The sequence below is a fragment of the Gallinula chloropus genome, assembly GCF_964237585.1.
Source record: "Gallinula chloropus genome assembly, chromosome: 7".
Classification (NCBI taxonomy): Eukaryota; Metazoa; Chordata; class Aves; order Gruiformes; family Rallidae; genus Gallinula; species Gallinula chloropus.
In genome coordinates, this window is record NC_140092.1 from 5070651 (window position 1) to 5142739 (window position 72089).

At 41.1% G+C, this 72089-nt stretch overlaps 1 protein-coding gene across 1 annotated transcript; it reads right to left on the bottom strand.

Annotated features, from left to right (window-relative positions):
• Window positions 1-603: 603 nt before the first annotated feature.
• On the bottom strand, window positions 604-37088 carry BOD1L1 (biorientation of chromosomes in cell division 1 like 1). The gene is made up of 25 exons (XM_084266977.1): window positions 36787-37088; window positions 36091-36215; window positions 34673-34863; window positions 32866-33477; window positions 32297-32446; window positions 30732-30901; window positions 29594-29717; window positions 29101-29245; window positions 28322-28397; window positions 21337-27472; window positions 19247-19314; window positions 18317-18386; window positions 15692-15735; window positions 14691-14772; window positions 13541-13620; window positions 12894-12975; window positions 11864-11937; window positions 10655-10730; window positions 10540-10574; window positions 8654-8699; window positions 5738-5772; window positions 5547-5631; window positions 4945-5098; window positions 3104-3247; window positions 604-2024 (listed from the first exon to the last, which is right to left on the bottom strand). The coding sequence occupies exons 1-25, from the start codon at window positions 36991-36993 to the stop codon at window positions 1916-1918; spliced, it is 9120 nt and encodes a 3039-aa protein (XP_084123103.1). The 5' UTR covers window positions 36994-37088; the 3' UTR covers window positions 604-1915.
• Window positions 37089-72089: the final 35001 nt, after the last annotated feature.

A 72089-nucleotide genomic window follows, 5' to 3' on the forward strand; every position in this document is an offset into this window, starting at 1 on the left:
CATGGGGAAGAACTTTTACCCAGGGAGGGAGGGTGAGGGAGCCCTTGGACAGGCTGCCCAGGGAGTGTGGAGTCTCCATTGCTGGAGAGATTCCAGCCCCGTCTGGACACCGACCTGTGCAATATGAGGTGGGGAGCTGCTTTGGCAGGGGGGTTGGACCCGATGATCTTTTGAGGTCCCTTCCAACCCCTATGATTCTCTGATCAGTGCTGGTATTACAGGGGTGTATTCCAGCAGTCTGTTAGCAAGGCATGTAGTAGTGTATGGCAGCAGAGTTAAGGCAGAAATCAAAAGGAGTGACTTTTTCAGAGCAGAGAGGGGTGTTTTTTGTTTGTTTTGGGGTGGGTTTTTTTTACACTCAAGTTTGCTTAGTAAAAAAACAACTAAACTTTGTGTGCACCTGCTCTGATAGTGGACTAAGCCAGGCTAATGGCTAGGTCCTTTCCCCACTGCTTATATGCCTGAAACATAAGCACCTGTACACATCTGGAGACACTAATCAGGTAAAGCTTATGGCTATACCTCCAACCAACTGGATTTGTAAAAACAAGTTTCACAGCAATACATTGTAAGGGTAATAAAAAATAAAGTGGCAACTCAGAATGTTGGCAAACATTTTGTAATTTTTATATAAAAATCTCAGTAAGAAACCAAGCAGAATATCTGACGGAAACATCCGCCTTACAATGAGTTCAAAAAAACCTCACAAAGGAAAAAGAAAACAAGGAAAAAAAACAACAAAAAAGGGAAAAGTAAAATTCCAACCCCCCAGAATCCTTTTTAATTATAAACCAGAATATCAACAGAACACTTAAAATAATCTCAGATTGTTTGGCAACTTATCACATCATAACAAGAGACACATTTGATCATAAGAAAAGTTTAACTTTATATACAACTTCAACTTGAACATTTGCTCTTACCAGAGTTAATATACATTAAAAAAAGATTCTGGCAATAATACCAGGTTCTATTTTTAATACCTGTGTATAAAATGTAACATAAAATGCTGAAGCTCTATAGTTAGGAGAAGTGATATTTGATTTTGATGGGTCCCTCTTGGTTGAAAAAGACAAATACTGAAAGAACAGGTGTTTAGTTGCAAAATAAAACTTGTCATTTCAGGGTACTGTTGGCTGACCGTGAGTAAATCTAACCTAATACTATTCATTTCTTGAGGCTGGTAGTAAATTCACAAGTGAAAATAGAATCTAGTAAGATTTACATCTTAAACTTTGTCACAAATGTGAACAGAAAGGAGCAGAGTCCCTTTCACTATGCTAAACTACTTCAATGCATGCGAGAAAAATACTTGACCAACTGTCTGAGGGTTGTTTTAGAGAACTTCAGGTTTAAGACAGCCCTGGGGGAGCGGAGGGGAAGTTTCCTACTGACATCTGCATAGAATGTAAAATAGAGAATTAAAAAAACCTAAGGTATATACTAAAGTTTACAGACCAATGCTTTCCATATAATAAATAAAATGTCCATCATGGATTAAATTCATACACAGAGTAAAATACAACCTATTTGTACAAGTTTATATACAAAGTGTATTAGTAGGCCCAGAGGTGCCTCATGGGTTGGAAGCATCTGCATTAGCACATGTCACATTGGGAAACCCCAACTTTCCAAGTCTGTGATAAAATATAGAACTACTTTGTTTTTCATTCAGATACAAAGTAAACTTATTTCTCATCTGAAATAAATGTACATAATATTCTGTATAAACAATAGTTTATAAAGCTGTTTAAAGTTTAACTTAAAAGTACTGCATTGATTAACTTAGAGCTCTGAAACAAGCACGTGCAAATCCCTTTGCTTTAAAAGAAACAGAAGCACAGATGGTTGGTGTGTTTTTTGTGTAGTTTTTTTTCCTTTTGACTCTTCCAGGAACAATACTAGCTGGCAAAGATTATCGTTTTGCTTTCTTCACTGGTGTCTCCTCTGTTCTCTGCTGGCTTTTCCTCCGTACCACCGTTGGGCTGTCTTCCCTTTTACGCTTGGCAGACTGCACCTTTAACCTGAAAAAGCATTATTAGTTATTATCATGTAGTGTAATGACCTGCAAAACAAGAAGGGTGGTCAGGTGATGAACTACCAGGACATATTATTTAAAAGATTACTGCTAAAGCATTAGATACCAGCACAGCCCATGGGGAGACCCTACAAACCCTCATCACATCTTTGCAGGATGCTGCATACTAATCCTGGCTGCTGGAGAGTGCTCCAGATTAGAATTTAGGGCTGGGTATCTCCTCCTCCTGCCTTTTTCTGTTTCTGAAAGACTTGTAGTTCATTATATACATTACCTTGCACTCTCATCTCTCAAAGACAGGAGAAAAGCAGCAATGGCTTAAGCCTTGCATAAACAAAAGGGAGTTAAGGACAGGTGCCAGGTACCCTTATCTGGATTTAAGCACCCATATATAAGCCCATCACGCCTTAGCTTGAGTGTAAGGCTGCATGGACACTCATAGACATGAGAATTAATTCACATGAGGTGAACTGTGAGAGCTGATCAATGCAGGATACACCTGTTCCTGAGGTTCAGTTTGGAGATGCTGCCACACTTCAGAGTTTACAGACAAACTACACGCTGAATAGCGACTGCACAACACGTTCACAGCTCCCTGGGGGTTTTACACTGTGATCTCCACTTCAAAAGTTAAGAAGTGCACCAGGGAAGCAGGGAAAGGGAAGCATTTTCAAAGCTTGACCTAAGGACTCTCAGAGTTTCTCCTCTTTTATCAGCTGATCTTAGAAAGATCTTTGAAGCATCAGAATCACATCACCACTGACTGCTTTAACCTACAGCTGCTCTTCCCCCTGTTCAGGAAAGAACCGTAACTCAAGAGAAAGTAACAGGATTTTCAGATTCTCCCAAGAGGTTTCTGAGGAAAAAGAATTCTAGGCTTCCAAATGTTAAAGGAAGGAGGAAAAAAGGTGTAAACAGAAGAAAATCCTTTAAAAGCTTTTATGTATCACAAAGGAGTGAAGCCTGACTGCTGTTCAGATCCTGAAGCAGTCTATTACATATACGAAAAGGATCAATGTAACAGTTTCCAAAACAAAGAGAAGTGAGTTCAACTTTAATACTTACTGTGTCAATGGAGGAGATTTATTAACTTTTGTGTCACTTGGAGATCTTTTTTTTACTGCTAGGTTCTGCCGTTTTCTAGGAGAAACTGAACCTGGACTACTGCCTTTTGAAGTTGCACGTGTGGTTGGCTTGCTGGGCTGCTTTCTGTAACACAAAATAATGAGAAATGTATATATAACAAAATGCTTTTACCCAAGTCACTTTCTTCTTGCATTCCAAGTGCAGCAAATTAAGACTGCACAGTATTTGCAACAATTAAATCAAAGTTGCCAAAAGAAACAGCAAGAGAAATGTGCACAAAATGCCAAGCTGTGTATTTTCACAGCAAACGTAGAATCAAGAAGCTACTTTAGTGACAATGTTTAGTATTTCACTAAATAACAATCCTAGTTCCAAATCTGCAATACTTCTGGTACCTAAGCACCCATGTTTAAAAAAAATAGCTTGTAGTACCAGCAGAAAGACAGAAGAAGCAATGGTGAGAACAGGCTGCAGAAAAGAGCATCTGCTTATCCAGTGCAAGAGAAGGCTTCATATCAGCTTGTCTCCAACAGTTCAGCAACATGAGAAACTGGTTGCTGGTGATCAACTTAATAAGCTTGGAAAACAGGTTACTTAAGTCAGAAAAACTGATAATCCAACAATTCTGAAGATGAAGCAGCAAACAGCCCCTTCCACAGAATGATCCCTAAATGCTACTTATAAAACACAGACTGTTTGCAGGACCTTAAGGAAGAGAAGCTTTGTTACTGCCAGAGCTAGAAAGACAGCGGTGTAAATCTGAGACAAACCAAACAAATCTATAAACACAAGAGACAGATGTTCCCACAAGCAAGCAGAGTGAAAACACTCATACATAAACTAGAGTTAACAATTACATGAGACCAAAGGAAGCCCCTTTGTCTTTACTAAAACACAACTGTTGTTTCCCAAGTGGTAGTGGGATCTGTCACAGTTTTTATTTAAAAGAAGACTATAGGATTACTTTCTGATTCAGCTCTGGAATTATGAATTCAAGAGCATGCTTCAAATAAACCCCACAGACCAACATATAATACAACATCCTTTAGGAATGAAGTAAATCTGGTGAATTTACAAAGCTCACCATAAACATAAAACCAAAGCCTGGACTCCCAATTCTGTTCTGGATGGCAGCAACATATATTAAAATTTCCCAAAGCTGATTATCTGTCTTTGTTTCCACAACAAAATTAAGAGGATGAACTCTGCTATAGTTCAGATTGCCTACAAAAAGGTAAACCTATGCTAAGGGAGGTGAAGAATGGTTTCTCAAAAGCAGAACTCTTGCTACCACACTAGTCTTCTGCAGTAACATTGCTTTCTAGTATGGTGATCTGCAAACTCAGAGGTTAAATCCTTCAGTACTGCTGATTCATGCATTTAACCTGGGTAGCATTTGGAAAAAGCAGCAGACATGGATAATTATATTTTCACTTTGTCCCAACTCTAAGCATCAAATGGTGAGAAGTGCAGCCAAGGTCCCTTTCTACCTATCAGAACTAAAAGTGCCCTTGGACTCAACTTCTGAGACATCACTGGGTTGAAGACTGCCAACAGGATCAATCCTTACCTTCGGACATATTCAAGTATGTCTTTTTCAGTCCCTAACAGTTTCCCCACCTTCCCCCCTTTTGTCTCTTCATCCCTAGAAAAGTGGTGCTAAAATTAGAACTAAAATTTAGGAAGCTCTCAACAATTTAAAAAGAAAGAAAAAAAGAGAGCAAAAAGCAAGCAATGAAATAAACTAAACCAATCAAACCCCACAACAACTGAGAACAATGCAGAAAACAAGCCTGTGATGAGTGTACACACACAGCTACCTTTGTGCCTCTAATCTTGTGGCTGATCTAGTTGTGGCTCCGGCGTGTGCTTCATCATCTTCCTCCTCCTCTTCTTCCTCACCTTCCTCCTGCTCTTTTAGTTCATCTTCAGAAGATGTTAGTTTCCGACGTTTTCTTTCTGGCTCCAGTGTTTCTGTCCATGTAAAATTTTACACATGTGCTATAATTTTCCAAAAGCCCTCCAAAAGGATATGGACACTTAGTTTAGAAAAAGTATTCTATTCACAAATCCCATTTTAAGTAAGTAATTTTCCATTTCCTTTATGCCTCCACATTTTAAATTCACACTTGTTTGACTTCATCTTGCTAACACATTCAACCACAGTTTACTTACGCAGCTCCTAGCCAGAATTCATAGAAAATTCATGAGGCTTTATAGAAGCATCTGGGATGTAGCAATTCTGACATGAGATTACAGCAATTTACACGTATTTACATAATATTTACCCTACTGTAACTCAATGATTTTTTTCTCAAGAAAGGAAAATTGAATAAAGCTTATCTTGTTGCTATTAGCAATCAGAAAGGCACAGTAATATCTTCTCATTCTGCTAGGAGCAGCACAGTTTCACTGTTTTTACCAGTTTCCTCTGATGGAAGCAGAGAACGCCTGGGCTTTCTTCCCCTTTTCCTCACAATCATTTCTGTTTTCTCAGCTTCATCTTCCTGAAAACAATAAAATGGAAGCATGAGCAATTTAATTCATACAGAAGACAGACATTTTTCATTACATACTGCTTATAAACTCATAGATTAAAATGGTTGCACTTACATTTGTTGTTTCTTTCTTATTAGATATGTCTGTACCTAAAAAGAATGAAAAGAACAAAACTTAACCCTGAGATTCAAATCTTTCATGGGTCAGTTTAAAAAGGAGTTCTTCCAAACTGTCAGATTTGTGTAAATGGTTCAGAAGCTCAGAAAACACAGCCCCCATCTAATTTAGATTATGGCTTTGTTGTATTTTGTTACAGAGACTGAAGCAATGATTAGTACTTTAATTAGTAAGGTTTCATATGACTGACATAATTTATTGCTTTGTTGCATATGCTGTTTTAATGGTGAAGCAAAAGTTACTTACCCCTTTTAACTACTGTCAACCAGTTACAGAATCACAGACAAATTTAGATTGGAAGGGGCCTCTGGAGGTCATCTAGCCCAAACTCTCCTTCAAAGCATGAATTGATCGGATAACACTGCTCAAGATCCTGTTCAATCCAATCTGGAGAGAGTCTACAAGCACAGTCCCTCCAGGCAATCTGTTCTAGTGCTCAACCACACCCATGGTGAAGCACACAGATGGCTGTAGCTCAAAGAGACTGTATTTAAAACCTGTGTACTATCTGGCATGCCAATTTCATGACTGACTTTGCTGAGGTACTTCCTATTTCCAGTTCAGTACCACTGACAGACTGGCCTGTGCAAGCTGAAACACACTTATAACCCATGTCTCAACCTGACCTCTCTCCATGGGAGATGCTGATCACTTTGACCCTGACTGTGATCAGAAAAAGATTGTTTCACTATGTTTTTGAGTTCTTGTCAACTGGAATTATCTGCAGCACTCCAAGAACAAAAATCCTTAGCAACAGAAGAGGAGGAGCAACCTGCACAAAAGCAAGGTTTTATACCAAATTGCTGCCTACTTTTATTTTCTCAAAGCTACACAAAAGGTGACACAAATTCTAAACCATCACCATCAGACTGATACAGCAGAGAAGAATGTCAATGCAACGGATCAAAAACAGATCTCAGAGCAGAACTGTAATCCACAATTCACTCACTAATTCTTTAGAGTTCTTTTGTTAAGGTTACTGGGAAAAACTTTTACACAAAAGCAAATTAAATGAAACAAGCCAGAAAGATATTTATTCAATAAAGAAATGCAATAAAACATAGGACCATCCACTGTATTAAGTGTTTTACACAAACTAAGTCTAATATATAATCAACGTTTACAAGTTCTGTTGTGTTCGACAGACAGATACTTAAAAATTCTGTTACATTTTGGCAAATCTGTAGGAAAATGTTTTTGACTGAAGAATATTCCATGTCAGCATGAGACATGCCTTTCTTAACAGACACAACCCTCTCTTTAGGATGTGAAAACTTACTTCTGCCTCAAGTATAAAACCAAGCAGCTATAATATTAAAAAATATTCTTACTAATTTAACAGCAGCAACCACTGATTAGTGGAACGTAATTTTAGCTTCAAGTTGTGTGTCAGTGTTACAGGAGGATGCTGCCTTCAAAAACCAGATGTCTCTTTACTGCAGGAGTTGCACTGGCCAAAGAGAAACTCTCTTGTGAAGCAGACACACATGAGCCTGTCCCTGCTGCAAACCCTTGTGCACAACACCCAGAGATCACCAGAATAAGTGAACTGCACAGAGGGATTCTGCTTTCTTTCCTCTCCACTGCCAGGGGTTCCCAACCCCTTTTCTCACAGGAGTGCTGACAGATGCTGAAAAGTTTAACAAGGTGCTTCAGCCAATTTAAACACTCCCCTTAACATTGTTGTGACATCAGCCTTTTTTACCTGAAAAACACAGTGTTACTTAACACATTAAATGAAGCACTAAGCAGACAGTCAAGGTGTCTGCCTTTTGGAATAAAAAGCACACCAGAATGCACTTTTACACCTTTTCCCTATTCTTGCCTGTTCTCTTTGCAGTTGAGAGAAACCAAGTACCACACAGGCAGCAAACCCTCCAGGGACAGCTCTGAAGCCTCTGGATTAAAGCTGATGCTTAAACAAATGGGGAGAAAACAGGAAATAGTCCGTATGTGCAGTGCAGCCAGATCAGTATCTCTAGAAAGCTTTTGGAAGCTCCAGATTTGTTTTGAATACTTGTTTTCTCAGATTTGTTGCATGAAAGCTTGGAATTGTTTAAAACATTTTTTTTTTAGCCTGCCTTTCAGCTTCATCTGCTTCCTCAATGGTTTTCAAAAATCTGTTTTATGAATGGCTGTAATTAAAGACACATTTAACCAACCAGTGCAGTACAGACTCCACACCCCCCAAAAATTCTCTATGCTGTCTAAAATACACCAAGTTTGACCTCTTAAAAATCAGAGGTCTGAACATGGAAGGAAAAAAAAATCAAAAAGCACCTATTTCATTTGGCTTTAGTTTGAAGCTCTAGAACTGAATTTCTGAGTGAAGTTGAGTGATAATCTTCAAATATCTTACAGCAGTTGTGAAAGGAAAGATAAATATCCCCTCAAGCCACCACTCAGTTCTTTCATTTTATCTGTGGCTTTGTGTAATTAACAAAATTCAAAGTTTTATAAGTTAATGTAATCAGTGTGATAAGTTGCTGTATGAAAGAAAATAAGCAGAAATGGCAAACAGTCACTAACAGTCAAACGGGATCCCAACCTGCCACGTGCCTATCCACACAAACAAGTTGCTCAGTATATTCTACATCTAACAGTGCTGCTGCATCTTTGAAACAAGTTCTTATTAAGCTGCTACATTTGAAGGAATTTGGGCAAGTCTTCACTTGTCTGTTTACTCAGATGTTTTCACACACTAATAAAACTGGCTGCCAGAAAGGATGTTTAGGAAGGACCTATGTGATTTTCTGGAAGAGCCTTTTCTAATTCTCCAGTGTGTAGGTTTTTTTAGTTTGTTTGGTTTGGTTTTTTGGTTTTCTTTTGTTAGAGCAGGTATCATTTGCTTACCTGTTTGAGGGGGTTTTCCTCTACTTGTAAAGATAGGAAACTGCAGCTGAAATTGAAAAAAAAAAAAGTATTTTAACTTAGAAAAAGAGAAATAAATCAGAAAAACCCAGGAGAGTATTCCATAAACACAGAAACTTGCTTCCATTCATAGACCACACCTGCAATCTAAGAAAAATGAACATTCCAATGAACATATAGAAGTTTGCACTGACGTTTAATAGCACTGTGCATTTCTCCACTTGTGACAGAAATTTGAAATTAGTTAAATCAGCCCATAAACAAGAGAAATCATAGCAGTTTCAGTAACTTCTCTGACACTAAAATGTTGCATTAGAAGGCAAAAAGCTAAAAGCAATTTAAATTAAGTTCCTGAAAGCTTAAATTATCAACAAGACAAAAAGAAAAGCTTAGTGCAGTCACTTTATGTAATCGCAGGTGCAGATTTGTGGAATTCTAAGTCTGCAGAATTTTACATTTACCCAGAGTGCAGGAAGAGTTATGTATAATTATGTGTAATAATGTCATCTCCTATGATCACTGTCCAAAAAAATCCAGTTGTTTTTATTACTGAACTACCCTTTCTTTGAAGGGGCTACATCTTCTCACAGCAGTCTAGGGGCAAGTGCCATACAAAGATCTCAGAGGGAGGGCAGGTATCATTCCTTCTGACTGACACACCAATCAGTCATGATGAAGGGGTACAAGTAGTCCAACTAGAACAAGATGACTCTGTTCCAGTACTGAGGGTGCCAAGGTGTATCTATTTTGAAGGGATTTATAAATTATTTTGAATTCTTATTTGAAACAACAATAATAAATAGGTCACACACAAAAAAGGAAAAAAAAAAGACCCCAAACTCCCCCAAAAAAGACTCCAAACCCCACAACAGTTCAAATAACATTCCATGAAATTAGTATTGGGGGGAAAAATAATTAGGAAATATTAGGATTTCTGTAAAAAACCCATTCCACCAGGGTGTAGATGAACCCAAAGGGCTGCCTGAAATGCTGTGGGGACAGAACCAGTCAGGATGGGAACTCCTGCTCCCTATAAACTGACCCCCATGCCAGCTGGCACCTCACCAGGCAAGCAAGCAGAAAAAATAACTTTCCATACAACTTTATTTTTCAAATCAGCTCTTTTCTACACAAATACTGTCTATCCTGTCATGCAGGAATCCCCAAGAGAAGAGCCTTCCACCAGAATAAATCCAACAAGTTGCAGTCCACAGCTATACCTGATCTATTACTACCCTGTGCTGTCTGTAATGCAGCTGGATGGTAGAAACACTCCCCACCAGAACAATTTCTTAGCAGTAAATGTACTTTGTGTGGGGTTAAAAATTAAGATTTTTAAAAGACAGAGGCGGGTTTCATGAGTTCTTAAATGACTAACCAGCAGATGCCTATCTTTTGAATGAACTGTACCATAGAGAATACAACTACATTACATACTACTTATTTTTTACAGATATTCAGAGTTCCTACAAGCTACTACTATGATAGGTTCAGTAGGGACAAAAATCTAAAGTTTTCAAGACAAAGTCATTTAATCTTCAGGACAAAATTACTCTCAGCGCAAATTAAGACACATGCACACAATCAGGTTTTCACCCTGTGTACAATCAGACTGATTGTCTGTGCAACACTTAGATTTGTATTAAGCATGTTATAGTATGTTTGATCCTGTTATTTGCTGTGTTCCAACTTAGTACCACATTTTGCTTACAAAATTCAGTTATACTAGGAAATAGCTGTTTGCTGAGACTGAACTCTGTTTTCAAGTTTTCCATAAGAAGTTTCTGACATACTGTTAACTGCTAAACAGATAAATGGCTCTTGAATTACTGTGTTTAAAAGCACCCAAACAAAATAAAGGCACTTACATTCCCACTGCTCATATCAGCTTTTGACTCCCCACCTGAGGGAAAAAATATGAATTCAGAACTTGAACGTCGGTGTTCTCCTTGTTTTTCCACACAGGTATTATGAACTACTTACCACCAGGCTGTACAGTTTCAAGAGGGTATTTACGAGGCCTCCCCCTTTTCCTTTTCACAATTACAGGCTGATTTTCCTACAGAAGGTAAAGGAGAAAAGTATTTCAGTTACTCTAATAGACTTTTAGCATTTGACCAATGTAAGACAAAGATTGCTAATGTCACAATGCAGCAGAGGCAGATGAAAAGCTTGTCAGTTTGAAGGGATAGATGTGTCAGGTTTCATAGGAAGAAACCTATGAAAACAATCTATTATGAATTCCACTGATGTAACTAAACAGCAGCAAGAACTGCTGTTCTTACAAGAACCCCAAACTTTGTACCTTGTGACCCCTTTTCCCAATGCCATCCATGTAACAGTTGGGCAAGGCAAAATCCTAATTATGCCAACATACAGGTTGGTGCCGTTCTCTATATAAACAGGGACTTCAGTAAAGAAAGGCTCCTTTGAAGTCTAAGCTTTGAAAGACAACTTTAAGTAATGAATATATTCAGATAAGTCACAAATATCCCCAATCTCAGACCACAAAGTCCCCAAAAATAGACTTCCTCCTGTATACAAGGAAAGAAGGTTAAGTGCCTCATCCAGTGTTCACTAAAGTCTAGCTACGTCTCCCTCTGCAGTGGACCAAGCCTTGAGTGTAATAATTTAGTCTCTAAGTTTTCTTTCACTTTCAAACTAGAGACAAAAAATAGTAAAAGACAAAACCCAACAAGTTTACAAGAACTGTGTCCATTTCTAGGGACCAGCAGCAATTTCACCCTCTGCAGTTCAGACATGTGTTAACAACCACCACTGTACAGTATCACAAGTACTCACCTAAGAGGTAACTAAGGCTTCAAAAATTTGAGTGATGTTTTTGTAAAGCCAAGTCATATTTACTAGTGACTCAACTGTTACAAGGTTTTCAGAAAACGTGGTTTCTATACAATACAGCTCTGTACAATTGCTTTTTAGAAAATCTGTAAGTTGATTAAATTTAGGAAGAGTCATTTTGCAATAATCAGCAAGTAAAGGCTACTGGTCACACACTTTGTGACAGAACCACATGAGTCTTTGGTAAAGTCAACTTTACAGTATCAAACAAATTTTCACAGCTTTTTCTTTACTGTGAAGTCAAAGGTTTAACACTGCTGTCAATAGAATAGTACTTATTTTCAGTGTGAACCTGATTAATCTCAGTTAGTTAACATGAGCAAGAGAACTCACCTCTGGAGAATTTTCATTTGATTCTAGACTGTGCTTTTCCTTTTCAGAAATTTCCTCCTCAATGGTAAATTCATCTTCACACATAAACAAAAAAACAGTAAGAGACAAACTGTATGACTTTGTTTTTATTAGACAAAAGAAAAAGGTACAAGCCATAACTTCTGCACTAAAAGCATTATTTCATGATTTGGACCAGAATTCCTCAAAAATAGCAATAAAAAAAAATTCAACACTACTTGCCTTGTGGCAACAACATACTGGTCTGCCAGAATGCTTCCCTTACACTAGATATCTTAGGCTTATTGTCTATTTAAGGTAAAAACAAAAGCTAGAGATGATGACCCACTGTAAAATGTTAAGATAAACACAAGCTGCTATTCAGTTTTCTCTCATGTCCCATGTAACAGGAAGCTGAGGATACAAGCTCATTGCATAACAGTTTCAGTTTGTCAACACGCTCACTGCAGAGACTAAACTATTAATAGGTCAAACTAACGTCAGGGAAGATACCCTGTTCACACCAAAACAGGTTGAAGCTATGCCAAAGCCAGTATCAACACTGGACACAGCATCTTTTCTTATTTATTTTAGTGCAATTAAGTCAACTTGCACACTCTTTCCTGGCTGGTTTCTCTACAACAACAAACAGGACCCATTTTGATGGTGAATATGTCCTCTTTTTTATGTCCCCATGGAAGGACACCTCTTATTTGTGGTCAGAGTTGGGAGGAGCTGTTGTCACACAATGCCTGTGCTACTCCCCTACCTGTTTGTTTGCAGTTACCCTCCTACCCAAGGTACATACTGAAGCAATAATGGAGTGAATGGGTGATAGTACAGCTCTCACTGTTAAGGCAGCTAGGATTAATGCATCATTTGGTAACAAGAAGAGAATAGACAGCAACTAGAGAATATATGCAAGCATTTGATGGGATCAAGTTCATAACTACTCTCAGAAGCATTCAAAAGGAAGAGGAATTACCATTCAATATGGGCTCAGAAAATTGCCCAGAGCAGGTAGTTTCATTACCTTTTTCTTCCATAGAACTTTTAGGTGATTGCTTCACATTGATTTCTTTGGACACTTCTGCTGCATTGCCTGATACAACTTCCTACATTATTTTGAAACAACAAAAAAAGGAGCATTTTACCACAAATTAAAGATCACTGTCAGTTACTTACACCACACCAACAAAACAACCCTGCCAAACCCAATACACAAGCACTTATTTTACTCATCAGGCTTTTGTAATGTCCCTTAAAGACTTTGATGCTCATAAATCTCATCAGCATCAGTGTGTTAAATAATCCCAAATATTCTACACACATTCTTAATTTGTCCTGAATTCCTATTTTGACACAGAATGGATCAGTGTAAACCCAGAACGTGGATAAAATCCCTGATTGGTCTGACCATGAAGATGCCAAACTGACAATGCTCCAGGTGATCCCAAGTTCCTTAGCATACAGTACCAGCCCTGCTTTTTTTTAAATTATCTTCCCCTTGAAAAGTGCATAACAACACTCTTTAGTCACTTGTTTTGTATTCAAGACAATGAAAAAGTACTTTAAAGTTCATAATGAAAATACCTCCTAATATAAACCACTTCAGAAATAAGACTTCAATCTTATTTACATTACAACTATAGAACATTAAGAGAATGTTCTTGAAAATACCTTGATGTTATCAGGCTTTATTTTGGAAATCTGACTTTGTTCATCATCTTTTCTCCCATCCTGAGTAATTGGCTGGCTGCCTGCAAAAACAAAAACAAGTTCAAATGTTAAATAAGTGCCTTCTGCATTTGTCAGATTTTGATGCTGCTTTTGTATCAGCTCATCATTAGAGCAATTCAAAAGAATCTGAAAAGCAGCATCTTACATACAAAAATATGAACAGAAAGTTATGCTAAGCCTTCTTTGAAAAGGGAAGAAAAAACAATTACAAAAAAAGGATGCCATGTTTCTTGTGGCACTTCTTTGTTCATTTGTTTTAAAGATAAACTCAATTTTCAAATTTGACAGGTACTACAACACCAAGAAAAAACATGAAGGTTAACTTGAACTCACCCAGAAACAGAGAAAGCAGTTAACACTATATGGGACACTACAAAGAATATAGCCTGGCTTCTAATAAATGAAATTTAAAAAAATCATCTTAGAAACAGAATAAAAACTTACAAAAAATGGCATTAATTATCCTAATAGGGTTTTTCTTTTTAAATTGTTCTGATGCTGAAATTACAACAACATGAGGGCAGAGCTTGAATAGATTTACGTAAGAAGACACGTGGTTATGATGCTAACCAAATGTCTCACTTAATTCTAAGTTAAAATTTATCTCACTTCATTGAATGATGTAAACATTTCTAGATTGGACTGACTTCCTTCTCACTTTTTGCTTCTAGAGATACAAGGTTATACTAAATCTTAGTTCTTTCCTTTCCAGTCTAACAGAAGGCAGCATCCAGCCTCACAAAGCCCACTGAACAGTTAGATTTTCCTCTGGTTATCAACTTTCCTCAGCTTTGTATTTCTTCCCTGTGCTTTATTTAAAAATGATAAAATTAGTAATTAAAGATTAAACAATAAAGGTTCTTCACTTAAAATAAAAAAACTACCATAATACTCCTCTGTGCAGTATTACATTTGTAATATCTTAAACATAGGATTAAAAGGTGTTTTAGGAAGAACAATTACTTTGGAGGTGGGAACTCCTCATATTCCATTCTCTCCTCCAAAATACTTTTTTGTGGCCTAATCACTGTAAAGCTTTCTTTTGCAGCAGAAACCTTTGCATAAACTCATGCAGTTCTGTATCACTTACATTTTTCTTTATCCATTGTTCCTGAAGACTGTATTCCTTTAGCTCTATGTTCTTCAGTTACCTGGGTAGCCAAGTTTTCCACCTACATATAAAACAAAAAGAGAGACAACTCCTTAACTTCTTTTTTTTTTTTCCCCATAAATTTCATAAACACAGAAGGGAGAAAGCTTTCCTGCTTGCTACTTTCAAGCACAGCATACATTAAAACAGAAAGCAATTTATTCCTAAAGCTCAATTAGTGTTACTACTACAGGATTGTGTCATAAACCAGCTTCTGATTGTAGTATTTGCAGAATTTCTAATTGGCATTTTGTATGAAAAGAAGTTTCAGTTCTAATTAAGCACCCTACTATGTGCTTTACCAGCAGTTTATCATGGCAGTTCACACAAAGTAGTTTTAGACTTAAAAGGAGTGACCCATATGCAGAAACAGATGTAGTATCTCACTAGACCCAGGAATGTGGTCCAGCAGCTTCACAATATACTAATAAATAAATTTACTTCTGTTGTTTAAGAAACCATAAACACATTTTTAGCTTGTCATTTGTGTTGAAGGTCTTGCTTCTGCTTCACAAGAAACAATTCACATCAGTTGCAACTTTTTCAAGCATCCCTGTTATACTAAGTTTAAGTTCTCACAAAATCATAACAGACCACATTAAAATAACAGGTTTCTAGTCCTGATCAAGAGCCCCAAGAACAACCCAAATTTTTGTCCTCTATTCTCAAGGGGGAAAAAAAAAAAAAAAAATCTAACTTCTCTTTTCTGCCAGTGAACAACAGTATTGCAACAGTCATAAACTGTGGAATAACAATGCAAAAAGATTCATTTACTAGCAAATTTTAAAGACTAATTAGACATCAACCTACCCAGCTGCACAGCCTCAACAAAGGCTCTGCATACACAAAAATCGTATTTTCTTTTAGAGATTATTCAGTGTAAATGGAAGGAAATGCAAGAAAAAACCACCACAGATTTAGCAAAAAAACAAAGAACTTACATGAAATGTTTCTTTTTCTACAGCAATATTCCGCTGCAGCAAATCTATTAAAAAATAATTACAAAATAATCAGAAAAACTAAGCAAGAGTTAAGTACCATAGCATCCTTTGCTTCACCTCTCTGAAACAATTCAAGAGTACCTGAAACTATATAAAACTTACTTTCAATGTTGGAAATAAGAGGCATCCAATCTTCTCTTTAACAGTATTTGAAAAAAAAAAAAAAGAAAGAAAGAAAGAAAGAAAGAATATGGATTTCTAAAGCACAGGATAACTGAGAATCATTTTATGGCTAAAAATACAGGCAATCATGGGGCCATCATCTTTGAAATATATGGTAACTCTGACACTTCAAATACAGTTCTAGCATTTGAACAAACAACATTTTTATCCATCACAACCCTAGCTGCTGGCTCATGGGGTGAAGTCAAGCGTGCTAAAAACTGTAACATTATGCTTCCAGATAACTAAAAGTTTACATAACTGTGCTGGTGAGACCTGTAGCTGATTCAGCGTACATGAGGAAGTTATCCAGTTGCTAGACTCTGCTGATAAAGTGGAGCCCCAGCCTTCCAAATCACAAAAATGTGGAAAATAATTATGACTTACAGGAGCTGATAAGTGCTCTGCTTCTGAAAAAACATTCCACAACTTTCAAAGCTATTTCACATAAAGAGAATCATAAAGGAGCTGCCTGAGTGTTCTAACAAAACCCTTCGAAGTCTGATTCATAAAAGCAATACATTAATATTCTTATTTAAAAAAAGATGCTAAAACATTCTAAGCTGTTTGCCTTCCAGCTACATTAGGAACATAAACCTATGATCCAATAACACCCCTCTATTCTACATACAACTGAATGTAATTCGTAGCTCATTTCTTAAATCGACGTGTTTTAGCAACAGTTCTTCCACAGCCAGACTCTTTAGTTGCTCATCTTTCAATTTTTAAAGTAGTGTCAAATGAAGAGCTAGATCCTACCCACTCAAACAGCAACGATTTGTTTACATTCCAAGAAATCTTGGACTACTAAAACTACTATGTCTGCTATTCATACTCATGACAGAACACACATTTGTCTTTTAAACAACTTCCTTTTACGTATGTTGAGCTAGATGTACATATGTATGTATATAGATATATAAAGAGAGATTATTGTGTGATGGAGGGAAAAAAAAACCCACCCCACTTTCTACCAGAGCTACAAAGCATTATTCTTCCGTGTGTGTCATATCCAACATGATTTACACAACAAATGGATTTTCATTAAACATTTTACACAGAACAAGATTATCACACAGCTAGTGCAATCTGCACAATTTAAACTTTAAGTACTACTGTCTGTCTGGGTGACTGAAGTTGCAGAGTTTTTCAGGACAGGAGATAGAAAAGCTGAACCAGATTTTTCTGTACTGTGAGGTTTCTTTGAAGTGCCTGAAGTCCACATTCTTCTAACCCAGTCTCAGGGTTTACATATTCTTTCTTGTGAGCTGATCACGTCTCTTATCAGAGATAAATATATGCCACCACTAAACCAAGTATGTGAATTTAACCTACCCCAAGAAAAAAAAATAAAATCCAAAGTTTCATACCAATGCTTCTATCTTACCCTACTCCTATTTTTGTTTTCTATTTGGTAAATGGCTATTTTGGCATGCATGTCTAAAAATTTAGAAGCGAGCTTTACAGTGTGTCCTTTGATGGCATCTGGGCTTTCAGCTGCAACTTCCCATAAGAAGAAATGCATATTTAACCTTTATATGCAGCAGTATTGCTGGTACCTCTTGGAATTCACTTTAGTTTTGCCTGACACTCCATTAACCGAGGATTAACTCTCATCTGGTGGTGTTGTAAACATCTTGGTAATGCATCTGGAGCACGAAAATCCATCAAGATGGGAACAGAATAGGGGTTTATTTCTGCTTTAATAAGAAAGCCAAACAATTGCAACACATTTTAAAATAATGTGATTTTTTTGGGAACTAGCAGATTTTTGAGTTTCTTTTTGTCCTATTGAAAATTAATTTTATACATAGAAAAGGAATTACTGAGCACAGATTCAGATTCAGCTTGACTAATTGAGATTTCCAGCTAGGCAATTGTCTACTTATAAACGCTCTTCAAATTTCAGCAGATGGCCAGAAATATGTTAATCTTTGGAAAGCAAGGAAGAAAAAAGAAACACCACCTTTCTGTAAAGTATCTGTGACTTAAGCCATACAGTACTTACTCTTGTATCCCCACTGGGCCTGTCACAACACCCAAAATGGGAATGTTGTAAGTTTGTAAGGAATAAAGCCATACTTGGGGAAGTTTCCCTATCTTTCCTGGGCAAGTATTTTTCTGTGTTTATTGATTTTGAACAGAATGTTAGCAGTCCACTTTTAAAAAAATCCTAAATGCTTTCCACCTTTCTTCCAGTATATCATATTGGAAGAAAAGGCTGACCCCTCCTCCTTTCCCAGAAACCAAATGCAAAGCCACATAAGCTCCTAGAAATATCAAGAGGATTTCTGCAGGCTTTGATTCAAACTCTCTACACATAATATCTATAGAATCTACAACCCTTCCATCATAAATCATAGTCAAATCAGTAGGAGAAGTTGTTAATAGAATAAAAATTACCTTTCTGAAACTCTTTAGTATGAGCATCCACATATTCCTCTTCACTTCTTGGACTTCCAGGCTGTTGTGGCTAAACACAATATATAAACAAACAAACATGCTGAAGATAACCAGAACAAGTATGTTTCATTCCACTCCCTCACACTGTCTTATGATCTCTAAAAGTCTTTAAAAGCCTTCTCAAGACAGCAGCACAAATACTAATAAGGAACACTGGCAGAGCTAAGTCATACAGTACAGTGCCTAACCTTGCCCTCAGAGTGAACACTCGTAGCAGAGATGAGTTTAGAAAAGATCAAGAGAAATCTCAGGAAGTCAAGGCACAATGCTTACTCTAGTGATATTCTAGAAATAGTCACACATACAGAAAAATATGTATCTGTGATGTATAATAAGGTTTAGTGAACTCTTTTCAACTCTTAATTCAAGCTGCAGATCAGCCATGTGTTCCTCTTGCACAGATAATGCTATAAGGAGCTAAATGTACCGAAATCGGATCTGAACATCGCAAACTCAGATACACAATGAAATGAACAGCAGTGTCCCTTTACTCTTTCAAAGCACTAACAATTGCCAACTGCAAGTGCTAAGGCATGTATGACTGTTTTACCAGTACTATCCCAAGCAACATGCATACAGCATGACCAATTCTAAAACAAAAAGCAAACTTGGATGTCATGGTGACAGAAGCAGCGTAGCTGAGAGGGGGAAGTTTGCTCTACCAGAGAGTAGAGTGGGTAGCCCACAGCTTCAACACCAGCTGCTTAGAAAAGTACAGGTGGATAGCTTGGAAAAAAAAGAATGTCCAAGTGCCATTTTTGGTGCATAAAAATCAAAAGGTATATAGTAAGAAACCCTAGCAAGATGTGTGATTATACAAGAAACAGTATGGTCAAAGTTTTCAAAATAACATAAATACATAACAAATACCTCGTCAGTTCCCAAGTTCCTTTCAAATTCTAGTTCTTCTGCCAACTTTGGTAAAGCTGCATTATTGCCTAATGAAATACAAATATGTTAAAATTATTAGATTACACTATGCTGTATTTAGCTCATGCTACAGTAGGATGCTGTTTTGCAGCACTACCTTGTAAACACAGCACATTAATTTAATCCTTTCCTGCAGGCAATGGAAACAATACCAAGTCTGTCTGCAGAACACCAGTTCAAAAAACCCCAAACTCTGCATCTGCATGAATACTTCTATGTTCTCCTTAAAAATAAAAGGATTGGAAAATATGGACTATCAGAATTTACTGTGGTTTATGATTTTTTTTAACATTACAGAAAAACCCCAAATAAAACAACAAAGAGATTTTCAGACCAAATTCCAAAGAGCAAATTACTTCTGTATGAATGAATGCAGAGCTATGGGTTAGTACTGAAGGATAATAATTTTCTTTCAGAGACCATTAGATCTAAAGCCATAAGCTCTAGACCCATAATCACTGGAATTATCCAATTTCTATAGAACCTGAAAGCTCAGTACCTGCTTTCAGTGTCAGTGTAACTTCAGAAAAATCTTAAAACCCCACACATTTCATTCCCCATGAGAACAGCTGTATGCTTATAGGATCTGAAAAACAGCCCAATGCTTACAGCATCTTCACAGGATTTGTACAGCCTTTTTGGACACCTATTTCAGAAGCCTGCTTATACAGCTTTTCCTAAACAAAAAGAAATAGTTATAACATGGTAATTCACCAATGATGCATGTGAAGTGATTAAACTGTGATTGTGGTCCACAGACTAACACTGGTACTTACAGAGGCTACATCAATGGGCAACAAGGATTGACCAGAGCACCAAGACAGAAACACCATCATGTAGCAGTTTACATTTTCATGAGTCATGTCTGTCTTCTGTATAAATACTGAGTAACACTTTACAAGTTTACTAGATCAGCATCTTTCCTTGACAAAGTCTAAGATCTCCAAATCTGCAGAGTGAGCTTTCTCCCCCCAGATTTCAATAGAACTAGAGAAGATAGCAACCTTTGAGAAACTGGACCTAAACACACATTACAGAATGCTTTCTGAAATAACAGCAGACAGACATGAGAAGGAAAAGCTTTTAAGTGGAACTTGATCAGCATCATTCCACTTCCTTTGGTATAAAGAAAGATAAGCAGATTGCTCTACTATTTTTATACAGTTTAATTTAACTGAAATTGATAATGGGGCAGTAATCTTGACTTCATTATGGCATCTACAGAATTTATTCATTTTCATAAACTGCTCTGGAGGGTCAAAGAAGAGAAAGCCTGAAAATAAGAGGATGTTCATTGCACAGTATTTTAGGAACTAGCAACCATGCACATTAATTTCAAATGTCAGCTTCCATAAAACAGATCTGGAAATTAAGTGTGTTATCCTTAATGTCATATACAATCCTAAATTTTCTATTTAGGATCGACACCTATCATCATCACTCACTTAAAACATTTATTAAGGATGACCAATTCCTTTGTAACACAAAGGAGCATTTTGAATGTATTCGGAACACAATTCAGCAGAGTGTGAGTCTGAATATGACCATTAAATAACCACCCAGAGAGGATCTGCTGTAATGATTAAAGATGGACACTCTTTACCTTCAAAATTAAGAGGATGCCTTCTAAAAATGTCAAACATACATCTAATTGAAATGCATCCTCTCTCCTATAAAAGCACTTTTGAATTTCAAACCATGCTAATAACAAAACCCATCTGTAGCTCCACTGTGATCACCCCTGGCAAAATACTTCACACATCAGCTCACAATATTAAGTCAATGTATTTCAATAAATTTTGTACTCTAATAACATTTAAATCCTTTCCAACATACCTCAGTCACCCCTATATGCCCAGCATCACATGCTTAAGTATTTGTCACCAATCTTAGAACATTACTTTGCAACCAACAAAGTAGTACATTTGAACAGTGTAAGCTATTTCTAACTATAACAATGGTAAAATGCATCTATTTATGGCAGCTTGTAAACTCAGGAGTTAAAAAATAATAAAAAAAGAAATCCTCACCTGAAGTAAAGGTTGCATTACTTTTTGGAAAAGTAACTTCAATCCCAGGATCATCTGCTTTGACCAAGTTTGTTTTGCTGTCACTGCTGTAGAGCTCTTCTATGTGCGACAGAGAGATATCGCTTTTTTCACCCAGTTCTGCTTCCATTGTCATTTCACCATGGTTTGTATTTACAGTCACTTCATCTGCTGAAACTAAGGAAGGAGCCTGTGCCCCAGGCAAGGAAGTCCTTATTTCAGAAAAGTCACTTTCTAAAAGCAAGTCTGAGTTAAATTTGCAGTTTACATTCCTTTGAGTTTCACTCTCTCTGGCTGCTTCTGAAACCATACCAGAGAGTTCTGATCTAACATCCTCTTGCAAAACACTTTCAGCTTGGTCATCATCCTCACTTGCCTCAGAGGAAGGACTGGGACTCACTGCAGCCTCCGTACTTATCTCCACGCAAAGGGCCTCATCTACACTCATCAGGTTCACTGAGTTTTCATCTGTTCCTGTGATTTCACTGTCTTCTGTGGTCTGAGATGCTGCTGAGTCTCCTCTCACACCATTCTCCTGGGTCTTGTCCTCTCTACCAATGACAAGCAAGGAGTTACTGCTTTTTTCCGGGCCCGTGGTCGAGAGGATGCATTCAATCTGGTCAGCAGTATTAAAAATCTCCTCACTTTTGTCTTTTACTTCTGTACTCTCAGCAGCAAGCTGACTTTCCTCTATGACTGTAAAGGTGAAGAGACTATCACATTCTTCCATCGTGCTCAAAGTGATCACCGCCCCCTCCTCCTTATCTCCTATACTCGAAGCAGCATTTTCATCTTCACTGTTGGTGGCAACCCTCAGGACAGGAGCTCCACATTCTCCCACAAAAATCACAGAACCTTTACTTTTTGCATCTGGATTGAAAGTAGCTAGCCCAAACTGTTCATCTACAGTTGCAGTGGTCTCCACAATCTTACATTCCTCTGATGCATTTGGGGAGATAACAGCATCTTCATCTCCTTCTGCTACAATGAGCTGACTTTCAGCTTGTGGTGCTGCACTGATCAGGACTATCTCACATTCTTCTGTCATGCTTGTAGTGATCATAGCAGCTTCATACCTTCCTTCCGTTTCTGAAGCAGTGAGTTTGTTTTCATCTTGCATAGTTACACTAGACATAGGAGCTTCAAAACATTCTGCTGTACTTGTAGAGATCATTACAGTTTCATTTTTTGACTCTGTGTCTGACACATGTTGAACTGCTTCTCCTGTAACTTCACCTGACATTAGGATTACTTGTTCTTCCACAACACTTGTGGAAATCATAGCACACTCATCTTTTTCTTCCTTACCACTAGCAGTTGGGTGACTATCATCGTCATCATTATCATCTCCTCCTGCACTGGATTCACTAGGCATGGGAACCTCATAGACTTCCATATCTATAGAAACCATAGTGTTCTCATTTGCATCTTCTGCTTTCGCCGAGGGGAGCTGATCATCATATTCAATAGCTGCACTTGACATGGGGGCCTCAAATTCTTCCACAATACTGGTGGAAATCATAGTGCACTCATCTTTTTCCTGCTTATTGCTAAAAGTATGCACACACTCTGTAGCTGTACTGGGCATAGGCACCTCGGTGTCTTCAGTGTCTAAGATCACAGAGCTTTCCCCGCTTTCACTTGCTCTTGCAACAGCAAGTGGACCTTCCTCAGCATCCATGGCTGAGTGTAACGGAGCATCACTTTCTTCCACTGTACTGGTAGAGATGACATCACCTTTCACTTTTTCTTCTCTGTCAGCTGGCATAAGAGAAGTTTCATCTTCCTTTAGAACAGCACTGCTTATAGAAGCATCAAGTTCTCTGCTGTCAAAGGAAGTCATGGCATTCTCATGCTCATCTTCAGCATCAGACTGACTCCTATCTTGCAATGCCATAGCACTAGTCATAGGACCCTCACATTCCTCAGCATCCAAGGGAATCGAGGTACTCTCATGCTTTCCTATGTGTGCAGTCAAGGCACCTTCATCTGCAGCACTTGCACTGGTTACACTGCTTTCAACAATTCCTTTTTCATTTTTACAGTTTGTGCCACAAGTAGCCTCTGTCTCTATGCTCCTCATGCTGTCGACAGTGAGCATATTACTCGTATTTGTGCCAGCCACTCCCGACTCAGCTTCCATTTGTTCAGCAACTGTGCACACAATGGAACTTTCACCTTCTTCTGCACCAACACACATCAGTGCATTTTCACTTTCCATTCCAGTACAAGTAGAAGCATGCTCATTTTCTTCATTTCCTCTTCCTGTGCTAGTCACAATGCCCTCACCTTCTTCATCCTCCTCTTTTGAGCCTGTACTAGTCACAAAACCTTCATCATCATATGGACCTACACTGACCGTAGTGACATTGGTTTCTTCCTTTGCCTCTGTACTGTCCATTAGACTTTCACATTTTTCAGCTTCTAAACAAACAGCAAAGCCCTCATTGCTGTCTTCTAGGCCTGTGCAGACTACTGCAATTTCAGCATCATCTTCTGGAGTTATGCCTGTGCTGGTCACTGCACTTTCACCATTAACAGTATCCTCAGATTTATCACCACTAGTTCCAGTTGGGGCACTGGTGTTTGGGACCACTGCAATACAGGCACCAGTTACAGCACTTTCTCCTTGGGCATCTGTACCAGTCACTGAGCAGATGGCAAAGTTGTGACCTCTTTCTTCTGCACCTGTGCAAGTCACAGTACCTTCATGTTCTTTTCCTCTGCCAGCTCTCACACTGCCCCTAAATTCACCTGAACTGTCACCACTTGTCGCCCCTTCCCCTGTTTCTGTCCCTGCACTAGTTACAGCTCCATCGCTCTCCACTTCACCTAAGCAGGAGACAGAACTTGCAAATTTGCCTCTATCAACACAAGTTGAGGTCTTTCGCTTTTCTTCAGAGCCTGCACTAGTCACTGCATCATCTTTTTCTTCTGCCCCAGCACTGTTCACACTGTCTTCAACCTCTACTCCACTTGCATTGACTGAATCTTTACCACTTTCTTCTGCGTCAACCATAGTACAGTCACCGTTTTCTTCTTCTGTACTCGTTAGGAAACTTTCACTTTCTGCTAATCCTTCAGTGACAACACTGCTACCACCTTCTTCAGCTGCTGCAACTGTACACTCACCAACATCTGCTCCTGTTATGAAACTGCTGCCCTCACTACTTTTTACCCAGGGTAAAGAAGTTGTGAAACCTTCATCAGCTTCTATGCTTGTGCAGATTACTGTCACCTCACTTTCTTCTTCTGAGCAAGTGGTTGTAGCATCACTGTCCTTTTCAGAATGTGACACACCCTCAGCTCTTGCTTCTTCTGTACTAGTGGCCATCACAGCACTCCCAGTGATCTTTTCTGTGCTAGTTCCTATCACAGTGGCTGGAGTTGTTTGTAGGCTGCTGCACAACAAACCAAGTTTACTGCTTCCTGCACTGGTACCTACTGCAGTGCTTTCATTTTTATCTTCCCTGCAAATCACACTATTCCCTTCTTGCCCACTGGCTGTAACAGAGACCTTGATTGTTTCCTCAGGAACTCTTTCAGGCACCAGCACAGAGGAAGACTGTATCATATCATCAATATCATGTACCTCATTCTTTTCCACATGATCTATCACTGTGCTGCTTTCTCCCTTCGTGGAAGTATCTGTATTCAAGTACTCCCTCTCTCTTCTTTTTAGAAGTTCTTTTGTTGTTACATCTCCACAATCTTCAGTTATGTCACTGATTAAGTCTTCCTCTTTTATTTTCAACTCATTTCCCTGAGTGCTTTCTAACTTTGCTGCTTCATCATCACCTGTCTGACTAGGTAAAGTAACTGTACTGTCTTCCATTGACTCTTCATCTGGCTGGGGAACCTCATTATCTTTTTCTATACTGTTTGTCACAGCGGTGTTGTCACCATCATCTTTCATGGCAGAGTGCAGCACTGCATTATCATCTTGTTCCATGCATGCAACCTGTGCTGCATTATTCTTCGAAATTAAAGTATCTTCAAATAGCAAAGTCCCATCTGAATTATGGCATTCTTTAGGCATACTACCCAAGCAATCTGAGACATCCACATCCATAGGCTTTGTATCAGCAGCATCTTCTCTGGAAGAATTAATTGTTAAAGGAACATCATCTGAACTAGAATTTATCACAGTTTTTAGATTCTTTGGTCTTCTGCTATCTTCTGAAGGTCGATCCTTACTGGGAACATTCAGTAAGATTCTACCACCTGTTTTATACACAACGCTCATTTTATAAGCTCCTTGTTTATTGGGTCCTTGATCCATGGAAACTTGTTTGGACAATGTGTCTAAGGCACCAACTTGTTTATTAGGGATACTTTCTTGTTTTACAGACTTTTCAGCTGCAGACAGAGACTGCAATTCACCAGCTTCAGGATCCACTAAGCTGTGTTTTAACTCCTTGTTTGAACTAGAAAGCGCTGTTTTTTCTTTTGCTGCATACTTTGCATCTGTGGCTTGGAGAGAGTTTTGAGTGGTTTTTCTTTCAATGTTAGATGCTTCCTGTACTTTTGTTTGTTTCAAATCAAGTTCAATGAGCTTTTCATCATGACCAGAATGCAAGTCATTGCTATTAATACTTGACTTTTGAGGGCCTGGAGCATGGCTGCTTTCACTTGTGCTAGCCGATTGCTTTTCCTCTCCAAGTAAATCTTGGTTTGATATACTGCCTTTTCTATTTTCACAGGGTATCTTCTTACTTTGCTTTTTATCCACTGCCCCTGTGATGCTCAATACTTTGTCCTGCCCACTATCCATTTCTTTAGTATCTTTATCTTCCATTTTAATATTCTCTTCCTTCTTCTTCATTTCTTTGTTGCTGTGCTTTAAGTTTCTGCTTTTGTGACCTTCAGCAGAGAATCTTCTTTCTAGTTTGGAATTGCTTAAATCTTTATCACCTTTGTGTTTCTCTTTTACAGAGCCTTTTTCTCCAGAATGTAACTTAACTCTGTGACTAAAGTCTTTTTGTGATCCCTGAGTTGAGCTTGTAAGTGGCACACAATCAAACTCAGCACCACTGTCGTCAAAAACTTTCTCTTCACTCTTGGATTTGTGTTGCTTATCTGAATCATTCTCTTCCGTGCTCTTATCTCTGTCAAGTTTCTGACCAATCTCTTGTTTTGTTAAATTTTCCTGCAACTCTGTTTCAGATGCTTTCAATGGCTTACTATGACTTTTTGATTTAGACTTTAACAAAATCTTCTCTTCTACAAGGCTTTTAGATCTTCGTCTATCTTTATGAACACCATCTTCTTGTTTCAAATGACAATCAGAATTAGTTGATTCTACTTCATGTTTATCTTCAGAGTAGCTTTCGCTCCTTCTGTGTGATGTGGAAGCAAGCTGCTTTGAGGCACTTAGGGAGTCTTTTTGTGGCCTAGAATCACTCAAGGACCTTTTGGACTTGTATTCTGATCTCGATTTTTCTGTTGAGAGGTGTTTGTCTTTTTTATTTTCCTTACGAATCAATTCTTCAGCCTTTTCTGAATCTGCCTTTGTATTTTTTCCATCTTTCCCTGTTACTGATATTTTCCGTTCACTTCGGTGTTTACTTTTTCTTTCAGATTTGTCATCTGATGAAACTTTTATTTGTTGATTATGTTTCTGACCACCATCCTCTCCTTTCAAAGTTCTCTCAGATGAATGGAGTTCAACATCGTCACCTGATTTGTGAATACCATCTCCTTTATACTTGTGCTTTAAAGAAAGTTTATCTTCTAAAGCAGTTCTTTCCTTTTCATTCTTATCTCTGTAAGACTTGGATTCTTTTTTGGCAGCGTTTTTCACATGTTGAATTTCTGTGTCATTGTCTTTTTTGGGATGCTTTTCATTTTTAAATAAGGATTTCTGCTTCTGTAGTTCTTCAGTATTGACTTCTGCTCTATCCAGTTGTCTTTTCTGATCCCTTGTTTCGCTGTCCTGCTGGGCTCCTTCAGCCTGAAGAGAGGTGGAGGTTTTTCTTTTATGTTCTTTTTCTGCTTTAGAATCACTTTTGCTTTCCTCAGTTGAATGCACCGATTCTGAAAGTCTTCTAAGCTGTTTAGAGATTTCACTTTTCCCATGATTATGCTTCAATTCTTTAGAAGAATTTTTTTCACAAGTCTATAAAAGAAAGTTTACATGTGTAAGCAAATGTTACACAGTTCCTTCACTAGGTGTTAAGGGCAAATTCTCCATCAAGACAACAGACCAGAGAATACATTTAGCACTAAGAAAATTCACCTAAAATATAGTCAGCAAGAAAACCTGCCCTTTGCAACTATCTGCCATTGAGGGGAAATCTAAGGAAACAGCAGTTAAATTTAAGTAGTCTGTTTGAACTTGAGTTTCTTTTCTTTATGATGTGTTTTTTTCTTTCTAAAGTGATTTAAATGGATTTTTAAACAGACAATCACAATTTGAAGTACTACACCAGTTACTTTGACCAGTCATTATGAAGTCTGTTTAAAAAAAACCTCACAAAACCTAACAACATCCCAAATCCCACAAAAGACAAATCTAGGCTGCCATTTGAACTTCCAACTACCTTTTTTTTTTAATAAAGTTGTGGGTAAAAACCCACTGTAGAAATTATCTTTCCTTTAGCATTTGCACACCATTTTCCTTTAACTTCACAGTGAGAAGCTTAAATAGATCAAACTCCAAGACTTTATATACAAAACACTTTTTAAAAAACCCCAAATGCCTCACAGAATAGGGCTGAAAACCCTATCTTGTGTTTTACTACAGCATTAGTACCAAATACATAGACTGCATATTCTAGTGTCTACTGGAATTCAGAAAACATTGTCACAGCAATCTCAGATCACTAATGTGATTGAGAGAACAAGCAGGAAACAACTAATTCCTAAGAACAAACGCAATATTGTGCAGGTTGGGACAGACATAGGAACAAGTGCAAGAACAGTTAAAAAGGATGATCATGAAGTTTACATTTAAAGAGAGACATACCTCATTTGTCTTTTGCATTTCTTTAGAATCTTCTTCAGATGGCTCATATTTCTTTTTGCAGCCATCTTCAGCATGCCTGAAACAGGCAATTGGACAATTAGGGTGGGGGGAATAATACAGAAAAAATACAAATATCATCGGATCAGCCTAGCCTTAGTTTGCAAACTTCCTGCTTTGAAACATGAAGGAGAGAGAAATGCACGGGCACCAAAACCCACTGAAACAAAACATGATAACTTTTGAGTAGCACAATTTGCCCAAGCTTTTTTTCTTTCAGAAAATTATGTGTACTAACTTCAAAGATATCCTCTGGATACCAGAGCTGTGAAGTAGATAGTATTAGTATGACAGTATGGGCCTACAGCTGTCCCTATAAACCGGGAGAGAGATCTCCTTGCCCCATATGTGTCTGTATGTATAGAGATATCAACACATGTACATATCTATGTAAAACATCAATTCAAAGACCAAGCCAAGCTGACTGACGTCCTTGATGCACAACCATTTAAAAGCTCTCCATTCTGATGCCTTTATTTCCATTCTGTCTGTGAAACACTACATAAATGCTGCTAATGCAGCCTCAACCTGCAGTACATTTAAGCAGCTGTAATTTGATTTTCTGCCAGAACTTCAGGCTTATTAGTAACAAAATTACATGAATACTTTAAGAGGAAATTGCTAAAGTGGGTAAAGCTAACTGCAAAGCTGAAGAGAACCTTTTAAATCTACATAAATGAATATTCAAACACTTAAGTCCTTTTGAGCAAATAAAGGAATACCTTGAATCTCTTTTTCTTTTTCTGCTCAAGGCCACTTTTTTTTCTAAAAATTTCTGTTCTTTAAGCACATCCTTAATGCTGGTACCAGTAGCTTTTGACTCAATGCTTCTTGATGAAGGTTCTTCCAGGCTCAAGCCACTTTTCCCTAAAATAATATACAAATGATGAAATACAGAAGTATTCCATTGCATTACTGTTTCAGCTACAAACATGACTGAAAGCAGTACAGAGAGTAATAATAATACTAGTGTGCATGGGTATTCATTGCACTTAAGCACTGCAATGAAATACTAAAGGATATATGAAAATGATAGGGGATTTTGTATTAATGACTTGCATTATACATTTTTCTGTTGAAATGATGGGTTTTTAAGGGAAATTATCACAGAATTATTACCAATATTTTAAGCAGAATGTTTCCTCCCCCCCACCCCCCAGAGAAAGTGAGCAAGCAAGATCAGGGCAGTGGGTGGCAATGTTACACTTCTCATACCTTTAGCATTTTGATTTCCAGTTTTTAGAGATTTTGTTTTTTCTGCAGCTTTTTGTTTACGTTTTTCTTCAAGTCTCTCTCTGTTAATTTGTCTTCTTAAGAGTCTCTCTTCTTTCTCTTTGGCCTGGAGATACAAAAACAAGGAAAACAATTTATCATTAGGTCAAAGAGTATTCTTTCAACTACAAAGGCATATCTAAACCATACAGAAAGCATAACATTGCAGCTTGAAGCAACCTAAAAAATAAATAGTGTTTAAAAATAATTTTATGAAAGTTAATGGAATCCTGTAATACTTTATTAAAGTGAAATTTAGTTGAGTTAAGAGTTTCATCAATGCTTCACACCACAAACTGAGGCTATGAGACCTTCTCAAATATGTTATTTTATATATACACTTTATATTTATATAAAATATAAAACATGTTTTACTATTAAAAATATTTAGACAAAAAATATATCTGAAAAAACTGCTGCTCCCTCTTCTGTGTGCTGGTCCTTCTTTCACAGAACATGGTGAACATGCTTAAACCTCTTGTTTCTGTTCTCAATGGCTGCAGACACGCTACAAACTATCGATTTCATGGACAGCAAGAACTACATTTGTAAAGAGATGGTGTAACGAAGTAGCCTGCACTAGCCCACACAAGCCTGAACTGCACAAAACATCACTGAAAGCAGGCTACAGGTAAGCATGAGCTACTTTTTTGACACAAATTGTCATTACATAAATTAAATCTACTGAAGACCGTCTTTTTCATATGTGCAGCAGTTCCTACTCTCCTTATCAAATCACTCAGCTGAGAAAGAACTCAAGCCACCAGAAAAAATTAGCAAATCCTCTGTCAACACCACAAGACGATTAATTTTAGAGCGGGGGAGAAAGATGGAAAAGCATGTAATTACTTTCACCACCTGAAGCTTTCAAACTATAACCAGCAGAATCTTTTGCTGGGGAACAGATCACACAATACGGGTAGAAGTCTAAAGAAGCAGAAGTTGTAACAAAAGGGTGGGAGGGGAGGAAAATTGAGAACAAACATGATTCCTCCCAAGCCACCACCAAATGAAAAGGGTAATTTATATGCTGGAAAGTGTAAGGAGATAGAATGTGAGCAGCAACAAAATCCACACTTACAATGGACTGACGGCGTTGTTCTACTGTTCGTTCATCATCAGAATCACTGAAGTACTTGGAGTACAGGAAAGGCTTGCGGACATACACGTGGCGAACAGGCTTGGCTTTCCCATCACTCAGCTCATTTGCATGAGGTTTTGTCTTACTGTGACTGTTTTTCTCCTCTTCATCTGAAGGAAGGTGAGTGGAGTGTAGAGATATATTGATAAATTAAGACAGTGCTTTCAGCGTAACTTCTGAAGAAACAAAGCTACTAAAAGCGTATCATTTATTCTAAAAACATGAGCAGTTAAAAAAAATAAACCCCTTACAGTTAAAATAAACCCCTTAAATCAAAGTATCACTAGTTTAGGAAAACCTGAAAGAAAAACATTCATGTGTTTGTGCCCGTAGTTCAGCCAAAAAATTTCAAGATATGAACCCCAGAACAACCTGGGATACAACTTGGCTCATCCTTTTGCCTGTCATCATGCTGCCTTTTTGCATATAGTGTTTAGTAGTTAACATGGTATAATAAGTCATAACATCATTTCTGCTATGTATCAAATTAAGCTTCTTCCCCCACACCAGAAAAACCCTGTACAATATTTCAGCACGTAAAAAATAGATGGGCTTACTGAAATATATACAAAACCCCCACATTGTTGTTTATATTAAGTATTATTAGATTTATTTATTTTTAATCGATTTCAGCTTTATCCTGATTATTAGAGAGAGCAAAACCACTTGTGCTCCACACTGTGCAAATGATTTCTATCCCTGAAATACACTGAAGGCTTGTTTTCACAAATATTTAGTCATAACTGAACACAATCTGTCATGTTTCAAGGTAACAAAGTCAGAGAATACATGAGTAATTCAGCGTTTCTACATTCTTTGAGCAGATAAGATAAACTCCCAGCATTCTAGACAGTTACTGCTAAGGCACTCTGTATTATGTAGGAGAAAGTCTTATTAACTGCAAACACCATGCATCTGCAGAAATGAGAGCCTGAGGTCTGCTCTAGACAAAGAACACACAGAGGTAACCCAGTTGGTGGAAAGATTTGGTGTTTCCACACTCTGAAGATGCATTTAGTCCTGTTCCTTCTACTGCAGCCAGGTAGAATTTGGAAATTCCTACAATCCTAAAACTCTAAAACCAACCTGATCTGCAAAGCAAACTGCCACCACTACCCTGGGGTGACAAACAAAACACTCCAATGGTACACCAAATTCTTGACAGAAAGGAGAGGGGGAAAAACAACCCCAAAAAATACCATAGGAGTGTGACATATCCATCACCATCAAGTAAGCGTCTCTGTTGCCCATGAAGTACTGTGGTACAAATAAGACTTCTAACGTTTAGAATACATCTGTCTATTAAAAATAAATATCCAAAGTATGTTCACTATTGATCTTCTGTAACTGCACAAATACCATTCCACATTCAAATCCTCTCAGAAGGAAGTACAACAAAACATATTGCAAAAGCTTAACTTTATGATGTAATGCACTCAAGGAAAGCACCACACATTTTTTTCTTAACAATCTAATTGTTTTGTTTAACAATCTAATTATTTTACCCTCTGATGTGATCTCCCCCTCTTCAGTGCTGTCAGATATTGCAGTCTCCTCTTCACTCTCCTCTTCAAAGGAAGAAAGGTCACTGGTATGGACAGAGCTGACGGTGATGTCACTGAGTACATCCATATCTGAATCTACTGACATATTTTCTTGCAAAGGAAAAATTAGAAAGAACAGCCTGTAATGCAGCACACTGTATCTGAGAAACTTATCTTACCAAAACAGTGATTGTACCACTGAAAACAAAATTATTTTAAGAACAACGGGAGAAAACCAATATGAAATCTCTAATGCCTTGAAGAAATATTAGGCTAACTCTAGTCTAATCAAAACAAAAGTCACTCTGAGGTACAACTAGAAACTTTAAATGCAGACTGGCATTGTTGAGAGGGCTTGCCAGAGTAAGGCAGATGACCAATCACACACTTGAGGAATCAAAGCTCACCGATTTCTCATGTGGATACCTCAGTTATGGGAGATGAGCCACCACTTAGCTGTGGATTCCAAGACTAACAGAGAACCTACATTCCAAATATACCTTGAAGTAAGAGCATTACCCACACCATACCTTCTTTAGTGCTTTCAGCTGATTTATGTTTATTGCTATTTTTTTCTGGAACTAACTGTTTCACTGGTTCTAACTCTCTTGCTTGCTTTTCTTCTTTTGATTTCATAGTATCTTCACTTTTCTTTGAATGGTCAGACTTCTTGTCAAGTTTTTCCTTCTTTTCTTTTCTTCTTTCACCTTTTTCACTGCTGTCTGGTTTCTTGTCACACTTGTCCAATAATTTACTCTTTTGCTCTTCACTTTCCTGTTGGATTTCTTTACTTGTAAATGTCAAATTATTAGTATCCTTTGTTGAATTTTTTATTTCTTCACTTTGGCAAGGAAGCTCATTTAAATCCTCACACTTTGCAAGTGTTTCAGTCCCTTCTCCAGAAGTATCACAAACTGCTTTCTCTCTGTCTGGCAAGTCCTCCACATTTCTGTCTCTATCAGTGCCACCATCCACACTCTGCTGAGATGACAGTCTTTTTGAAACTCTATCATTGTTCTTGGGATTTGAGTTCTCTGTCGAAGCCCTGGCAGCACTTGCTTCTTGGTTAAGAGAAGTTATCGTTTCCAAAATGGACATTGCATCATTAGCTACGTTGCCACCAGGAGCTGTAGCAGAGACACCTTGAACAGTCAAAGAAAATAGTTTTAGTTCATCTTGGTTTCTGTAATTCTCTTCAGACAGAATATTAAGCAAGCAAAGAATTACCCTATTTAAATCACACAAAATTGGCTATTTTTGCTTCTAGATATCTTGGGTTAAAAAAGTGAACAAGAAATTGCATTCCTGCAGCAATTATAACCTGATCAGTACCGATGGCATTTTGCTGTGTGACCTATCACAGTTCCTAAGGTAGCTAAAGAAAGCAAGGGTTGTTTATGGGACAGATGTTCTGAAGACTATTCTTGTTCAACTTTGCCATCATCCTAAGAGGGATGATGACTCTGGAAAAGCACAATACAGAAGCAGTAAGTCTATGTTTCATACTCCTGGTATCTTTGTAACAACATGGAAAACAGACTCAGCATATAGATTATGTAACCACCATAAACATCTTATCACCTTCCCATCCTCTTAGAAGCAACTCTGAAGATGGATGAGAAAGGGTTAACTGGACTAGCACTAAAAGCTGCCGCTGGCTTGTTAACCCACTTACTTTAAAGGAAGTGGGCCTCACAGGAAAAGAGCTAGGATTTAAATAAAGGGTCTGGTTACAAATGGATGGACTGCTGTGGCGTCTCTTAGGGAGGTTCAGAGCAGACTATTACCTGCAGCAGTGTTTAGAAGTTGATACCAGGCAACATAAATGAAAACTACAAAGGAAGAGTTCTGTGTTTATAAACAAACTAAAGACTGACCAATTCACAGCAGAACTTGAGCTCCTGAGAAGACCTCTGCCATTCAAATTTCACTGCACACAGCGACCACATTAAGACAGGTAACTGTCCCATAGGTACTTTTTGTCTGATATACCAATGCACAAGAAAACTGAATCCCTCTTCTCTTACAGCAATGCCTTATCTCATCCTGTAATCGTTACAAGGGCCAAACCCCGAGAACAATTTTTTTCCCCTACAATAAACTGATCCCTTGTAACCTCAAGCAGAAGTGACAGAGTCACAGGGCAGCACACAGCAACATCTCTCTTGCTTTCTACCTTTATCCATACAGTAAGAGACAAATACTATGGTATGTGGCCTGGAGTTCAGCTTAATATTGATGCTCACAGATCTGTACCAGCAGCAAAACTAGGCAGTGTTTCTGCTCTCTCAAAAAGCACATTTTTGTTAACAGGTTGCTCAGAGAAATGTAGAATACCTTGCACTGCAACAGAAGTATCTGCTTTCTCCTCGCTTGGAGTTGCACTGAGGCCTGCCTCCTCTTTGTGATTCAGTGTGGCTAAAAATTCATGGACAGCTTTTTCCACCTGAGGTCTGAATGTGTGGTTGATCTTTGGGTCCACAACCTGAGAAATAATTCTGTCAATTCCAGATTCCAACATTCCAGACCTGGAACAAAGTTACATGAATACTTAATAAGAAAAATGACTTTTCACGAACATCTTAATGAAGTATGCTCATTTAGATATGACACTCAAGAGCTCTGAATGAAGCATTAACATTTTCTAAGCATCACTGTGGCTGTATGTACTTAGCCAGCTGCCTGTATTACAGTAGCTTGCTCCGTGCCTTATGAGTCAAGAAGAAAAATGGCAAAGAAACAAAGCAACCCAACCACACGGAATTACCACAACAGGTTGTTGTTACATCATTATTGGTTACTCCTACTAATGTTATCTACCTGCATAGGTGACATTTGTGGAAAAAACTGAGAAGAAACCTGATGTTATTGATTCTTATGGGGGAAAACAGATGAAGGCAAGATGGATAAACAACCACTAGACCAGTCATTACCATCCTAAGTTACATTATGCCCAATACCGTGTGACACCTCAGAGTTCTGCAGCTTTACAGAACACTCTTAATCTTCAGTAAAATCAAATAACTGGTAATAGAGAGCTCAGTATTCACAAGTTCTCTCTAGACCCATCATCTTTTGTGTAATATACATTGTCTCTTGTCCTCATTGCTGCTTTAACAGCTTCTCAGTACCAATGTTATCACTACAGGACAAATGAATTTGTTCCCACATCCCCTGCCTGACCCAATTTAGTGACCAAATTCACGCTATTTTCAAGAAATTTCCTAAAACACTTCTTATAACATTTAAGTTTTGAGAGGAAAAACTACAGCAACCCTCATGAAATAATGTAACATCAGGTAAGTGCTTCACATAATTTTGATGTAACAGCAGTTTTGAGAAACCTCTTCTCTGTCTAGCTAGATTTACATCCATTGGGGTTTTTTTTTGGTGTGTGTGACTCTAGCTTTGTGGACTGCAGAGCTCAGTTTGTCCAATACTTTCAATCTTTCTTAGCTCAAAACCTGATAATGCAATTTTACTAATACCTCAAAAGAAACAGAAAAGATAGACTTTAGCTAGGGTGTTATGTCCCAAGTCAGAAACATGCTCTGAGTCCCTGGATCAACTTGCATCAGACAAAATCATACCTGCAGCCTAGTTCTGACTAACACCAATGGCAAGTTGCTGAGTTGCTACCTGAAATAACACGCTTTAAACACCAAGAAAAAAGCTTCTCCAGAAGTTTCTCTGCACACTTTACAAACGACCTAGAGCCTCCCTTCAAACAGAGGAACTCCAGAGCTGCCACTTACTTGAGAACCTGCTGCCTAATGTTATTTCTCAGCTGGTTCTTGTTGAGATGAGGACTCCAGGTATGAGTTGCCAAATGATTGGAAACAAAGTTGTCAACACGCTGTCTCAAATTCTGGTAGGCAGGCTAGAAAGCAACAACAGAGGTTGGGGAGGAGGATTTTGATAAGCAGCTACCCTCCCGGAGGCCGCCGTTAACGAAGAGCTGGGAGCTCCGACCGATACACTCCCCCCCACCCCCCCTCCCCGCCCCCATCCCACTTCCCGCGCCAACCCAGGGAAGGTGCAGCCGCTCCCCGTCCCTCGCGGCGATCGCAGCGCGTTAAACACGCCCCTATCGCTCTAAACATCCCACAAAACCTGGCGTGTTTGCTCCGCCGGCCAGCCCACGCTCCCTCCTAGAAACGGGCTCCAGCTTTGCCCCCGGTGCCGCCGAGGAGAGCCCTGAGGCCGAGCACAACCGGCCCGGAGCCCCGCGCGGGCCCAGGCGGCCGTTCCTAACCCCCGAGCGCGGGACGCGCTCCCCCGCGACCTGCCGCTACCTCCGTGCCGGGCCCCGCTGCTCTCGGACAGGCCCTGCCTGCCGCCAACGTGCCGGAGACCGGGGAGACCCACCGGCGCGGTGCCGGGGCATCCCCCCCTCACCCCCACCCCTTCCCAGCGCCGAAGCACCGGCCGCCAGTCCCGCCCGCCCCCACCTTGGTGTCCACGTCGGCCAGGCAGTCGCGGCGGAACTGGTCGAAGAGCCCCTGGCTCTTGAGGTGGTTGACGATCATGGAGACGAGCTCGGGCTCGGCCGCGCCGCTCCCCACGGCGGCGCCGACCCCCGGCAGCGGCGGCGGCTGCTGAGGGGGTGGCGGCGGGGGGGGCGGCGGCGGGGGCTGCGGCTGGGGGTTGCTCGCCATAGGGGCGGCGGAGCGGCGCGGCCTGCGCTAGGCGCGGCTGCCGGCTCTCCCGGCCGGACCCCAGGACGGGGCTTGTTACCGAGCAGCGGCCGCGGCAGCGCTGACCCCGGAAGCGAAAGGGAACGGAGGGAGGAAGCGGCGGGCAGCGAGAAGGGAAGCAGGGACGCCGCCGCCGCCGAGAGCGGCGCCATCGGCGCACTGGCAGGGCCGCGCGCAGGAGCCGCGGGCCCTTTAAGGGGGTGGAGGGGGGCGGAGCTGCTCGCGGCCCGCTCCAGTGGGGGGCCCCGATCCGGCGGCGGGGGTGGGGAGGGGAGCGGCCGCGGCGGTCCTCGGCCCCCTCCTTGCCTCGCCGGTAGCCCCCCCGCGCCGGGCGGCCGCGGCTGGGCGCTGCGGGCAAGGCGGGGGCACCCGCCGCCCAGGGCCGCCCGCAGCCCGGTGCCGCGCCGCTGCCGCGCTCCCCGGCAGTGCCCCCGCAGCTCCGCCCCGCGCCCTGCCCCTTCCTGCGCTGGCCGCCATCATGGTGGGGGCAGCGCCGCGCGCTTCCTCCCCCGAGGCGCGGGGCGGGGCCGAGGCGCTGCGGCGGCCGAGGGGAGGGGCCTCGGCCGGGGGTGGGCCCAGGGTCGCGGCCTGTCAGTGGCTGCGCCCGGCATCGCCGGGGCGGGTCAAGGGAGGGAGGGGGGTGTGTTAGGGCCTGGTGATGGTCGCGGGTGGGAGGCATTGTAGAGGGGACTGCGGGAATCTGAGGGTGCGCAGCGGCCGTTAGCGGCGCCTTCTCGCGGTCCTCCCTCCTCTGCCTCGGGGGACACCCCGGCTGGCAGCCCGGGGGTGCCGGAGGGTTTACTTCTTTACGTGCCATGCTGTATTTTGGGTTTCCTTAGGCTCCCTGGGGCCGCAGGCGGCCTGGGTGAAGTCTGGAATGCCCGAGTTTCAGCTTGTTTCCCTCAGGTTTCAGCGCATTCCCGTGTGTTCTCCTAAATACAAGCATTTCCAGGCCATCACTTGTCTGCCACTTACTTTATTAGGCTTTTTGACATTGGTCTTGCAGCTGTTTAGTCAGTATGCTGCCCAGAAGTCTCCTTGGCAGCTCTAAATCCAGTGCTTACACCTATGAGTATCTTCTGTCTCCACAGAGACTTGATGCAGACTGCTGGCTGGTAACTCCCAGGCTCACTGGTTAGGACTAAACCAGGACCCCAGAGGTAGTAATCAGGATAAAAAATCTGGATATAAAGTAATTTTGTTATAGGTGAGACAGTAGCTAAGAGAAAATGCTGTCTCACAGGCATGGTTTGGCTGTCTAGTCTCTTTCTGCTGAGGTGGCTGAGCTGTCTTAACCAGCACGGGTAAGGATGAAAGGAAGTATACAAATGTACTTAAAAATTATAAAAGCTTATGGGAAAGAGAAGAAATGGGACGTGCCAGTAATAGTTTGGGTGGACATCTTGTCCAGCTACAAATGTTATAAATTGCCCTCTGTGGTAATCATGAAGATTCAGTTTGATCGTAGAAGCATGAGCATTGGGGTTGTTATTGCAGACTTAGAAGGTTAGAAGTGTAAAGCCTCCTCTTAGCTTTCCTACTGTAAACTACTCACTCCTAGAGTATTTAGAACTACAGAAGGAAACAAATCTGACAAGTATATAAGAGCATTGTGAGATTTTAATTTTAGAATACCAGTTAAGTGAAAAATCTGGCCTGTATCTGTGTAATTTTGTATTTTCTAGAGCAATTTAGAAGGATCAAAGCACAAAAGTTTCAGAGCAGCAAGGAACTTGCAGCTCAGAGCCTGCTGCAGCCCCTACTGGTATATCCAAAAGTGTGACTGTTACATCTCAGTAAAGAAAAGTTTCTTCACTGCTGATTAAAGATCACGTAGCAGTAAGGAAGAAAGGGCAGAAGTGAAGGGTGTCATTTTAGTAAATGCACCTACAAATTTTAGAAATAGTGTGTGACTTACCGTGTTAGTGAATAAAAATTGACCAGACCTGACTGGGAAGTTAACACTGTCAGAATTTTATATTAGGAGAAGATACTGCAGCTTCCCAGGTTCTTTTTTTCTTTTTTTTCTGTAGTGGATTTTTCTTTTGGTTTGCCCCCTGCCCCTGCATCAAGGGGGATGCAGAAAATGAGGAAAAAGAACATTTTAACAGCACAAGCAAGATGCCTTCTCCCAGAATGGCGTACCATTCACGTGCAGGATGTTATGGACAGCCTGGGATATTCATGGCCTTTGTCTCAGGCTATGTCAACGAATGAGCTGTGAAGGGAACGTGCTAGGGAGCAGAAATCCATTGATGAGATTTGGGAATTTAAAGAGTGTCAGGGATCAGTTAGGCCCAGTGGTCTGAAAGTATTGCAACAAGCAGCCCATACTCTGATTGATTCAACAATCAGTGTCCTCTGAATTATGTACTGTCCTAAGTTTCATGCAACTTCCTGACTGTTGCAGGCTTGTCAGATATCTTATCAAATAAAATATCTTTATCCTAAATACTGGCAGAAACAGGCTTTTTTGTTGTCTGAGTCCAACTATATGTTCCCCTATGGGAAGGTGCTGTAAATAAGACTGTAAGCTTCCTGAAAAGAAAAAAAACATGAATTTGAGTTGCATTAAAGTCAGCCCTTTGTTGTCTGTTTTAAGGATGCTTTGCTGTCTTGTATTAGGTAAGATGCAGCTACATGAAGTCTTGTATGCTAAAAAAAAGATACTTTATTTGTTGGTTGCACTATAATCATAGAATCAGAATGGTTTTTGTTGGAAGGGACCTTTAAAGATCACCTAGTCCAACCAAAATAGAAGTATATAGGTATATGAAGAATTATGAGTGGACAACTAAATGTTAAGAGATCTTGCTGTTTTCAGTGAGATCACAAAGGAAGTTAAAATATATTTAAGTGCAGCTGTTTCAGTTGTTTTAGTACTATTCAGCACGTTAATTTTGCGCTTGATATTTATCCTTGCGGTTCACTCTAATTATGATGTCGTTTGGTGTAGTCACTTAGTGATGCCTGATACCCAGTCCCAGTAAAATGTTTTCATTTCTGAGATAATAGATAAAGACTTGCCAGATAATTAATAGAAACGGAATACAAATTACTTGGTTTTGTTCAGTATTTTGTCAGTCCAAGTTGAGTAATTTCCTTGTTTACTTCGTAGTCCCAGTTAATTTTCCTGATCTATGTTTTGGTTATCACTTGAATTTGCACATGCTTTGTATCTTCCCTTAGGCTTGGAACAGTTCTTTTTCAGCAGTGCCCTAAGAGTACCTCTCCTTAACTTTTCCTTTTCCCACATCCACCTCATTCCTTACACTTTCATTTACCTGTAAGTGGTAACAGAACTTGGTGTTTTCTGTTTTGGGTTTTTTCAATAAAGCTGGGGTTTTTTTTGGTGCAGTTTTTTCCTCTATCTAAAAAACTTTGTTTACACAGTGTATGCTGATAATGAATCTAAATTTATGGAGTATCTGAAATCCAGGTAACTTCTGGACTAAGAGTGTAAAAAGAAGCAGAGAAAAAAATCCTTCACTTTGCAGAAGAGTGAAGTACTGATCTGACCAAGCCTGGTCTTGAAAAGAGATGCCCTTGCTCCGTGGTGAACTCTGGGTGCTGCAAAGCTCTGTGGGCTCTGAAGTGGGGCGGGCAGCATTGAGCTTACAAGGATAATGTTCCCCTTAAATCTCTGTAGTCCTTAATAAGTAAGGGTACACAGAAAGGGGAGCTGTTTAGGAACAAATCAAGTTTTCTAGAAAAAGTAAAGACTTTTCACTAGGAATGACTGAAATGCCTGAGCAGATTCTTGGATAGTGAAAGCTCTAAAGCTGCCCGACACCAACTAGAGATCTGGCCTGGATGGATTGCTCACTTCTTCCTCTACATATGTGGTAACATGCCTGTGCCTTGCACCATCTGTGTTACCACTGTTGCTCTGTTCTCTGAGGTTGATTTTCTTTCGATGTGCAGCTTATATATTGTTTATTGTGGTTCAATAAACCCCAGAACTGTCAGTGAAGAATTGATTTGTTCTATAAATGTGCATTTCGTGATGTGGATTTCCCATTTGCTTCTACCTGTGCATGAACAGTATATCTTAGCAGCATCCCTAGATAAAGCCTTAGATTTTCTGATGCTTGCTGATACAGGACTTTTTTTTTTTTTAAAGGCAAATTTATTGTGCCTCGGAGCAACACCAGTAATCACAATATAGCCCACCCTGTTTTGAAACTGCAGAGAAACAGTGCCAGCATCACTGAGGTTTTATGCTTCCTCAATAAGAGCAACTGTGGCTTCAGCTGACCTGTGGCATGAAATGCTCTAGTTGCAAGACTAAAACGTAGCCAAGGCACAGGCTGTATCTTCAGCTGTGATACGGTCAGAGCGATGTCTGCCTTCTTACATAGCTGTAATCTTGGTAGGTGAAATGCTCTTGGACTTCCAAGGTTGCTGAATATAATTTCTGAATAAATATCTTCATCTTATCTTTTCTGGATAAATAAAGAACATTTGGATGAACTGTTTGCTGTTTAATAAAGGATGCCTGAAGTGCTTTCTGGTTTTACAACCGTGTTTCTTTCCAGGTGTTGCTCGTGTTACCTGTCCAAGCACATACCTATGTACATACATTTTTTTCCCATTTGTCAGTGGTAAGTAGGTCCTGTGTAAGAGGTGATGCTTGATGGCTTAAGTGAACTATGCAGTGGAATGGCAAATGTATTTCGGTTCAGTAGGAGGCTGCCTGTCCTGAGTGTTTTCCACAGGCAAACCTTCAGCAAGCCCAAGACTGGGCAGAAATGGAAACAGTGACTGGTCAAGACATTTTAAAGTGATGGAAGGAAAGCTTCTATTGAAACCAGCCTGTCATGACCTTTCTGCTTGCACCTTTAATACTACTTGGGCACTTCTAAAGAGACCTCTTGAGCAAAACTAGAAATACTGGGAGATCCTGGGTCTCCCACTGGAGCCGAGCGGGGTGCCTGTTGGCAGTGACACTTTAGTTCAGCGTGGCTCCTGAAAGTGGTTTGTCAAGTAGACAGACTGAAGTTGGTTTTAAAAATACTAAGGTTTTCACGTTCAGTAGCTAATACTTTTGGTTGTATTTGGTGGGAAGAATGACTGGTTACAGTTTGAAAAAAACCCAGACACTTGGGAAGTCACCTAAGTCACATTTCAACAAACTGCATTGTGTAATACTTCTCCATTGGTGTGCAGAGACATGAACTCAGCTTTGTTTACCTACCGGTGACAAGTAAAAGCAATTCAAAGTTACACTTCTGAGTGTAACTTTATCTGAAAGGTTAGGATTATTTTTCCCAGTTTCAGAACTTCAGTGCGAGGCTGAGTTTGCAGATGATGCTTTTAAAGTCCATTATTTTGAAGTTCTTAGATTTTGGGAGAGGATGAGTAGAGCCTGCTTAGCGGATGACATTTGAGAGTGAAAAAAGATTACTATCACAAATAGCCTCAATACACAGACTTACTTGGGGGGGTTGGGGATTTTTTTTTTTTGCATTTTTTTTCCTGTAACCAGAAATAAATCTTCAGTGGCAGATGGAACCTTGACCTGCTGTGAGAGGAAGGGTCATCCATGTGGCCATGGCTGTGACTCGTGGTCCAGCTCTTTGTGCTGCGCTTTCCCATGGTGATGAGGGAAGGAAGAGAAGCACTAAAGCTTTCTTACCTCTTCACAAGCAGCCAGTGACTAATTGAGGCAAGATGGTTGGGATTGTTATTGGCATCTAACAGATTGGATATGTAATTCCCGCTACTGTGATTGATGATCTCAGCATATCTGGGGTTTGGGGTTTTTTTTTCTTTTCTTTTTTGAAATGTAGGTTCTTCCATGCTGGAGAAATGCCACTTTATTTCTTCATTCAGATGAAAAATGTTAGAATAAGTGACTGTGCTCCCTTTAATAGACCTTTTACTGTGCTGTTTGTTTTTGACTGGAAAATACATGGGTTTGCTATTTGTATACAGGGAGATGGAGAAAAACTTAATGGAAGCTTGTTTTCCAGAGAAAGCACAAGACATTACACACTCCTTCACTTTTGCCTAAATGTAATTTTAATGGTAAGGTAAAATGGTACAGCTTAAACATGAAAGCAGAGTGAGTGGATACACGAAAGCACGGCACCTTTTATATCAGCATTCTTTGCTGACTGCAGCAAGGTGAAATCAAGGTGGAGGCATTGCTTAAATGGGATGCATGAAGCCTAAAGTAGAGCTGATGGACTGAATTTTGCTTTAATTTATACCTAGTGTGGTTCTATTGAAGTCAGCAGGGAGATGGATCAAAGCAGGACTTCGCTGCTAAATAATAGGGTGCTCAAAATTGCTCATGCCATCATTTTTTTGCAACCTTGGTTGTAATCCTCAAGTAAAAATTAGAGTTATTGTATCTAGCACAAAAATAGTATTTTCCATGGGAAATTCTGAAAATGTTGTTTAGAAAAATAAAAAAAAAGGGAAAAAGTATTTTGGGCTTTTGACTTGTTCTTTTGTGTTGGGATTGCCACACGTTCAGAGGAAGAGGGACCATGAGTCACCTCCCAACAACGTTCTTAAAGGAGGGTGGGGTGGAGGGAGGGAGATGGGTCATTTTGTTGCTGTTGACCTACTTCCCATGCTTGGTTCCCTGTATGGCTGAGACCTATCCCAAATCATTGGTGAGGTGGGAGCCTGTGGGGAAAGGTTTGGTGTGGAGGAGGCGTAGGTGGAACATACCACCCTCCTGGGTCCGGCTGTAAATCAAAGTTGTGGATTGGGTGTGGTCAAGGGTGCTCCCCTCATTCCCAGTTCACTGCAGATCCCACTGGATACCCCAGCAGCACGCCTGGCGTGCTTTCCTGGCTGTCCATCAAGTTGGGAAGAGTGGAGGAGAGGGCTTCCCACCTGAGGCTGGTCCCAGTTGAAATCCAGGTGGCATGCCTAAATGGGAGCCTGGAGATTTCCTAGTGTGGAGAGTCCCACAGAGTATTGCACTCCACAGCCAAGGGCAGCCCTCATTTGGAAGAAGGTGGGATATGGGGTGAAACAACAGAAATAATAATGCTTCTTCAAAATCGTTCCTCCTCCCCTATTGATTTGCACAAAGATGATAGGAATTTAATGTCTTTAAGATTTGTGCTTTTCTGCCAGATTTCATTAAAATTGGCTAAGTGTTTGAGAAGTTACGGGGCAGGGGTTGGAGAAAGACTGACAAATAGCAAAATAATTGTTTCCTGGGGAAAAAAAAAAAGGAGAATAGAAGCCTGAATCTGCTAGGATATATTGTATATGGAGATAACCAGCTCTGAATGTATTCAGAGACCAGCTGCTCTCTGAATAGGAACTGATGTAGAAGTCAGACAAGGGAGAAACAATCCCAGACTAGCACACCAGCTTGCTCATGCTGGGGAGCATGAGAAATGCAAGGTTTTCTGTTTCATTTGTTTAAGCAGAGGAAAATAGAAAGTTAGGGGAAAACAGTATTATCAATGCCAGTCTCAACAATTTGAGTATCCCGAGTTTCATCCTACAGTAGGAAGAGGGTGTTCTGAGATGTGTACAATAATAAGTTTTAATGCATTGGTATTTTTAGGTTTTATTTTCTCCTAGCAAGGTTGGAAACCCTCCTGAGATGGAGCAGTGTGATGTTTACCCCAACAACAGGATTTGTTAAAAACAAAAATAAAATTTAAAAAAAAACCAAAAAAAGACAACATTTTTGTGCTAAGTAAAAAGGAGCTATTGAAGCTGCAAAGGAGGAAAACCACATTGGAAGACTTTTTTTCTCCTGTTTTAAGAGTATGCCGTCAGGAAGGATGATGGGCAGCTGAAGCACAGCAATACCAGCAGCCCTGTCCATGCACAGGACTGGACTGCGTTGCCTGCGGCCTCTCCTGCAGATGTTGCCTCAGGGGTGGCTAACCTGTCCTTTTCTTATTTTACCCTGTGGTCTTTGTTGCTGTGTGTTGATAATCATTGCCTGACTGGCTTTGTTAATGCCATACAGCTTGTTGTGTAACAGCAGTTCTTAAAAAAGCTGTGCTGTACTTCAGTGGATTTATTTTGTAGTTAGAAATGTCTTGAGGCTGTCTCCCCTTGGCTGCAGGCTATTTTAACCAGCTGTCTGGCATGCTTTACATAAAGACAGTTTTAATGTCTTTCTCATTATACACTGACTTAAGAAGCATATTCACTTTTATCATTAAGGTGCTGGGAAGACTTTTGGGCAATGTCCCTCTCTCTTGTATGTTGTTGTGTGATGGTGGCTCAACGAAAGGGAACTGGTCATCCAAAGTACCCGCTTGCTTAGGGCTGTCCAGAATGTCCAAGCAGTTGAAGCTTTAAGAAAGGCAGGTTTAGAAAAACAATAGAAAGCTTGGAAAATTAAAATACTTTCCCTCTGTCCTGGGGGGATCTTGAGCAAGAACCCGCTTTCCACCTCTGTCTTTCACCCCATTGCAGTAACTAGTGCCAGGAGATGTTTTTGTAGAGGGAAGGAAATACTTCTTCAGGTATCAGGGGGTAAAGGTAATTTTTGGCCTGCTGAAAACATGTTTGTCAGGTTCAGAGGCTGGTAGCTGGGGTGCCTAGCCTGAAAAACAAGGACAACTCTCCTTGGACCTCAGACTGCTCTGCTGCTCTCGAGTGATACACGCAGGGGGATGTTTTGCAGTGTTTATCACTGATAACAAAATATTCCAGTCCTGCCAAGGCTGCTGGCATCAAAGGAAATGATCTAAATTGGTTATGGTTTTCTCAGTCTGAATGTCGAGTGTAGATGGAAATTTATTTCTTTGACTCTCTGTAAGTCCTTTCCCAGGACTGTTTGATTTCTCTTGTGAGAAAAGTGAGCCTGAAGTTTTCCAGAGTTTTGATTGTATCTACTTCTGTCCATTAATGAAAAAAGCACCAGCTTCCAACTCTTCCTCCACCGAGACAGAATGAATAATTGCCCACGGTGGACAGGGATACATTAATCTCCTTTTTCTTGCTTTCTGAAGTGAAAAGGAGGGAGGCCGTGAAGCTGTGTATCCATTGAGAGTGCTGAAGGGGAAAGGAACTTCTCAGGGCTGATGCTACAAAGTCCTGCCTCCATGTCTAATCTCTTGGACTGTCCCACTCTGTCTGCTCTGTATCCTGGTTGGTGTGTCTTTCCAGCCATGATCTTGGGGGTATTTTTTTCAGCTTTGATTACTGAGTGATTGTTAAAATCTGATTTATTTGAAAACACATCTCCCTGGTAAGGTCTGGAATTTTTTCTTGTCATGTTGTTCCAGCCAAATTCGTGATTTACTGCTTGTTGAAAAGAGCCTGAAGAGACAACATTATCACAAACACAATGTACACACACTCCCCATAAACTAAAATTCTATACAGCATAACAGAACTTTCTTTACAAGCCTGCAATAAAAAAACACAAAGAGAGGGAGTCAGAAGAAAGAGACATGCACTTTCAGAACTCAGTGAAAGCTGATAATAGTGAAAGTTTGTGAGATCAACTATTCCAGAAAAACACCTATAGTACTAGATTATGCTTCGACTTTTCCTGCTGCAGTTCCTTTGACTGTAGTGGTAGAATACTGCATGTAAATTGGAGTGTCATTTTACCTTATATATAGCAGAGGAGGGAAGGACAGACCTGCCATATGCTAAAGTTCTCACTTTGCCTGGAGGACGGATTAAAATAATTTATTAGACAAGTAATCCAAACCTCTGGGGCAGGTGAAAGTATTTCTAGATTCTCCTGGGATGCATATTATAGATTACTACTCTGATATTAAAACACTCAGAGTAAAGGGGGGGTGTGTGGGGTGTGCTCCCGCATCTGTTTCCTGTAGAGCTATTCTTAAATTCTCTTGCTGTCTGTTGTGGTTTAACCCCAGCTGGCAGCTCAGCCCCACGCAGCAGCTCACTCGCTCCCTCCTGGTGGGATGGGGCAGAGAATCAGGAAAGTGAAAGTGAGAAAACTCGTGGGTTGAGATAAGGATGGTTTAACTGTAAAGCAAAAGCTGTGCACGTAAAACAAAACGAGAAGGAATTTGTCCCCCGCTTCCCATGGACAGGCAGGTGTTCAGCCATCTCAAGGGAAGAAGGGCTCTATCATGCCTTTAAAAGGGTAGACAATGGCAGGACAAGGGGGGGATGGATTAAAACTAAAGAAAGGAAGGTTTAGATCAGTTCTTAGGGGGAAGTTCCTTCCAGAGAGAGTGGTGAGGGGCTGGAACAGGCTGCCCAGAGAGGGGGTGGATGCCCCGTCCCTGGAGGTGTTCAAGGCCAGGTTGGATGGGGCCCTGGGCAACCTTGTGTAGATCCAGGCCTGGAGGTTGGTGTCCCTGCCTGTGGCAGGGGGTTGGAGCTCTGTGATCCTTGGGGTCCCTTCCAACCCAGGCCATTCTATGATTCTATGCTTAATGGTGACTTAGGAAGACACTCCAAACATCCCTGTCTTCCTCCTTCTTCCCTCAGCTTTATATGCTGAGCATGACATCATATGGCATGAAATACCCCTTTGGTCACTGTCCCTGCTGTGTCCCCTCCCAAGTCCTTGTGCACCCCCAGCCGCTTGCTGGTGGGGTGGGGTGAGAAGCAGACAAGGCCTTGGCTCTGTGTAAGCCCTGCCCAGCGGTAACTAAAACATCCCTGTGTTATCAAGGCTGTTTTCAGCACAAATCCAAAACACAGCACCACACTAGCTGCTGTGAACAGCCAAAACCAACAGTCACAAAATAGCAGATTCTTTTAAGTGTTTCAGTGATCCTCCATCTTCCCTTCCCCCTTCCCTTTTCCCTTCCTTTCCCTCTTCCCTTCCCTTCTCTTCCCCCCCCCCCCCCCCTCTTTCTTTTCAAACTCCAGTTTAACTGCAGTTAGAACTTGCTTCTCACAATTACATTTTATTGAAATACAGCTCGGTGTAATTGCGATGCTATTTGAGATGGCTATTTGCACTAGCATATGAACAAGCCAGGAGAATGTAAATAGTGCATTAAATGAACAGGGATTTTGGATAATTTAAAAATATTAATTTTATGCTTTTTTGGATCCTTTTGCTCATGGGCAGACAAAGGAAACTTAAATTATGGATACTAAAATTATTCCATATACTCATCTAGGCTTATTCTTCCATTCTTCAAACCAGCTCCCCACAGACACATTTGTATAAACAGAGGCATGCTAATTAAAATTGCCAGGGAGACGTGATGTATTTAAAGTCTCAAAGCACAATTTTACTTTTAGGCTTCATATTGTGATAGTGTAAAAGAGCAAAATTTCTCTTCAAGGTTTAAATATAATGAAGTGAAAATTTTTGTTAAGTATGTGCTATTTGGCTGCATGCTGCTCTTATCTCTGCTAACATGCACCTGATTTCCTTTTCTATCTTGCCTTTGTTCGTTGTTAAATCTCCAGTGGTCTTTCATGTTTTTTAAAGGACTGCAGAACTCATTAAAACTTTGCAATTGTTTGTTTCCTTCTACTTTCTCACTTAACCCTCCTTTTGCAGCTCCATCAGTTTGACATAAAGTGATGGACTTTAAGCAGTTCAGATACTACAGTCTATACTGATAGTATTTACATGTGTATTTATTACAAGCCTGCTTCTTTCTTCTGCAGCATGATAGGCTTAGATCTGATGTGTGTATATATATATTTTCAATCTAATATCTTAATTTTCTGAACAGGGACCATATAATTCTATTTCTTCTTCTCCATAACAATGGCCATCATTTTTCCCCCCCTACCCCCCAAGGGTGACAGTTCCTATATGTTTTTTCTCCTTATGTCTTCTCCAAGATGCTGTGCCAAAGTCTTCCCTTGGGGACACCTGGGTAACTCAATAGCTAGGTATATTTGAACATAATTTCTTAGGTCTTCAGAAGAAGCAGCTCTCCAGTATTTATGTTAAAAGGGCATGTTCTCTCCTGTAGCCTGAATATTTGAGACAGAAAACTTGAATTTGTTGTTGAGGGAAGGGTCCCACATTCCCTGTAACAAGAGGCAGGCAGTAATCCACAGAGCTCACCCAACCTTCCTCAGCCCCAAATTCACCTCAAAGTCATGGCAAATTGCTCTGTTTGTGCAGTGGTGTGTGACAGACAGCTCTTGGCTGGACTCACTGAAGTGGACAGATTTTTTCGGCCCTCATCAAACTCACATATGATAGCTGATTTGGGATTTATGTGCCACTTGCAGTAAACTCAAAATTCCAAGACAAGCACCAACAGCTTGTTTGGTGGGTGATAAGTCAGAGAGGCAGAAAGAAGAAAGAGAGCAGGTGAATGACTATTACAAACCTTTCCAAAATAAAGAACTTGCTTAGAAGTCATGAAGAAGTCAAGTTGGTGGTGGGACACCTGCAGGTTCAGTACATATTCTTGCACCTGCAGCACAGAAAAGTTCTCTTGGACCATTATTGCAGCAACTTTTATTTTTTTTCTTCACAAGAACGAACTTTTTCTGAGAATCTTGGAACTCCTGTATTTGCTTAACATTTCTGTGAAGCTCATGGCATTGCAATGCCTAGCTCACTTCCTTTGGATTTGAGACGTATTTGAATGTAACTGATACAAAGTTGATCCAATTTGTATGCAGTCTAAAAGTATTTTGCTGAAAGACTTTCTTAGTAGCTTCTTCATCTCTGCACTCCTGTTTGAAGTGCTGGGCAAATCTGTTGGTGTTGCTCCAGATTGCTGGACACCAGCCACAACTTTTTGATCCTGCAGTTCCACGGTATTCTGACTTTGGCACTGAATCTTACTGAAGAAATTTAAGGAGTTCCTGCCAGCACAGACTGCTCATTCCTACGTCTGCATCACTGTTTTACCTGTGGTCACATAGAAAACCAAAGCAAATATCTCCTTGATTATTTATTCTCTCTTGTCAGTATTGAAAGGAATAAGCAGCATAATTATGCCTGATGTGCCTGGCAAAGTAAGAGGTTGTTCTCATGCACTGCATGGATATAGTCTGATTTCCTGCAGATTTACCCAGAATTATTAGCTTTAGTGTTTAAGAAGATGTGAACTCTGGTTTGAAGCTGCTTCTGTGGTTCAGGCCTTTCTAAGGTTCCTATTCTAGCCACCTTGTACGGGGCCCTCACACTGCTGCGGGATGCCACTGATCAGATGTTCCCCTCACCTGATCAGCTGGTGGATGAGAAGTTGGACATGAGCAGACAATATGGGCTTGCAGCCCAGAAAGCCATATATTTTGGACCACATCAAAAGTAGTTTGAGGAGCAGGAGGTTCTCTCCCTCTCTCTCCCTCTACTCTGCTCTTGTGAGACCCCCCTGGAGCACCGTGTCCAGGTCTAGGGTCCCCAGTAAAAGTAGGACATGGAGCTCTTGGAGCAAGTCCAGAGCAGGCCGCAAAGATGATCAGAGGGGCTGAAGCTCCTCTGCTATGAAGACAAGCTGAGAGAGTTGGGCCTGTGCAGCCTGGAGAAGAGAATGCTCCAGCCTGCCAGTACCTAGAACTTTCCTGTATGTGCCTCTACAAGAAAGCTGGAGAGGGGCTGTTTACAGGGGTGTGGAGTGAAAGGACAAGGGGAGATGGCTTTAGACTGAAAGAAGATAGATTTAGATTAGATATAAGGTAAAAAAGGTTCCCTGTGAAGAGAGTGGTGAGGCCCTGGCGCAGGCTGCCTGGAGCAGCTGTGGCTGCCCCCTCCCTGGCAGTGTTCAATCAACATCCCCATCAGCTGGATGGGACTTTGGGCAACCTGTGTTAGGGGAGGGAGCCCCTGCCCGTGACAGGAGCTTGGGACTAGGTGATCTTTAAATGTCTCTTCCAACCCGAACCAGTCTGTGATTCTGTGATGCTGTGATACTACAATAAAATGAGTGGCCAAAATCCCCGCTGGTTTCTGCAGACCCTGATTTCCCCGCCTTCCCCCCCCATCCCCGTTGCTACCCCCCGTTTCGTCAGCAGGTGGCAATATCTACTTTTCGTCTGAACGTGGGAAAAGTTCCGTGTGCGCAACACGAACTCGTCCTTTTATTCAAAGAGTTCTTTCTGCTTTGCATCGGGTAATCTGACTGGGAGCGGGGCGAGATCTCCTTCCAAATCGCTCTTAACAGTTAAGCGCTTACATAGCCATCAAAGTGTTTTTAAAAGCAGGACTTAGAAAGCCTACTGCTTTACAAGTCGTAGTTGTTCCGTTCCCATTCCCAGCTCTCAATTAGGGTGAGAAACTCCCACAATTCAAAACCGAGCCGTGTGTATCACGTTTTTTACTGTGAACCACAGACGATAATTAATCTGCCAGTGCTCAGACCTCATAAACTTGCATGTTCTAGCATCCGGACTTAATGTCACTTAGTAATATTTCAAATTAATCTTGTAAACAGAGGATGGGATGAGGAAAAAAAAAGAGAGAGAAAGGTATTTCCATGCCTGTTGTTGAGTGTTTGCCGTGCCTGTTACGTCCCAGCAATCTAATGTCCTCTCCGTGTGGGACAGTTGGCCAATAACAACCCCAAGGTCAGCAAGTCCTTGAGCTCTCTGCTGTGTGAGTGAAGGTCTGTGGAAGGCTGTTTCAGTATTGACATCCCAGCTCCCTGCCCCGTTCTGAGACCTCTTTTGCATACCAAAATGTACAGCAGTGAACACTTCCATGTGAAAAGGAATGAATGCAGATTTATTTACCTGACTTCTGTGGGAAATTTGAATTTCTCTCTGAAATCGGTACAGTCTTTTCACGACTGCTATTTCAGTTTTAGCCTCGCTGTCTGAGGGGCACAGACAAGCTGAGATACCTTGAAGTTTTCATTGTTTAACTGCCATTTGCTCTGGACTATGAATACCTCGAGTCTGCTATTTAAATACCATCTGCATTCTGACAGATTGAGGAAATTTGATGAGGATTATTAAGAAATTAAGTTAAGTTACAGCTAAGTTAAACAATTACGCTAAGGACATGCAGTCCATGAGGGCAAATGAACCTGCACGGAATCGTTCTGTCTGCTGGTCAAAAGCAGAGTACAGAACGTTATTTTTGCTCGGTTAACGAAGTTCAGTGATGGTTTTTGTAGAGTCTGTGTAGTTACAGTAACAGATTAAAGCAAAAAGTGCAGGTCATTGCATTTCCAAGTATAACCTCTCACAGAGAACTGCTATTTTTAAGAACCTCATCTACTTTGTTTACGACCTGCCCGGTCTCTCTCCGCCTGTACCCGGGTGTATTTCTGCGCTGCTCGTGATGATGCCCGAGCATCTGCTGACAGCTTGGGAAGCTCCATCTGCTTTCTCTGCAGGCGTGTGGCTGGAGTTTTCACACTGGAGCGGAGTCACCCAGGTTTAGGGTGAAATAAGTGTGCTGTTAGCTCCTGGCAGCCTGCAGACACAATGGGCATTGTGCTGCCCTTCAGCCCTCTTAGCTGTGCTGGGAGCTGCCTTAGGATTTCCATATTGTCCCTTAGGTATTTGTTCCAGGTGCTTGGATGCCATGGTGACGACTGCTGTCAAGACAGATAAGTAGGAACCGTTTGCTGACTTAAAACCAGACCTGGAAAAACTGCTCATCTGAGGCAGCACTTGAACAACAGGTGTTTCAAAATACACAGTTTGACCGGAAAAGTTCTGCAGTCTCTGGCCTTGGAGGTTTTCAGGACCTAACTACATGAAGCCCTGAACAACCTGGTCTGATCTCATGGCTGGACGCAGCTTTGATGAGGAGGTTGGACGTTCAGAGGTCCCTTCCAGCCTGAGTGGTTGTGAACCTGTACATGGACTGCTGCATTGCCTTGAGGCTTGAACCAGGACCTGTTGTGCCTCTACAAGTCTTGGCCCTGAGAGCTACACCTCTGCAAGTACTATTCATTCCCATTACACCTCTGCAAGCACTATTCATACTGTTGGGGAAATCATGGAAAGGTTACCCTGGCTGTAGCCCTAGGAAGGCCCACATGAGGGTTGAGCCCAGGTTTTGGTAATGCACCTGTTTTCCTACCCCAAATTAATTTTCTGCTTTGTATAGGGTGAAAAGGACATTTCAAAGGAAAGATAAATACCAAAGAATAATCACAACTAACTAGGAAGGGTGCTAATGGGACATACAAGAGGCATGGTTATCATCCCTGAACCAGTGAGGTACCCACAGATCTTTTGACCTTTGGGTATTTTGGGTTTACCTAGGTTTTTTTCTAATGGTGACCAGAGGATTTTACAGCTTCTACAAACTTCTTTGGCTTTCTCCCCCCAGACCAATTTATTCCTATTAAAATTTCCCCTTGTTTTTAATCTGGCATTTTATCAGAATATGCCTTTCATCAAATATGCCTTTCATTAAATTCCATAACCTCATCTAGTTGGGAAATACCAACTCCTAATTATGAACTGAAAGCATGAGGCAGCACAGTCTTTTTTCTTTTGGGGATGGCATTGTCTGACCTGAGTGGCTGATGTAGGGGGAAATCACAGCTCACTCCAACTAGCAGCCCTGCTTATCAGCGAATGAAATCCAGGCAGCATGGAGCCTAGCAGAGTCTGCATTCAGCTGAACTAACATCCCTTAAACTCAAGCCTCTGTTTCTAGTTTGCCTACTGAACATTTAATGCTGCAGTAATTTCCTCTAAGAGTAAAAAGACACAACATTTTTTTTTCTTGTTGCAACTATTTTCCCCAAAGCAACCACCCTTGTTTTTTACATGTTTGGCTGTTTATTCATCTGGTCATCTTTTTTTTTTACCCCAGAAATTTGTTCATGCAGTTATTTCTGTTACTCTTGAAATCTAACTAACTGCAGTGCTTCACTTCCATGCAGCATCAGGCTCCACAAAGGCGTATCAGGCTCTTGTGAGCTCCAACTAAGTGTGTAATAGATGGCTGCAGATTTTTCTCTGGTATTCAGACCTTAGAAAGGCAAAGTGGGGTGTAATAAAAGAGGCTCACGAAGAACACATGCTGCTGGACTTCTCTGATACAAGCAAACTTCTAGTATGATCCCAGAGTGGGAGCTGCAGTGGTAGAGGCTACTTCAGGGGACTGACAAGGGTCAGCAGTGCTGGGAAAGGAAGTATCAGAGAATCAAATACTGTTCGTGGGACTTTCCCTATTTCCTACTTTCATTAATACTTTATTTGAAACATTGGGGAGTGTGCTGGCTGGCTGGAGTTGGGAGGCACCATTCATACAGAAAAAATCTGGGATATATGATGTCAGTGAGGACTGGAGTAAGAGGAGTGGGGTGAAATTTTGTAGTTCAAAATGCAGTATTATATAAATCTTCTGCACCCAAGGTAGTTATCATGAGGAAACGTCTGCAAAAGAAAGAGATCTAGGCATACTACCTGAATGGATCATTATTCCAGTCTTCTAATATGATGAATTTGTGAAAAAAAAAACCCATATGTGGGGTCTCAAAAGAGGTGCTTACAGTGGGGGTAGGGAATTCTCTAGAAAACTAAAGCCTAGAAGGGAATATGATTGCTCTGTAAGTCATAGTACTTCTGTGACTGGTTCAAAGCACTGCTGTTGCTTTCCTTTAGAAATGGTGCTACTGAGAACTCGAGCCCCACATTTTTGCAGAGATCTTTGTAGGTCCAGTTTGTGAAAAGGCCACAGATTTGCTCCATGACTTACTAGCTATTCTTTTTTTTGGAGCACGTTCAGGAAACTTTGCAAGATTGAGCCTTGTGGAGCTTCGTGAACATTTCTGTCCCACAGGAGAAGAGCAGTTTGGCTAAGCATCAGGTTCATTAACTTTTGGGTGACCTTTCCACAGTAGATACATGGCTGTTGCAGAAGCAGGTAATGAAACCCTGCTAATTTTGCAAAACCCAGAAAGCATTCCATGCATGTGGCTAGAGGCAACAATGCAAAATCTGAAGAACAGGGTTCCTGCCACTAACTCACTGCTAAAGAATAAAGCCGAATTAAAAGGCAAATCGAATTGGGCAAGACTATGAATATGATTTAAGGACAACCAGTGTTGTTGGAGGTTTTGTTTGGTTCTTAGCACAGACACACAGTATTTTCATTAAATGGATGAATAATAAAGGGATTAACCTGTCAGGGAGGAAAATGGCATACTATGCTCAAATTCTGCAGCTATTTTGGGGAAGGTGACAAACCTGTGAGTGGAGATTAGGCTGTTTTCCTCTTAACCCTTTCTTGCCCCTCCAGAAAATACCCTGTAACTGCAAGCAGAAAAGGCAAGGTAGGTGCCAGCAGAAGGGTGGGGGTTATTGTGGATGTGTTTATTCTTTTTAGTTGGAGCACTTGGTTGTAAGTAGGAGGTGAGATGAGGTATCGAGTACTCTGGGATTCCAGGAGTGTGGAGCAGAACATGCAGTGCTACAGCACACCTGACTGTGTTCTCCTTGGGGTGACCCCCACAGATCTCATCTTTTGGTAGGACTTCATGATGGTATGTGTCTAGCAGTGCACTCCAATGGTTGGTTTTGTCCAAAATTTAAAAATTGAAATGAATTTCTGTTAGTCCATGTGATCACCTATATGCATCAGTATCATGAGCAAAGCTGCATTTTCTGTCTGAGTCCAAATGAACTAGAAATCGTTAAAATAGACCAAATCTGCTTTTTAGTAGAATGGTTATTGCAAGCTGAAAAAGTGAGGCTTTGAACCTATTTTTTGTTTGCTGTGGGATAGGTAAAGGACTGAGAAATTCCAGCCTGACTCATGAATATTATTGTGTACAGCTTCTTGGGAATTTAGGGGAAGAAACATATTTGTCATCCTCTAGTCCTGTAACGAGAAGTTTTGAAGAGCTACCAGTGAAATTCCACCAAAGGCATCGTAAGTAAGTGTGAAGGTTTTGTGGGTTTCAGGTTGTCCTGCAGAGTTCAGAGGTCTGCTCTCACATTTGGTGGAGAAATACACAGGTCCTTGGGGGATGGATCTTGCTCTGTAAATTCCACACAACTGTCATAACAGAAGCTTAGTGTTTCCATTACCATAAAATGAAATTCTGACAGCTTGATTATAATCAAATTACTTTCTTCATAATACTGATATTTCTACCTTTAAAAGTTAGGCTAAAATATATAGCCAGCTTCTAAATGCTTAAATATGTTGCCAGGAATCACAGGTGAGGCTGAGCCGTTGTCCCTGACCTCTGGAGAGAATGGGGTTGAAGGTCTGTGGATCAGCCTCCTCAACAGATGTTTTCAAGCATGAAAACAATGCATTTAAGATGGGGGAGAGAGGAAAAGGGATTATGAAAATCCCAGTGAGCTATCCTAGCTTTCACGTTAGCTTATTAGCTTTACTTTTCCGGAGTGTTTTTGTGGGTAAAATTGCTAGGAAGCATTGCAGGTGTCATCTTTTTTGACCAGAGCATTTCTGGGCTTTATCTGTAACTTGAGTTAATTTTAGAATAGGTTATGTAGAGATAATTGGCCCTTTATAACATTTTCCCCTTGTCTTGCTGCTCTCCTAGGAACATTTTGGGTTGAATCAGTTACAAAGTGTTAGCAACCTTACAGAGGAGATTGAGCAGCTTCAACTCTCTCCTTCACAAGCGTCTTTCTTGCTAGATTGAAGAATCATAAATTTTATGACCTCCTAATTCAGAGTTCTGAATTGCCATCTCAGAATATCGAAAACAAACTGAACTACATCCAGTCCCTGTGTAAATGCCCTCAGCCACAATTTAAGTGACTCGAATTTTCTTGGTGAAGTATAGGAAGGGCAAGTCTATATAGATAAATTCAATAAATCTGAGCCTCTCAGCCCTCACAAGTGGGCTGTATGGCAATGTTAGTACCCCGGACATTGATTGCCATGCTTTAAGCTTTGTTAAGATGCTCTGTGGATCAGAGCTAGTTCGTGTTCACACAATTCAAAGCTTTGCCAGGGAATATTGGGGGTTGTGTTTCCAGTTGGAGAGCAGCGTAGGTGAGAGGGACCTGGGGGTCCTGGTGGACAGCAGGATGACCGTGAGCCAGCAATGTGCCCTCATGGCTAAGAAGGCCAATGGCATTCTGGGGTGTATGAAAAGGGAGGTGGTTAGTAGGTCGAGAGAGGTCCTTCTCCACCTCTGCTCTGCCCTGGTGAGACCACACCTGGAACAGTGTGTCCAGTTCTGGGTCCCTCAGTTCAAGAAGGACACAGAACTCCTTGAAAGAGTCCAGAGCAGGACCACCAAGATGATTAAGGGATTGGAATACCTTCCTTATAAAGAAAAGCTGAGGGAGCTGGGCCTGTTTGGTTTGGAGGAGAGGAGACTGAGGGGTGACCTTATTATTGTTTATAAATATGTAAAGGGTGAGAGTCAGGAGGATGGAGCCAGGCTCTTCTCAGTGATGGCCAGTGATAGGACAAGGGGCAACGGGTGCAGGCTGGAGCATAGGAAGTTCCACGTGAATATAAGGAGCACTGGGACAGGCTGCGCAGAGAGGTTGTGGAGTCCTCTTCTCTGGAGACATTAAAATCCCTCCCAGACATGTTCCTGTATGATGTAATCTAGGTGATCCTGCTCTGGCAGGGGGGTTGGACTAGATGATCTTTTGAGGTCACTTCCAACTCCTTGTGCTCTGTGATCCTGTGATTCTGTGATTGTGATGTAAACATGAGCCATAGCCCTTTGGGCTCCGGACTTTGGTCCAGCAACCGTGATGAAGCACTGTTAGTACATCCTCAGCTGTAATGTCTCAGCTAGGAGGGAGTAGGTAGCTAACATATATGATGCAGATGTAACAGTTGTAAGTTGTACAGGAGATGTTAATATGATGAGTGTTATGAGTGTACTTTTAAATGCTTAGTGATGACACATCAAATGTCATTTGTGTGTGATGGCAGATGCTTCTTCATTTTTAGGATACACCTGGAGATGATCACAACCTCCTTAATGTGCCAAAGCAAGGAACTGGAATTGAACTGGGAGTTAATGAGTGAATGGAGAAGAGAAACTCATGCAATGCTGTGATGTCCTAATGGCCAGGAATTGGAGAAGACAGAAGAAAGTGGTAGTGACTGCAAAAAAAAAAATCCTAGTTTTAAAAGGACTGTGGAGCTCTGCCATGTGTAAAGGTGGGGAAGGCTTTTACAGGTTTTGATTTACAGGAAAGAATGAGGGGAATTTTCTTTTTAACACCCCATTACTCATATTAGGAACAGAGAAAGTGAAAGCTCATTTTCCTTTTGGAAGTTGTTTCTTCACAGCTGAGAATGGCTCCCTGCTTTGTTTCCATGCCCTCTGATTCTTGTGCTCCAGATTGCAGCCTAGTTGCCTGGCTGAAACTGGAATTAGTCCTCTAACCACAAATAATGTCAGAGGGAACGAGGTTTTGCAATGTAGTAAACTTACTCAGGCAGTGCCAGATGGCTTTTACAGTCCAGTTTGGCCCATGAGCTCTTGCTCGTGTGAGTGCATGTGTGTATTTAAAAAAACAAAACCAAAATCTAGTAGCTGCTGGTAACTGGACCATCTGGTAGCTGTTCCATCCAGTATAATGTCTTTTTTTTTTTTTTGCTTTTCAAGCAGGTCTGTTTTTAAATGGCTTATTTTAATCACCAGAAACCACATATGTGCCAGTCAGTCGTCTAGTAGTTCCCAGCACTCTTCCCTCCATGCAGCCTCCTTCTGTCAGCTGGGGTTTTCCCCAAGATGCCACTCACAATGATATCAACTTTGTCTTTTCCCCCAGGCATCTTCCAGCTTTGCATGTGCAGTGCATTTTGTTTTTCCAGCAGAAAGCAGTTTCTGGCTCTATCATTTCCTCTTTATAAGGAAGAAGTCTGTTCTTCCTAAATACCCCAACCTTTTAGCAACCATTTCTTGGTCTCATTCTCTCTTAGGATGAGGTCTTATCTCACCTACCCCAAAGAATGCTTTAAAAATTTAAACAACAAAACCCAAGTTTCTCCCAGCCTTCCCCCTCTGTGCAGCTGAACTGGTTACAGAGCTGTGCAAGTCCCCAAAGCAGGTGCATGGAAAATCGTGCCTAACAGTGGGGGAAGACATTGCAGTCAGTAGATCAGGAGGAAGGTATAAATGGTCGTTGGCTAGATGGTTTCTCCCCTATCACCCTTGAGCAAGCAGAGCACCTGAGGCTCCAGTAAGTGCTATTGTTTAACTATTTGTGCTCTTACCTAGTGAACTGAACAGGGTTCAGGGACATGGAGGGAATAGATAAGCTCAGTATGCTTTCCTATCTCATTGAACTATTCTCTCTAGCTTCTTCCCATCTCATATGTGCCTTCAGTGTCCATGAGATGGTGTTGTCACATACTCCCTTTGAAGGGAGCGTATAAACAGGAGGGGAACCAACTTTTTAAAAGGGTAGATAATGGCAGGACAAGGGGGGCATGGGTTGAAACTAAAGGAGGGAAGGTTTAGATTCAATATTAGGGGGAAGTTTTTTACAGAGAGAGTGGTGAGGGGCTGGAACAGGCTGCCCAGAGAGGTGGATGCCCCATCCCTGGAGGTGTTCAAGGCCAGATTGGATGGGGCCCTGGGCAGCCTTGTGTAGCTCCAGGCCTGGAGGTTGGTGTCCCTGCCTGTGGCAGAGGGTTGGAACTCTATGATCCTTGGGGTCCCTTCCAACACAGACCATTCTATGATTCTATGATTCTATGATTCTGTGATTCCTTCTGGCGGCTTCTGCTGTGAACACTTAAGTTTGTTGTTCCCAACTACATCTAGGGAAAAGGAGTCCCGGATTTGCTTCCTGCTGTACCTGTGCAGATGCCTCAGCTTCTTCTCCTCATCTTTAAAAAGCACAGCAGATTTCAGACTCTGCTTAGTCTTGAAAAAAACACCCTGCCGTAGGAAATTTTGTTAAGATGACACAGGGCAATCTGTATTTTCATTTTCCTTTCCATCTAACCGTCATTTTTATTAGTGAAGTGCTGCAAAGGTCTTGTAAACAGGGCTGTACCTTTGGTGTGCTCTCACCCTGCAGTATACCTGCAGTCACGGCGCTGGGCTGTGTGATGCAGAGGTTGTAATGCGCAGTGTTGCTCCTAAGATCTGCTCTCTTGATTTAACAACTCTGCATTACTAGCTCACCCATAGGCACGTGCGGGGCTATATCCACCACCCCAGTACAGCTTTAACAAACTCTATGTTTTCTAAAAGTGAACAGGGTGGGTTGGAGTAGAAAAACCCAGGAAAATGGAAGCCTTCAGTTTTAGACAGACGCTGTAGGACAGCAGGTAATAAGAATCTGACTTTGATTCCCTGATAATATTTTTTCCCTTGCAATCTATAGAGTTTAATTTTAATAGATGAAATGAGTACTTCAGGCTAGTGAAGGGAGGAAACTGTGTGCCATTTTGCTATTGATTCACGTGAAATGCATTTAATAACATGCATTTTTAATTTGTGCTTCCTCTCAGAAGCTAACACGACTGTGTGTACCCTAGCATTGCAAGCAAAACTAAAATACATGGTTGCAGTTCACTCTTTACTTTAAACTGCATAATATTGTATCTTTTCGTGGGTTGAAAAAGTTCATATTGAATGAATGGATGATTAGATAATTATAACTTGAAAAACATATCTTAGGATGGAATTGTATGAAGTCGGTCTTATGAGCAGGATTCTCAGCTACAGTCTTCACTGTCTGTTAAAGTACCACAGCATTACTATAAATAGAAATGTTTGTTTTCTTGCTATTCACAGCATTGTCCAGGACAATCAACTGTAATCAAGAAATAGGATTGCAAACATATTGTATCTATCACACTGTACCACTATTAAGGCTGAAAATGATTGCTGATTGATTTACAGACAAGATTCATAGGTATTTTATGAAAAAAGAAACTATAACAGCAACTCTAAGAGAAATACATGTAAACTGGTGCAGTTACTGGCCTCTGGAAGAAATCTGTGGGCACTGGTGCATAGCTTGGTACACGTGTGAGCTCTTGTCTAGCAATTGCACGTGTACATTCCTTTCAGCTGAATTTAGTCCCAGTTTTGGAAGAGAAAACCAGTGGTGTGAGAAGCTACCAGGTTGAAGACATGTTTCTCCTAGTATTGTGGCATTCATAAGCAAAGTGCTGCATGGCCTTCATGTGTTCTCCATACCAGTTTTGACTAATGATACCACAGCTTCAGCATCTTCTTTAATAGGGAGAATTGAAAGGGAAAAGGTGAGGGTTTCACTGCCTCTTTCTGGCAAAACTTGTTACATGCAGAAGAAAAGTAGTCAAATATGTATTTGAAATGCATTCTTAAATAGATCTCTATCTCTCAAATGAAAAAAAAAAGATCCTGAAGTAATCATATCAATATTTACTCATCAAATACAACTTTTTCCAGTACTCAGAGAATAAAACAATATTTGGCTAATATATCTATTGCTTTCTTGGTGCTGATGGTTTCATTTACACGCAGGTGCTCTAGAATTAATTGACCACTGTCTAGCAGGGTGTTATCTCTGAGAAATATATAGGAAGCCTTATAGTGACACCAGTTACCGGGGAAGGATAAAAAACTGTATACCTTTTGGTCCTCCTTAAAATAACACAGAGTGTGATCACGTTTAGCAGCATAAGCCCTGAAGACTGTATCTGGGACCTGTTGGTGTTCCCCTTGACACTCTTTCACTCGTAATGTCCCTGAAGGATTAATTCTGGTTTTCTGCCTTGTTTAACTTCTATTTGTAACCAGTAGACAAGAGGTTACACAATAGGCACCTGAGTGCCACCCAAATATACAGATTTCAGACAAGCTCTTGCACTGCAGTATAGCTGTATATAATGCTTTCTTCCATCTCCAGCTACCCTGAGCACCCATTCCCTCCATCAACCCATTCCCCATGATGCTATTTCTGCAAGCCATGGCAGTCCCTGCATGGAAAGGACTGGCTTCCCGTTCATTCCACCAAACTCAGAGAACAACACAAGCCCACACAACCTGTATGTTTTCCCCAAACCAACCTGCAGAGCCCTAAAGAAACTTCAGAGCTGTAGACCTCGTGTTTTAGACCTCCGCTGGCTGGTGTTCAGTGTACGCATCGTGTTAGCTACAGCTTTGTGATAAAGGTTCCCATGTCTCCAGCATAACAGAACTTCCTACAGATAAAGGGTACATTTGACTGTGTTGGGAATAGAGATTTCTTGACAGCCTGTCTAAGATTAGACTGAACACCCACAGGAAATGAGGATAATCCCAAACCTACTATCTTCCTCCTCGAGTGCAAGCCTTTGCACTTGTCTAAGTGGCAAAATAACATTTAGAGATTATATATAAAGTCCTACAAGACTGAACACTGAGCACATGTACAGCAGCACGTTGGAGTATGTGTGACTACTGTCTGTCAGTTCACCCAGGACACTTCTGGTTGGACCTTATCTAGAACAGCTGGAACAATACTAGCCTGGCCCAGAAGGTCTAGAAGGGTTTAGCAAAGAGCACTGTGATTAACAGACAGTGTAAGAAAGATCTCCAAAGAAGGGAGATTGTAGGAATTGGCTGTACTTACCTTAAAAAAACAAACAAAAAAAGATGTTAAGAGAATAATACACGGTCTACAAAAGAATAGAGAGCAAGCCAGGCAGAAAACTCACCTGCATTCCCCAGCGAGCTCTTGTTTCTTTCCTGAAACAAACCAAATACCCAACATTTGGAAAAATACTTACAAGAACAGAATACTCAGAAGTAACACTATGAGTGGAGTGTGTATATAAGGCAAACGTGTGGGCAGTTTAATAGAGACTTAGCAGTGTAAAACAGCAGTGGATGTGACACCTGGAACCACCTCTTTCAGTAATGACACTGGGTAGCAGAACTGTGTTTTGTTCTGCAAGCAGCTAATCCCCATGCTGCAGGTGTCCGTGAGCATTGCAGCGTGTTGCTGGTGGCTGTATCCCCACACTCTCCTGTACCCATGGCAGATTCCTTCCCTTTCATCTCAGACCTCCTACCTCTCAGATGCTTCATGTGCAATCCCATTTTCCCCCTGAACTCCTGTGTTTGCACAGCATCGTGTTTCCAGACCTGGCTCCCCCCCCGCCACAGGAATCCCTACTCATGCCCCTCTCTGCTCCTTCCAGTCCAGCTCCCACTCTGCAGCCCCAGTGCTGCTTCTTTCCCCCACCCACACTCTACAGCACCCCCTTGGCCCTCATTCCTTTTATGTCCCCAAACTGAAACCCTCCTGCCTTCCCTACCACCCTCCTCCTTGGGGCACGTGTCCCTGCTGAGCCCGCAGAAACCCAGGGCAAACCCATTGTATCAGCAAATACGTAAGAAGAACAATAAACTGCTGAAGGAAGAGCTGGAAAGTCGCACTCATTACCTGCTCCCTAGAGCTGCCCTGATGCAGGATCTTGGCACACCCCCAGTATGGTGGTGATTTTAAGTTATTTTGTATTTACAGTGGGGTTTCTGCCGTAACACAGATTGCTAACCCGTTGTTAGCCTTCGCACAGGGGAAGTTTCATTTTTGGATGATAAAAAATGCTGGAACAACTTGTGATATTTCCATAATGAGGTATCATTCTGTTCCACGTCCTGAGGCAGTTTGAAAGAGGCAGACTATCAATTCTCTTCTGGGAAAATCCTGCAGATATTGGTTCAGGGGTTTGTGTAACTGTTTTACATAGTCTTCTGAGATTTTTCCACTGCTGAATCTCTCCTTGCAGCTTCATGAGGACTATGCTTCACCCAGTTTGTGCCTTTCTGTAGTGGGTTTTTTTTTTTTTTCATCAGCATAAAGAAACAATAATAAAAAGAATCTAGCTGAAAAGAAACATGAAAGGAAGGTTCCTTTATCCCTTTGTGTATAAAAAATAACACGCTTTTGAAATGTCTTAGTTTGAATCATGCAAGAAAGGGCTGTTCTACCCCAGCGGTCACATCCCTATTTCATCCATTCTGTGGATGGTTAGAACAAGGGGAGCTGAAATCAAGCATTTCTTCCAGTGAATTATGAAGAATGTCTGTTCTGAGCCAGCAAGCTATAAAAACGAGCAAAATGATATAAAAACCTATTAGAGGTAGCAAGACATAATGACGATAATATCCATAATGTACTGTTTCTGCCACTTCATTCTGCATTAGAGACTATTGTTGAGAATGATCTGCCTCACCAGGTTCCTGTCTGTCCTGCTTCTCGCCTGGTTGCAAAGACCTGCACGGCTCAGCGTACCGTTCACTGACCGGACACGGTAAATCAGAGCTGCTCTAGTGAACCCACAGTGGCACATGCTGTAGGTAGCTGGTACAAACCTGTTTGGGGTTTTTTTTTTTCATACAGCATCTGCCAGACAAAGGTTCAAAGTTATGAACTGATAGCAGGTCCGGTCTGGGTGCAGGACTGCAGGGCTCCGTCCTGCCTGCATCCCCAGAAGATCCCCCATGTCTAGTGAGAGGTGTCCCTGCTCATTGCAGGGAGGGTTACAACATGATGATCTTTAAGGTCCCTTCCAGCCCTAACCATTCCATAATTCTAAGAAGAAATGCTTTCTTCAAGCTGCAATGGCAGCACATGCACCCATTTTTGTCTTTCCTTAAGCCTGAGAACCAACTGCCTTCCTGCATGGTTGTTCCACACTCAGTATTTACTAAGGGGCTCAGCTCAGTAGAAGCAGGGCTTCTGCTTTTCTCCCATGCAAGACCACATGCATATGTACGTGCTGTGTAGCGTGCACATGGTTAAAGGCTGAGTGAGCTGGGGCTGTTCAGCCTGGAGAAAAGAAGACTAAGGGGGGACCTTATTAATGTTTATCAATATCTGAAGTATGGGACGCAGGGGGAATTGGCCAGCCCCTTTTCAGTGCTCTGTGGGGACAGAACAAGGGGCAATGGCTGCAAGTTGGAGCACAGGAAGTTCCGCACCAACATGTGGAAGAACTTTTCCCCAGTGAGGGTGAGGGAGCCCTGGGACAGGCTGCCCAGGGGGTGTGGAGTCTCCTTCTCTGTAGAGATTCCAGCCCCATCTGGACACCGACCTGTGCAATATGAGCTGGGGAGCTGCTTTGGCAGGGGGGTTGGACCCGATGGGCTCTCAAGGTCCCTTCCAACCCCTATAGAATCATAGAATCATAGATTCTATGAATCATGAATCATATGAATCATTCATTCTATGAATCTATGATTGTTGCAAATGAGAAAGGTTTTCTATCTGTCCATTAAGGCCAGTAGCACTGCAACTGGGTATGTGTACAGAATGTCCAGCACAGCAAGGACAGTGAACATGAGCAACAGAGCCAAAAGGTGTCGAGATTTCTGTGCAGGCACTGTGGGGTCACCTCAGAAATTTGCATTTGTCAGGGATTTCCAGAGAGCCACAACTGCTACTACTGACTGAATTTGGCACTTGGCAGGCCCTTTGCCAAGCTTTTTTTGTTTGTTTGTTTTCCTCCCAAGGCCGTTTATTTGTGGCCAGGCATCTCTGGAAAGGAGGAGACCATGCAGTGCAAAGGTGTCACCAGATTGAGAGTCCCAAATAATAAGAAAGGTGGGGAAGAACTGTTCATGAGAGCATGTAGAATAGGATGAGGGGTAATGGCTTGAAACTAGAAAGGGGTAGACTTATCTGGGCTATTAGGAAATGTTCTTCAATCTGAGGGTGGTAGATCACTGGAACAGGTTGCCCAGAGAGGTAGTGGAGGCCCCATTCCTGGAGATACTCAAGGTCAGGCTTGATGGGGCTCTGAGAAACCTGATCTAGTGAAGATGTCCCTGCTTACTGCAGGGGACTTGGACTAGATAACCTTTAAAGGTCCCTTCCAACCCAATGCATTCTATGGTTCTATGGTTCTATGATCTCTGCATTTTTCTTTGTAAACTTTATTTCAAATGCACTACTGTATTTGGATAGAACCTTCTGTAATATATTAAATTAAACGTAATCAGCATTAAAACTTATTTCACAGTAGCATGAGTTCAGTCTGAGACAGTGAGAGGCACTGTGTGTTCGAGGTTTATTCTGGTGTTGTTTCATAAGTGGCATTAAAAGTATCATTAAGGTATTATAATTTAGTTCTGTGTTCATGTCCCCGTGTTATCTGGCTATAAGGGTCCTCACCTAAGTTATGAATCTAGGCTGTGTTTATATTACAATATATGGCACTGCAATACCCTCCATGGTCCACAGCCTCAGATGTCTACTCCAACTGCAACCCAACTGCCTCTTAGTGTGAAACTGGAGTTTCTGCTGTCCCTAGAATAGAATGTTTCTGCATGAAAATCTGAGCCGGTGGGCTGGGAGGGAGCCCCAGCATTTCTCTGGGCTGATCATACAGTGATCAGGACTGCAGGATATGCCAATGATTTAATTGTCCTACACCACAGACATACCCCAGATATCTAAGATGGAGAGAGACTGCTCCAGACAATGAGCTGTCTGATCCTAAGGTTGGTGTCTGAGGTGCGTGGGATAAATTGCCCCCTGCAAGTGTCTCTCTCCTTCTGTTGACAATATCCCCTTGAACAGGCACTTGACTTTCAGACGGCTGAAATCAGACAAGGTGAAACCCACCTGAACTGACTGACTGTTTTTTCAGTGGCCCACTGAAAGCATAAAAGAGACAAGTGTGAAATGTGTGACTCTGCTGAGATTTTGCCATTGCTTTTATTGCTAGCGGCTTGCCTCTGAGAGTATCCTGGAGCTGGATGCTGGGTGTCCTTCTCTGAGAAATGCCTCGTAAGCATCACTGATTTGAGCCTGTTTCCCTTGGCAGCCCCTCTGAATGATTTGAAGGGTACACTGTCTGCTCTGCCTGGGGTACATACTGCCAGGATGCGTGACCTTGTGAGGCTAAACCAGAGAGAGAGCCAAGGGACCTTACTGTGCCAGTCCTGCTGGGAATTAGGCATGAGCTCAGCGCCAAGCTCTTCATTTATGAGCACAGTTTTTTGCCTAGAAGCGAAATGTTACATGTCTTGGGGACATTGCTATTTGTTAGCAGCTGAAATGCCTCAGGACTAGATAAAAGCTTTGAAAACCCATGTTTTGGGTGTGTGTATGCAGCTCTTGGGGGTTGAAGCCCTCAGCTGCTTTCTGGGAAGCCTCTCCACAAAGAGTTAGTCTCTAGTGTTTCTGTTCCATCCCTATGTAACACCTACCATTGCTATCTCCTTCCAGATCAGGCCTGTAGAAACTTGCTAGAGTCCTTATAATAACCTCTTTATATCTTTTGTCAACTGAAAATGAGTACTGACACTGCTTTTTACTGCTCGCAATCTGAGGCAATAAATCAAGTGCACTGTCACACACACACATCCTCTTGGTTTTGTCACTGCCTGGCTTTTAATGCAGCTCAGGCTATATATTATTTCTGGGTTTAGACCAAGTACAGCAATTAGACACTTGCTGTGCTGCTAATATTTTAAGTTTTAAAAATACCAATCACTCTTACTCTGGTTAAATGTTATCCAGCGTGGGCAATGAACAAAATGACAACCTTTTTGGGTGGAGAGGAACGACAAGGTAGAAAATACTCTGTTTTATCAGAGGAAAGGCCAGCTACTAAAGGATGTGCAGACACGCATCAGCATCTTAAAACTACTGTTGGTTAAAGTGGGTGATCCGATAAAACATGGATATTAGAAATGACATCAGTTGCTGTCCTGCTGGCTAAAGGCATTTCAAAAATCAAATAGCTATATGTGTCAGGACTTCTGGTACTCTGCTTCCCTGAACTAGTCTGCTAATGCCTGGAAAAGGTGGCAAGATAACGCCACGGTGTTTTCAGCTATGCTGGATAAAATCTTGCAGCAGTAGGAGCCCCTGAGTGGCTGCAGCATTTCCAACACGTAGTATCCTACGGAAAGGAGGCAACAACTGAGGAGAAACTCACCCTACTTGTACACGTCTTCTCTGTTTAATTGAATCATAAACTGGCAGCTTATCTGCTACAGGCTAGGGGCTCCTTTCGTGAGCTCTTTTCTATCAAACATCTCTGGAACAAGATTAATATTTTTAGCTGCTCTTTTATTTTATTTTTTTGAAGAATTGGATCCTTTCAGCACGATTTCTGATAGAATCGCATTGCCTAATTTCCCATGTTTGAAGTGACCTTTTTCTCTGCTTCTCTCTAAATGAAATTACTGCAAATTCATTATTCATAGCATCAAGACAGAGACCCAGTTGTAGAAAGTTATGAGGGTTCTTTCTTTGAAAGTCTTTTGAAATCCTGAGACTTAGCTTAAAAATACCAATATCTCAGCATCATCGTTCTAGAAAAGTACAGTGTAGGCTCACTTGGGAACATTGGGGATATCCATTACAGAAATGTATTTGTGACTAAGGTGATAACGTTTTCCTCTGTCATGGTGAGTTCTTGATTGAAGTTCCTGGAAGTTGCACACACTAGCTAACCAAGAAACACCTGAATACTTGGACATAAAAATGATAGCTTGTCGGTGTGTACGTAGTTTTTGCAATGACTCCCTTCTTGTGCCCAAAATAGTTCTAGAAATCAATCCTTGCTTGGTCTGAATCTGTGGAGAAAATCCATATAGTGATTTCAGATAATGAATTATCATACCTTTCACCTTGGTATAGACGTGTTAGTAATCTTTAGGTGTAGTAATATTCTTAAGTAGTAATATTCAGTTTCAAATAAATATACTCAAATCTGCTTGTTTCATACAGTATACTGATGAAGAGAAGGAAATCTCACAAGTTTCAGGATTTAGCTCAGGAGTTTTGTTGAGATGAACAGCCACAGTTTTTGGATGAGTAACAGGCAAGCTTGTCTTTTAATTTTTTTCATCGCTTATGAAATATTGGGCATGTGAGGTTTTTGCCTCAGACTAGTGTGCTGTTGCCAGTCTTCTGGTAAGATGTGATAAATGGAGCAAAACTAAATCCCCTAACGTATTAGAAAGTATAACTGCATTTTAATGTCACATCTACAGCTTTCTAATACATATTATGTCCATATATAAGTATGTATGTATGTGTGTGTGTGTGTATATATATATGAACTTCAAATATATATATATATAGCTTTTCCTGGAAAGTTTTGATGAAAAGTGAAAGTAAATCATCCAGATTTTTGTCCAGTACTGCAAGAAAGTGTCTTTATTCATTTTTTCAGTTACAAAGTTAAGACTGTCTGCTATGTGATTGTTTGTTTAGGCTACATGTTTGGGCTGTCTGAATTATTGAGGGTTTTTTTTTTTTGTTCATGTGCTAAGAGGGTTTTGTTCACTTTCTAAGAAGACAAAAAGTCTCTGTGTCTCAGGCTAACCCACCTCCTGGGTGAGCAATCTAACCCCCAGCTAGCTGAAGAAGGGGCACCGTGGCTTCAGCAGTCACTTCAGAAGTCCAGTACAGTGATTTTTCTGTGTAGCATACCTGGATCTATATTGCAAATGTTTGGCAGTAAATGGAACCAGTTGTTCCTGAATTTGGTAGTAACTTGATTTTTCACTAGGTTCTGTTACGTATGGAGAAGTGAAGGTAATAGGATCTCCTCAATTTGTAACGAAACCACACATGGAGCTTTTAAAATTAGTTGCTTGATGTGGTGGGTCTATGATAACTGTCACTCTTCTTACTTGTAATGTACACAAAGCGAGTCATATTTTAATACAAAAAGAGTTAAAACTGGGTTTTTTTCGTGCCAAAGAAGCGACTGCTCATTTTTAATAAGCCATCTGTTTCATTTAGAAATTGGCTGTTTAGAAATTTCCTTTAGTCGGTAAAATATTGGCTTCTTCTAGCAATATTGAGAAAAACCCACAGGATCCAGCTAATAAACTGGATTCTCTTTCCACTGAGGAAAAAAGAAATGAAAAAAAAAAATCACAGATGAAGAAAAATTACCCTGTGAGGCATGGTATAAAATATTTGGGGCCAAGTGAAGCTGTCAGAGGTGGGAGGAGGAGGGTGAGGAAGGGAGGGCAACACCTGCCTGGACAAACACAGACAAACCTCCCCTTGCACCACGCTGCTGAGAAGCTGTTGCACTGGGGAGAGTAACAGGAAGGAAAGAAGGGAATCTAAGTGCTTACAGTGATGGTCCATATTTCCTGTGCTATTTCAAGGGGAGATCCAGGATGAGGTTGAAAACAAGTTGATGCAGTTTAAAATAGGCCCTCAGTACTGAAATCGCTGTGAAAATTTATTGTTACCATGACATTTTGGAGGGCAGGGGAGACAGAGCAGAAGTCTGTATTCTGGTGGGTAACAGCTGAGTTTCCATGGCAGTTTTGGTGGGGAAAAGGTACTGAGGGTGTGTTTGTGAGGATTGCAGCATGAATGCAAGACAAACCAGGTATATTGTGTGAAGGGCAGGGCTGCAGGGGCTGTGAAGCAAAGAGGGGCTGCAAAGGAGATCCCAGTGGCTGAACGTGCAGTGTCATGACGTGAGAAGCTGCGAACGGATTGAACTCCTTATCAAGGGGAAAGTTGAGAGATGGCTTGAAGGAAGGGTGCTTAACACACAACACAAATGCAGGGCAGTTCTTCAGCCAGGTTCTTGCTGAGGGTTTTTCAATCTTGCTGAGTAAAGCACAACAAGATGGCTGCAAATTGAAGTTAGATAAAATGAATCCTGAAAGAAGATGTGGTTTCTTAGCAGGGAGGAAAGGAATAATTTATCAAGGAATGTGGTAAATTCAGCATCTCTTGATGTGTTTATGGCAAAAGGAAAGTGCATCTTTTAGGAGAATATTTAATCAAGCGCTCAGAAGAAGTTATACAACTTGCTTGTGCAATGGGTTATGCTGGGTGGTTGTGATTATTTTTTCTTGGCTTTGGAGCCAGTGAATATATGAAGTTCCCCATTTATTTTCTTCCACGGAAAGAGAATAAAAAAAAAAACAACCAACCCTGCATTGTCCCAGCATATTCATTGCTATTGCTGTTCTACATTAAGAAATGCCTATAACCAAATCTTATTATTTAGAGTTTCTGACAGTTGCCTGCAGTGGTCAGGCTTTATTCCCTTTCAGTACAGATTTGCCTGGAAATATTTTGGTGGGGGCTGGGTGGGGATGGCAATTATTTGCTCTTGGAAGTTAAAATCGTTCTCACTGGTTGTTTTGTGCGTGCTTCCCACATGCTCACAGTCTCCCTGATGGCCATTTTTGGGGTCAGAGGGCAGTTTCTCCCCCCCCAGGTGCCACGGTGCCCCATGTCCCGTGCTGTGCATTGGTGCTGAGGGCTGATCTGCTTGAGCCCCTGGCTGCACCCCGAAGCATTGCCTGTGACCTGCAGCAGTGCACTGTGCCTGCCTGCACGAGTGGCTGCCCACACCAGGGATCTGCAGGGTCTGTGTTGTTTTAGCTGGTTTCTCCCACTATTTACAGTGCAAAGGGTGCTGGTATCACCTGCCCACCCCTTGCCAGTCAATGAAGGGCTCTTGCAGAGGTGCAGGAGAATGAGACCACCCGTGAGTGACTGGTGGGACATGACATCTTAGTCTATCACTTGCTGAGATGCTTCAGGCCAAAGGAAGGTATTGGACAAAGCAAAATGAGCTAAATATTCCAAGTTTGCAATGTAGGAAGGCAAACGGAATGGGTTGTTTGTCTGTCCTGGCCGCAGTGAAGTGACAAGAAATTCATAACCTTTTAAGAGGTGTAGTGGCTGCATAACAGAATATGTAATTCCAGACCTCATATAAAACTACCTAAGACGCAGCAAAACTTAGAGAGAGCAGATGATTCTGTTAGCTGCTACAGGATTTTGAAGTCATTTCAATAAAATCCTATTGGTTTCATTCTTCTCCTGTAATTCCCCCTCAAGAAATGGATATTACGATGTTTGCCTCGGACTTTAAAGAACTGCAGTTTTAATGTACCCAATTATTTTTGTTCTAAAAGAAGTCAGAAAGCAACCTGACTGAGATGCTGGAAATTCTGACTTCAGTATCCAAACAATTTCACTTAGTTAGCGGAACAATTTGGATCCAAATTTTGCTGGCAGCCAGTTGACCTGTAATCGGGTTAAAAATAAGCAGGGAATTAGTTTGAGAAAAACAAGAATAAAATAATTTGCTCATGTCTCTGTACATTTTGTGCCTTAATGCATTTTGATTTGAAGTATTTTTTCATTTCTTTTTAAGGAAGGTTTTGGTGAAAATCCTATGCTAAGTGATACCTTTGCTGTTCTATTGTGGGAGAAGTGGGAAATCAAGTTAAAAATTCCCTTACTGTAATACTTCTTTGGAAAGCAAGGAGTCAGGCAGTACCAAAAAAAAAAAAAAAAGAGATTTTGAGTGCTACCTTAATTTAGAGGTC

What these genes read in the sequence shown, in the direction of transcription:
- BOD1L1 (XM_084266977.1), bottom strand. Translation starts at nt 36,993, where the DNA reads ATGGCGAGCAACCCCCAGCCGCAGCCCCCGCCGCCGCCCCCCCCGCCG. An exon ending in AAATGCAAAAGACAAATGAG is followed by an intron (nt 27,473 to 28,321) that starts GTATGTCTCTCT and finishes TTTCTTTTATAG; the next exon opens with ACTTGTGAAAAAAATTCTTC. An exon ending in ATAAGAAAGAAACAACAAAT is followed by an intron (nt 5,632 to 5,737) that starts GTAAGTGCAACC and finishes TATTGTTTTCAG; the next exon opens with GAAGATGAAGCTGAGAAAAC.